Here is a 72,089-nt window from a genome sequence, read left to right as displayed (position 1 = left end):
ACAGGTTGACTATATGGTGTGGGCAAAAATATTTCCTTTTATTTGTTCTTAATTTAACTTCCCATTTATTTGCTTAAATAACTCCCTTTTTCATATACCTTTGGATAAGGTAAAAAGAGTGAGATGAGCATTTTTCACTCTGCCTTCTGTAATTTCAAGTGTCTTGGTTAAGTCTTTTCTAACTGTCAATCCAGCTTCAGACTGGCATATGGTACAGAGAATGTGCAGTTCTCATTGGCTGATGCACCCTTCCTAGTGATGTACAAAGGTCAGGTGTTCATGCTGGTTCTCTTAGATCTATCAAAGCAGACTTTGATATCGTTGAATAGTGTTGAGTGAATAATTCATAATTAATAATACATTAGGCGAATTTGTCTTCATTCTCTGCTCAGGAATTATCTGAGGTTGCTTTGCAATTGCCTCACATTTATTCATTATTTGAGAATTTTGTGAATCATTCTTGGTCTGTAGCTTGTTCACAAACAGTTTGCTGCAAATATTCAATATCTGAAATGGGAACTGTGTGCTGCATTGGCTAGGTTTGATTGGACACAGGCCTTATATTGTTTCTGTTTCCTGTCTGAAAGAGCATTTTTTTACTGTTATATTTCTGACTTGTGTTTACAAATTAAAAATTCACTATTTGTGAACAGTCTCTTAATGTTTTCTTAAAATGTGCTGTTTCAGTGAACATTCCTGCCATGCTCATCATTGTAGTATATAGATTACAATAGAACTTCAGGGAGCATAAAATTGATGTTGAACATATGGTGTAATGGATGCCTCCTTTTACATAGAGACAAATGGAGATCACTGCTAATGAACACCTTTGCACCCTGGTGAGATGAAAGACCATAATGAGATCCAGTAGGTTTTCATCTCTTCCTAGCAGTGAACTTTTAATGAGGCCTCTTCCTTTCTCTGCTCTATTTAAAAATGTCTCTACCACTTTCTGAAGATGGCACTTGAGAATTAAGAAGAGGAGGCAGTGATTTTGCCTTTCCACCATCTATTGCTAGGGTTAAATTCTCCTGTGCACAGTCTTGGTTTCTGTTCTTCCTGTGCAGAGCTCCCTTTGACTTCAATATCAAAATTTAGTACTTCTGTGCCAGAGACTTTTGTCCTAATTATCTCTTACAGAGGGTGCATTAATTGGATGCCAGGATTCTGATTGCCATCCCCAGTGCTGTCATAAATCAATTCTTGTATCCTTAAACAAGTTATATCAGCCTAATGGGAAAAGATGTGCAGAGACAATTAAAAGAATTAACCCAGGGAATTGGAGGTCGATACCATTGTATAATCTATCACTTAGTGTTGTGATCAGTGCAGTTGAATAGCCAAACCCAAATCTCTCTCATGAGGAAGCTGCATTTCCAACAGCATCTGACACTGGGACTCTGAGGCTTCCAAGTGCTTGGAGGCTGCAAAGGTTTAATTATTTTTGTCATTAATTTGTATTGCTCCAAGGTGGAAATCATCCGTGTGTGTGAATGCATTCACCTGGGTATATGTGTAGATCTTTCTGTCTAATACTATGCATCTCTTCCAATAAAATCAGAGCAGAGGCAGTAGGACTGAACTACGCTAATGATTTAATACTTTATAGCTATGCAGTTTTTCTTAATCACTGACACAAGAAGGTTGAGTTGCAATATTGATTATATGCTTTAATGGGTTGCCTAAATCTAACCATATGGGACTGTTACCAATAGAAGGTATCATTTGGAAGACTTCATATTAGAGTTATATTGTAGGACAAATTATGGTAAGATTTAGAAAGCCAGATAGCTTTGAAAATTCTATCAAAAGATGAGGTTCCAATGATACTAGAGGAAGGTTTCCTCAATTTTGTCACAGCATCATTCCCTTTGGCACGTTAGGGTCAAAATGAAGATGTGTCTGTTGAATATTTATGCCCTCGATATGTGTACCAGGGTCTCCCGGTGAAATCAGAGAGCTGCGCATCTGAGAGATGAATTACTCCTTCAGCATCCAGTAATTATTACCTGGTTCTGGTTTAGCTAAGTCCTATGGAAGAAAGAAAAAAAATATTGGTCCTTTCCATTTCCCTTGGGTACGCTTCAGCTTTCCCTGGAAGGTACCAAAATATCCTCAGGGAGGCTCTCTCACTGTTGGAAAAGCAGTGTAACAAAAGCAATAGCATTAGATACAATATTAACCCCCTTTGCTCGCCCTGATACAATTAATTGTAGCATGCTAAGAGAAACCAAAAGAAAATCAGACTCTGCACTGAAATTTTCTGATTAATCAGAAATTAAGCTGTCTCTGAAACCCTTTTATTTGACCCTGTGTGCTCTAAATTAATGCATAACAACTAGGGCTGTCAAGCAATTAAAACAATTAATCTCAATTAGTTGCGCTGTTAAACAACAATAGAATGCCATTTATTTTAAATATTTTTGGATGTTTTCTACATTTTCAAATTTCAATTACAATTCAATTAATTTCAATTACAACACAGAATGCAAAGTGTACAGTGCTCATTTTATATTTATTTTTATTACAAATATTTGCACTGTAAAAAAACAAAAAATTGTATTTTTCAATTCACCTCATACAAGTACTGTAGTGCAATGTCTTTATCATGAAAGTTGAACTTACAAATGTAGAATTATGTACAAAAAAAGAGACTGCATTCAAAAATAAATCAATGTAAAACTTTAGAGCCTACAAGTCCACTCAGTCCTGCTTCTTGGTCAGCCAGTCACTCAGACAAAAAAGGTTGGTTATAATTTGCAGGAGATAATGCTGCCTGCTTCTTGTTTACAATATCACCTGAAAGTGAGAATGGGCATTTGCATGGCATTGTTGTAGCCGACGTTGCAAGATATTTACGTGCCAGATGCGCTAAAGATTCATATGTCTCTTCATGCTTCAACCACCATTTCAGAGGACATGCTTCCATGCTGATGATGGGTTCTGCTTGATAACCATCCGAAGCAGACTGACACATGCTTGATAATGATCCATGTGGACTGATGCATGTTCATTTTCATCATCTGAGTCAGATGCCATGAGCAGAAGGTTGATTTTCTTTTTTGGTGGTTTGAGTGTTGATCTTTTAAGACTTTTAAAAGAGCATGCTCGACACCTCATCCCTCTCACATTTTGGATGGCACTTCAGATTCTTAAAGCTTGGGTCTAGTGCTGTAGATTTTTTGGAAATCTCATATCGATACCTTCTTTGCATTTTGTCAACTCTGCTGTGAAAGTGTTCTTAAAATGAAAATGTGCTGGGCCATCATCTGAGACTCCTATAACATGAAATATATGCAGAATGAGGCTGAAGCATGGAAGGGGCATACAAAAGTTTAGCATATCTGGCATGTTAATACCTTGCAATGCCGGCTACAAAAGTGCCATGCGAACGCCTGTTCTCACTTTCAGGTGACATTATAAATAAGAAGCAGGCAGCAGTATCTCCCGTCAATGTAAACAAACTTGTTTGTCTTAGTGATTGGCAGAATAAGAAGTAGGATTGAGTGGACTTGTAGGCTCTAAAGTTTTACACTGTTTTGTTTTTGAGTGCAGTTATGTAACAAAAAAAAAATCTACATTTGTAAGTTACACTTTCACGAGAAAGAGATTGCACTTCAGTACTTGTTTGAGGTGAACTGAAAAATACTATTTCTCTTGTTTATCATTTTTACAGTGCATATATTTGTAATAAAATAATACTATAAAGTGAGCTCTGTGCACTTTGTATTCTGTGTTGTAATTGAAATCAATATTGAAAATGTAGAAAAACATCCAAATATATTTAATAAATTTCAATTGGTATTCTATTAAATTTTTTAAATCATGATTAATTTTTTTAAATTAATCGCCTGAGTTAACTGCGATTAATTGACATCCCTAATAATAACCCATGGGATTGACAGCTTGTGTCAGTGGGCACTCCTATCACTGTGGATATATACTTGGCTCTCAGAAGGTGTTTTCTCTCCCATGTTGCTGCACAAGAAAGTTTTGGGCTTTGGAGAACTGATCCAACCCAGGACTGCATGATTGCTGATAATCCCATTTTGTCCAAGACAGTCTGAGGTTATTGACCTCTGTCCCAGGTCAATAACACCAGCTAAGACTGAAAAAAATGGTTTCAGTTCTTTCCTCTGTTACTAGAGGCTACTGCTGCTGCTGGGGTGGCCACTGGTTTTCTTCCCATCTAACCCTGGCAGCTTCTTCAGACAGGGAAGTGGTCACTAGTAGAATGAGCTTCAGCTCAGTTCATTTGGAGGAGGCAGATAGGAAGCGCCACCATGGGTGATGGAGTAGAAATGTAAGGGGAAACCTCATAGAGGGCAAAGGAATTGGAACTCCACAGGACAAAAAAGGAAGGGGTAGAAAAATGAGTGACAGGGTGTGTTGTGGGTGAACCTGACTACCAGAACATAAAGGGTGCAGTTAAATAGGATCTGAACATTGCTGAGAAGCTGAACGAGTCACTTGCATTAGTTTCATTCACCAGAGAGAATGCTGGGTGGGGACCTCAGATAAGCAGGATGATGCACCACTGGAGACTGAGATGTCAAAAGAAAAGGTGCTAGTCGAGCTGGTCAGAAATATCCATCAGAAAATGCTGGTTTGTCGAACCCCAAATGGCTTGTGAAAGCAAATCGGGTTTGACAAACTTTTGTTTATTCACAGGTAGGGTTCCATGGAAACCCTGCCATGGTCTGCTTTCTGAGTAAGTTTCTGACCAGCTTGACTTCTGGGCAAGGAGAACATTGCTATGGCCTTTGCTATAACCACTGGACAATATTCCGTCCCAACCAAAGAAACCAATATTTCATCTTCCTTATGTTTAGTTAGATATTTAGCACCAGAACAAAAGTTCATATTAACAAACTCCACTTTAAGCCACATATAGAAAACAGATTGACAGTAGACAAGATTTAGTAACTGACATCTATTGTATAAGAGAGACAAGGTGGGTGAGGTAATATCTTTCATTGGACAAACTTCTGCTGGTGAAAGAGACAAGCTTTTGAGCTACATAGAGCTCTTCTTCAGGTCTCAGAGTGAAGTTTTTGACTTCTGTCCTAGATCAGTAACAGGGTCTGGGACTGTAAGTCTCAAACCTGAAGAAGAGCTTCGTGTAGCTTGAAAGCTTGTCTCTTTCACCAACAGAAGTTGGTCCAGTAAAATATATTACTTCACCCACCTTGTCTCTCTAATATCCTGGGGTCACCATGGTTACAACACTGCAAACAATGGAATCTATTGCATATAAATACATACAGATTGTAATTAATTTTTGTGTGTTCTGCATTTAGATATATTTTCACAATATGTGCTCAAGAGATATTTGAACAGAGGAAGGCATCCATTGGTGCAGGAAAACAAAAACCTGGGATGAGAACATGAACAATGACCCACCACTTCAATCCGCAACTTTACACTCCCCTGTAGTGGTAAGTAGTTGGAAAACGTTTGCTTGTACTGCAGGAAGTTCCTTAATTCAGATTAAGTTTTGTGGCTTTGTTCCTTTCTGCTTGATTTTAAGATCTGTTTTGTGTCCCCCTTTTTAAAGTACTAGCTACATATCTGGAAACAAAGAAATATTATATTAATAAGGAACAACAACACTTGCAGGCAGGAGAGAATAATTTAACAGACTTAACCCTGCACTCTTGCATGCCATTTACTGCTGGGTAATGCACACTGGCTGGTAAATCTTCCAAACATAGGGAAGTTACGAAGGCCATTCAATGCTTTGGTTCTGGATTACTATAAGAAATCTGGTTATCTGGTGCAGATGATTCTATTAGTGTGATACCTCTAGGAAAGATCTATATTCATTGACCTTTAGACTCACACTTCCCCTAACTAGTGTAGTGTATGTTTACCACTGCAGCTTGTGTTATAAAACAAGCTGGGATAATTTATTGGCTTGCTCAACACCTGCTGAAGGATGCTTTCCCGCAGGGCATTCTTTTGTGTCTGTGTCACGGTCATAGACCTGTGCCATTCTTCACCTACTTCACATGCTCTGTCCTAAAGGTCCCCATCATTTCGAATGAGGGTGACATGGCATTTCCCTCTCAGACTATCAAAACCTCTCCCTGCCTCTCCCTGCCACCCTCATTGTGGAGCAGTGTGAGGCATTTCCTTTCCCTCGGGCTAGACATACTGACTCTGCAGCACTGCCAGGCCCTGCTACTCCCAAGGAGCAGGAGGTTAGGATTTAAAATCTGATTCCTACCCCCAGGCTTAGTTTTTGTGGGCTCCTCTGTGGATGTTGGCAATGCTAATGGTTGGTTTGCTGCATGTTTCCATAATTGTATATGCACATCACTGGAGCCATTTTCTACTTTTCTTTGGGTAACAAAATTACAAAAAAATCAACTTTATTTTATAATGGTGTTCCTTAAAAAAACAGGAAGGGAAGAATTTTGCTACATTTTAGCTATATATTTCCCTCTAAGCAAGGCACCCTATCAAAATGATCTTTTTGTACACAATGATAGTTATTGGGACAACTTATGCGCTCATTTACACTACTGTAAAGATGGAGTAACTCCTCTGTCTTCATCTGCAGCTACTCAAGTCCATGATTATGTTTCCACACTCAGGTAGCCCACACTGCTCCAGGTCTTTGTGATATGCAGTTGTATATCTAGAAGGAAATTAACAAGTTGGACAGAAAGGGACGAGAGAGAGAGAGAGAGAATTGTAATCATTCTTGTACCCCTGCAATGGTATGAAATAAACATGGACTGTCATTCCTAATTCTGAATAATATTAAGGTTGTGAGATGATACAGGAAAAGCCAGACATTCAAATGTAATTTGATTCATATAACTTTCCTTTTTCAGGTAGCATTAAAGAAGAAGGAACAAAAGTGGTGGTAGTTATGCAGACACTTGTCTCAAAGGTCAGAATGGCTTTTTGGAGCTGAACCAACTGTGTGTGTGTGTAATTATATACGTATTGTACACTTTATGATCATATTTTGCAGCCCAAGCTGAATGGCTATGTCCTGGGGAAAGATCTACAGAGGACGAAGGGGAAGCAATCCTCTCTCTCAGCCTGCTCCAGAACTGCTATTGTAGCCTAGGATTTATGTAGCTTCTATGTGAATTTAACCCACCCTCATGAGGAGGGAATGATTAGGGGAGCTAGTTAGCTCTGGTTACTCTGGCCCCACTTCTGAGGAAACGTGGAAGAAGCAAATGCCGAGATGGGCTCTGTTCTACATGGGAGATCCACACCCTGTGCATGAACTCCCATCATCCTATTCGTTCCTTTTCTCCTCATGCAGTTGAACTACTGTTCTGCTGTGTCCAGGGCCCATTTTGCCCATCGATGGGGATAAAGGGAAAGTTGAGCCACTTAAAAATGCGAAGTATCTACAATTTACCAACATAAGCCTATATTCTGGAAAACATATAGCAATTCCACTGATCTCAATGGAGTTACGATGGTGTAACACCGGAGTAATTTAGCAGTGAATCAGGCTCCTTGTCCATGTATTATATAAAGAAGTCAGTGGATTTCCAAGAACTCAGGGGCAGGTTAAAGTGTACGTGTGTGTTTAAATCTGAGATGTCAAGCAGCTTGGAACTGCTCTCTGCATAAGTAAGTACATCCTGGATTACCATTGTGGCATATGTGTAAGGCCACAATACTATACATTATACACAAGATGGTGTCTGTGGGTTTTATGCCTTTATATTAGATCAAATTCCACTCTCAGTAACAATCAGACAGCGAATATACATTTTCCAAATGTGACTGCAGCCCTAAAGTTCTATGCAAGCATGTTTGAAACATCAGTTAAGTAAGGTAATAATAAAATACCTGACAACTCATTAAGGGGTCTGGAGGAAGTTATTGCTCAAAAATACAATGCTTTTTTCCACATTTGGACGTTTGTCAAAGCACCTGGGGCCAAATTCCTTGCTGACGTGACTCCATTGAAGTCTGCGGAGAATCTGCTCCACATTTCCTAGCTAGACCATTGACTGTAGTATGGTTGTGTGGATATACCTGAGGGAAGATTTTGGTCCAATTTTTTTGGACATCCCCCATCTCTAGTTTGTTACAACATGCAGCACAGATGGCATGCTACACATTAACTTACCATGCTTCTGTTTTGCAGATTTTTTTCCCCATGCATTTCCACTTCTCCTAGGATTTTTTCCTGCAAAAAGGGAACATATGGCCTTCAGTAGCCTATAATGACTCTAGTGCACAAATATGACTGATAGCTTTATGAAATATGTAATGAAAAAAATTAAAAGAGAAGCCAGTGTTTGTGCAAAGAAGCTAATTTCTTCCTTTCTCTCCCCAGCTGATTTAATGTCAGAAACGAGGGCTTGCAGCTGCGCCTGCCCAGTCATCAGGCAGCCAAGGCAGAACCATCTGAGGCAGTCAGGTGTCTTGCTCTTAAGCTCCACAGCTGCAGAGGCTTAGCAGCTGCTCATTGCACATGTCCACAGGTTCTCTGTCACCAAACCCTGCTTTTGCCCCCCCCCACAGCCTTGTTCTAGCCTAGCCCCTGTCCTGCACTGGGCCTTGTTTCAATCCTGTCCTGACACCCAGCCCTGCTTTTGCCTTCCCTGACTCCAGGTAATTCCTGACCTTTAGCTCTGATTCTTGGTTCTGACTCTATCTCGACCCTTGGCTCTGGCGTTTGGACACTGACCTCCAGGCCTGACTCTTAACATTAGGCCTGACTGCCTATGGCCCAGTCTCCTGGCACTTTGCCCTTTGCAGACTTTTAGGGAACTCATTTTCCCTTTTAGTCTCATATCCCTCAAAGGGTCTCTGCTGTAGTGCCCCTTCCTGTGATACCGAAGCCTGCGTAGCTTGTCTTTAAGGGTGTGTCTAACTAAAGTTTGGGGTCTTGATTGAACTTGAGGTAGATTGCCAGCTAGTAACACTCACCTGATAGTAAATGCCTGCATAGACACTCTACAGATGTTTGGAACACAAATGGTGGGTTACTTTAGATCAAGTCTTAGTTAATTGGCAAATAATTAACTTGAATTAAAACAGGGCCACAAACTGTCACCAAATAAACCTTTTATTGGACCAGCTTCTGTTGGTGAAAGAGACAAGCTTTCAAGCTATATTGAAGAAGAGCTCTCTGTAGCTTGAAAGCTTGTCTCATTCACCAACAGAAGTTAGTCCAAAAAAAAAAAAAATTACCTCCTCCACCTTATCTTGCTAGTGTCATATGATCAATATGGGTACAACCACACTGAAACCAAATAAACCCTAAATTGGCCAGAGATGGTCACCAGGGCCTGATGGGAAATGGTGGTTGGTTGGTCTCAGAGCCTGCTAACCTCAGAGCGCAATGTTAGGAGCACAACTGGCTCTCAGCCTGGTTTCTAGGTGGCCCAGTGAGCCTTCTCCAATGGCGGTGCTTCCTGATTGAGCAGAGAGCCTGCAGCCTGCTACGTGAGCCTTAGAGTGGCAGCAGTACTGTAGCTGCTCAATATGTACCACACCTGCAGCTGTGTTTGCCCTGGTCCTGCCTCCAGCCCTTGTTCCAGTTTTCACCCCTGTCCGCTCCAGTCTAGTCTTTGCCTCCCTGCCCTGCTTCCGATCCTGACTCTGGTCCCGACCATTGGTTTGGCTTCTAGACCTTGACTTTGGCTTTGCCCTGAGCTCAGTACCTGACTCCTGGATCTACGCTCGCCACTACTCCAAACTGCCATTGCAGCCACCAGACGAACTCGTAGGCCACCCATGCACCAAAGGTTTTCACCCAGATCCTGATATCCCATGTGTGTGGTCTCTAAACCACCCAACTGACATTAAAAAACAAAACTTATTTCATATTTTTTAGGAGAGCTCATCTGTGTAAAACTTTATTTAAAAAGTCATCCCTAAGTGCTGACTGTGAAAACATGCATTGCTGATATATTTCTTTTCCTTATAAACCTAAAAAGGGTTAAATAATTTTAAAAATTAGCATTAAATGTTATTTAACAATCTTCTGTAGTGCAATGTACATCTTTAACAATGCTGAGTTGCAGAATGTTTGGCAGATTGTAGAGCCATTCAGAAGCAATAATTAATGGCCAAATTATACATTCCCTGGTTAAAGGGGGTTAGAAGAGAAAATCTGACACAAATAATCTTTCTCTTTTAACTTGAACTAATACTGGTGAGAGGTGCCAGAATGACAGCCCTGCAAAGTCCTGTCTTGATCACCAGAACAGCCAGCAGAAATGCAAAGTTTCCTACACTGTACCCTCCCAATGCATGATCCTGGACAGTATAATTCAGGGCTATGTATGTCAGGATGAAATATCCCACTGAAACTACCCTGAGTCACTTGGACGCCATGTTGCTGGTCTACATCTAACTGCAATATAATGGTGCAGAAGCTAAGGGTGAAAACTTGGCCTCTTGGAAGTCGCAGGGATTTTTGCCACTGACTTCAGTGTGGCCAGGATTTCGTCCTATTTTTAAAAAATTGTAGAAAACTTAAACACCTTTAAAAATATTCACAGAGGCTTTAGATAATGTACACATGTATTATTGGAAAACCTTTACATCTGCTACGTATGTAATCCTGCATGCCCGACAGTTGCTGCCTCTGCTTGGCATTCAGCATTTCCAAATAACTGGTTTCTTTTGGGTGTATCATACTGTGGTGTAGCATCTGCTGCTGCTGACATGGCTCTGTTTGCTGGACCCAGATGCAGGCTGCAGTGAGTTTACAAGGTGCGCAGTGGTTTCTCACTGTACTGAAGGGGTGTGAAGTGTGCAGAAAGCAGATCTATAGCTGAAGATGAAAGCAATACCCACCGTCAGGTACTTAACTTCTAAATTGTGATATGGAATGGGTCTGAGCGTGCAGTAAATTCAGACATTGCCCCTGGAATGTCAAGACAAACATGGGGTTAAATTGCAGGAAGGGTGGTTTAGATTGGGCATTAGGAAAAACTTCCTAACTGTCGGGGTGATTAAGCACTGGAATAAATTGCCTAGGGAGGTTGTGGAATCTCCATCACTGGAGATTTTAAGAGCAGGTTAGACAAACACCTGTCAGGGATGGTTCTGCTTTGAATGCAGTCCTATGATTCTGTGGCTGGAGGCATCTATGAAAGGGAGGTAGACTTGAGGGAAGATGCAGACATCTTATTTTTTTTCAGCCCAACATCAGTCATTAGCTAATTTTATTGCTCCTTTTCAGATGACAGTCTAATTGCCAGATCTCACACTGTTGAAAGCACCAGTGACTATGGACAGCCCATTAAAGAAAGTATATAACTGATTTGTGGCAATTTAATGCCACCTTCTGGTAAGAAAATATAACAGAGCTACTCTTTTAATGATTTTTTGATACCTTTTACTAACTAAACAGGATCAATCAAATATAGAGCTGCTCGCATCAGTAATCTGCTTCCATTAATAGGTTTCTTTTTAACGTATTCTCCACAACACAATCAATTCATCTGCTACTGTATATTATCTTTAAAAATAAAATAATAAAAAAATCAGCATTCAGTGATTTGCTATTGCTCAGAAAGGAAAGAGTAAAGTTTATGGAATTAAGCTTTGGACCCCTCTTACCAAAAGCTGTCAAAGTGAATTGGCTCTGTCAAGCAGGTGCAGCCCAATGGATCAGTGCTACTTGTTCCTAAGTTAATGATTTTAACTGTGTATTAAAATTTAGTTTAGTAAATTTTACGCTCACTTTGCATGTTAAAATAGCTTAAGCACCCATAGTAAAGAGCAAGAATACAGTTTTGTTGACTTTCCAAGAACGTGATAATTTCAGAAAATAAGGACTTTAGATATTGTTTCTCTTCATTATGTGTTAATCTACTGAATAAACTGTTCCTCAATAGAAACTAAGGGCAATTGCAAGTTTAGTTAGAACTGATTTATTTAAAATGATATCTTTTAGTCTGAATGTTTGAAATAAAATACAAATCTGATAGTTAGATGTACAGGTTAGAAAGAAAAGAAGCATTAGGTGTGGCTAGGATCCTCTTGGGTTTTGTTCATGAGTTTTCCCCCAGCAGGGGGTGCAAATGTATTACTCATTTGGGGGGAAAATCCTACTGTTTTTCTTCTGAACATCCTGAGTTTGATTCTCTACTGCCTTATATGTGGTGTAGTCATTTACATGAGTGTAAAATGAGTGCATTGTGATTATAAATTGCTACCACTGGTGTAAGTGAATGGAGTATTCTGATTTGATAGTATTTCAAGCTCACTTTGCACTTACTATAGAAGGTTCAAGGCAGTGGAGAATCCGGCTCCTTCTGTTGACTACAAGCCCATTTTATTGTAATTGAAGATAAATGAGTTGAAGGTAAATAAGTGTTTTGTAGTGAAGGTATATTTTATTTCTTTGATTTGGATTGCTGAAGAGATGCTGGTTTCTTTTCACTGGCATAAACTATTTGATGCCACCTTTTAGAGTCCCCATAGAAATGTCTTTGCTGAAGTAAGTAGGAATTTGATTATTGTGGCACATGGGAAAGATAGATTGCCTTTCTGATTGATAAAATTTGGACATTTACATGTATTGAAAGGCAATGGCCCTGGACCAAAATCTCAGATCCAATGCCACACCCTATGTTTGTGGCTGGGTGAGTTCCTAATTTCACAGTTGGCTCTACTTCTGTTATTGAATAAACCAAAACCCCTCTGGGTACCCCTGAATTTTTTTGGTGTTTGATATTTGAATGCATATTTTGCAGTTCATGTTCCTCTCCATTAGTGACACTGCTGGTATGATACATGCTCTTGGTTTGTAGATATTTTCCTCACCTGATGTATCCTGACATAAAGCTCTGGACTAAACCATAGAACTAACTCAACCCCTCTAAGACTTGTGATTGTGGTGGGAGTTGTATGGTTGCACCAATTAGTTATTTCTATAATGTTAAGCATTCTCACTAGATGCTATGGTAATGATAAATTGTAGCGTAAAATCATTTGAAACTAAAAAAAATGGAGCAACATTTTTTAAATGACAAAAATAAATTCCTTTTGAAATTCTGGTATTTTTGTGTATTTCATTTGATTAAAACATTAGGTTCAATCCTGTAATTTTTTCTCATTATAGGAATTACATTCTGCCAGAGAAAGGACTGCAGGGTTGCGTGTGGGCAGTATTTTTCTGTATTCCCATTGCTATCATTGAAAATATCTTTTTCATAAAGATTTCCTCCCTCCTAGGACAGGATCACCCTCTACTCAATCCTTTAGTGAAGATATAATCATGTGTTTATGATGTCATGAAGTATTATCATTTTGTCTGTTGTGATGTCACAGATTCAGCATTATGACTTTATTGCAGATGAACTTGTTTAACATGATTAAAATATACTATAAACACTACCTGAGGTTTTAACTAATTAAAGATCTTTAGTGAGATATATTTGTAAATTCTTCATTAACACAGTTTGTTTCTATTAAGAGCAAGCATGCTGATGATGTATGGTCAGAGCGTTGTATGGATATCATCAGTAGTTACCTTTATTTGCTGCCAACTTGTCAGTAGACTAGCCAGTACTTAAGTCCTCAATGAAATCCTTGGTATTTATACAAGAACACAAAACAAACAACATCTGCTCTGCCTCGTCTGCTTAGAGTAGATTAAGATGCAGTCAGGTGTCTTGCTGTAATGCTGACTATGTAAATCAGCCTTGAGTGACAGAGCATTGAACCTTGGACTTGATTATACATAACTATGTCCACAAAGCCTAAAAGAAGATTGCTGAAAAAGCAGAGAGTCAGAAACTGTTGAATGAAATGGTCTGTTGGGGGCTTTCCCTTCAACTCCTCACCTGGTTCTTGTCACGCAGACAGAAAGCAGAAGACCAGAAGTCTGAAGTGCAGGCAATGCGATGTTTGTTTGGGTTAGTTTCAAGCAAGCATATCCATAACTCTTATGCCGCAGAGCCTTGTTTCCCAGTATCCCATCCGCCCCACTCCTTAGCAGGCATAGATATACCTGTAGTGCACACCCTTGGTCTCTTATAATTTATGGTCATGTTCCATTTTGGGAGGTCGTGAGTCTGGGGGCTTCATCCCACCTCTTTTGTATCCCATGTGAGGGGTAAGGAGTGAGGTTGTATTTCAGTCAGGGACAGGCATTTCTTTGGCCTTAGTGTTTCTTATACCTCCCCCCAGCCCCACCTCCTTGGCCTCCATGGTTGCTTGACCTTGCCTTGAGATAGAGTCAAAGCAGTCTTTGTGTGCGCTTATATATTATACTCCCACCATACCCAGTAACACTTTAGCTATTCTTATTTATTTCTGTTATACTAACAAACCCATCTGGCTAGGCAGAAGCCACACATAATGTCTTTGTTCTTCGTTCACACACATTAGTAAGGATATAAGTGTATCAAAAATCAAACGGGCAAACAATACCCAAAATTCTATCTCAGGCGAAAGGGTCTAGGAATATACAGGCCTGAATCCTACATTATCATCACTAACACTCTTAACATGGTCCATTAAAAGAAAAGATATTGATAATTAATTAATTTTTAAACATTTTAATTGTCCTCTGACCAGTCTCAGAAAACTAGCTACCTCTGGCCTTTTGACAATGAACATTTTCTGTGGATGTGAGTCCTCCAGGTTACACCTTAAACGTCAAGGACCCTCTGGATAAATCCTGAAGTCCTTTCTCGGTGTTCTCTTAGTCAAATCTCACTTTGTATAAGAACTGAGAGCATGCTAAATAAGGACTTCTGGAACTGTCCAGTATACTTTCTTGTAACTCAAGATCCAGGAGGAAAAATAAAATAAATAAACCAAAAGGCCAGCCCTGCAGTCACAGATCGCTTGGAGGTGGCTCCAGAGCAATCTTGAGATGGAGAGAATGGTTAATACAAAGATACATAAAATGCTCCCTCCTCCCAAGTGGCTAAGCATTCTGCCTTCTCGGCACTATCTGCCAGCCAAGGATCGAAGGCCTACATCCAAGTTCTTCCTCCCCCATCATGCTATTGTTGGACAGCTGGACTGGGCCTAAATAACACTTCAATGTCACATGTTCATTTACAATCTTCTAGTAGTTGATTCTTTGCTAGGACTTTGTAATGATAGCTTTTGGTTTGTGTGTCCTAGGGCCACCAGTTGCAAAGTTGGGAAAATAAAGGGAAAGCATTTGCAAGTGCTATTTGGGTATTATTGGCCAAGGGCAGACTACTGGATGCAGCCAGGTGAGGCTTGCTTCCTTCAGTGAGTACTGTCAGTCCATGTCATATCTATGTTTAAATGCCCTTTGAAGGTACAAGTCTGTACTTACGTATCAATGACATTCATAACAGTGATATGCCATGATAGGTCATGCATTGCTGAGAGATTATTGCACTTCTCAGGTGTTTATTTCTTGGTATCTCTGAGGTGTGTGATAATCACCCAGAAGTCCACTGCCTGTTATATGTCAAAGTGTTTAAATGGATCACACCATTTTCTTTTCTCATTTTGAAAGTTGCAAATATGTGGTCAGGTTCTGGCATGCCATCAGAATGGTGCATTTCAAAATGCTGAGAATGACACTGATGTTTTAAGGGATGGTATGCTCCTGCTTTGGGACTAGTTGTGGCCTCTGATGGGTTAGTCCAGCTTTCATAAAGAGTCAAACCTCCCCCATCACGAGCAATCCATTTCCTTCTTCTCCTCAGATTGATTTTGTCTGTCAGGCTGAGCTAAAATGATTATTTCCAGGATGACATTATCCAAAGTTGGTTTGTTTTTACGCTGCTGTGACAGGATGATGGCAGTTGACATTTCACTTGGAGTCACACCAACTGTGTGTCTTTCTACAAAAACGAAAGGCAAACTATTATTAGGAACAAAGTAGTTAATTTTAATTTTAATTTATTCCATCCTGTCCTATTTTTATGTATTTATGTTTTTGGTCACTAATTGACTGCTTGGAGAATACTAATTTTAATGGTATTTACATATTTTATTGATTATATTTTAAAATCAATAACAATGCCCAAAATAGGGATCATGGATGAACCATGAGGTATGTATTGTTGATACATAGGATCATATATTCCCTTCTTTTTCATTGGATGGAGGAAAAGCAGAGATGCAGGTTTTGGCCAAAAGGGTCTAGGAAATCCATTAGAACGTTAATACTGTAAATGCATCGGTTAATATCCACTAAGTCTAGTGGCTACTGTTTTCATGTCTTTTGCCTTTTCACTCAGCTTTTTTGGGAATGCTCTAGCACACTGTGGGCTATGTGAATATGTCAGGGGGTGATACTGTAGCTTGCTACCTTTCTTCTTTGTGTGACTATCACTGAGTGTGGGGGAGTCCGGGGCCTGCACCCCTCTTCCTGGGATTCACTGTGACTCTCAGCCAGCCAGTAAAACAGAAGATTTATTGGACAACAGGAACACAGTCTAAAACAGAGCTTGTGGGTACAACCAGGACCCCACAGTCAAGTCCTTCTGGGGGAGCAGGGAGCTTAGACCCCAGCCCTGGGGTTCCCTGCGTTCCACCACCCAGCACCCAACTGAAACTACCCCCCCCCCCCAGCAGGCTCTCTCCTGCAGCCTCTATCCACATTCCCGGGCAGAGGTGTTACCTCCCCCTCCTGGCTCAGGTTACAGGCTCTCAGGTCTCCCATTCCCAGTGAAACTCCCCTGCCACATTCCCAGGTCAACACTCCCCCTCCCTGCTGCGTCACAGTGACATCTCAGAGCCTTCCATGATGGAGAAGTATGATGTGGCCCTCAGAAAGGGAATACATGTTAATATGTGTATATGTATATATACTACTCATTCTACTATTTAACTGTAAGAATCAATAGATATCAAAGTGCTTTACAAAGAAGGTAAGCATTGTTATCCGCATTTTACAGATGAGGAAACTGAGGCACAAAGGGAGCTCTGCTATGTAATTAGAGAGAATACAAAAGCAGTGAGGCTATCCAGTAATTTATGATTAGAGCCAACCTTAGCATTTTTGGATGGGCTTTGGAAACTGTTTTTCAGTGTCCAGACCCCACCTGCCCAGCTTTATTGTAGTTCACTGTGATCATACCACTATACAAAGGTCATGGGGGAATTCGCTATATTGCTGTGTTTTCCTGTAATTATACATGTCCCTTTCTCCCCCATGAACAGAGGTCAGTTGGAAAATTCATTTGAGGACCTGTATTTTCTGGTTCAATCAGTCAAACTAATTTTATAAAATGCTAACCATTCAGGAGTTGTCTGAGATGTCAAAGCATGTGTACACTGCTATTCAGGTGGCCTGTAGAAAAGCTCAAGTGTTTGTGCAGTATTTAAACAGTAATGGATGTGCCAGGAATCCAGCTGTCACTACAGACACTTTTACGTATTGTGGCGAGGACACACAGTTTGCATTCCCTTTCTCTGGAGTTTTTGCCACAGTTCATTGTATAATTTTCTTCAGAATGGTCTTTCCACAAACTAAAGCTAGATTTAAAATCACATAAGATGCTGTAATGGACATTGGTTTTAATACACAGTGTAGATTAAACATTCATATCCCAAAACAAATTCAGTAAATGGAGAGAGGCAGCTGTCTGTTAGATGGAGCTATGAATGGTCAGGACAAAGGAGTTCTGTCCTGTCAGCAAGGAATTTAATGACCCTTTTCACAACACTGCTCAGCATTTGCTAGCCAGAATTTTGCAGATGAAAGAGCCCAAGGAATAGGGAGAAATGACTTCACTCCTGATGGAAAAGAAGGGGAAAATCCTAGGGGATTTTGTACATATAAATTAACATTTTAGACAACTCGAGACAGAAGGGCTGTTGCAAGGACTTGTTTTCTCAGGGTTGGGTGTGGTTAGATAAAACTCCAGTGCTGGATGATTTCCTCTGATTGTTACAGGTGACTGGAGTGTTGTTGTAGTTGTGTTGGCCCTCGGATATTAGTGAGACAAGTTAATATCGTTTATTGGACCAACTTCTGCTGGGGCAAGAGACAAGCTTCTGAGCTACACAGAGCTCTGTTTCAGGTCTGGGAAACTTAGGGCATATCTACACTTACCTCCGGAGCAATCGATCCAGCGGGGTCGATTTATCGCGCCCAGTGAAGACGCGATAAATCAACCGCCGAGTGCTCTCCTGTCGACTCCGATACTCCACCGGTACTCCACCGGAGTGAGAAGCATATGCGGAGTCGACGGGGGAGCATCAGCAGTCGACCTACCACAGTGAAGACACCATGGTAAGTAGCTCTAAGTACGTCGACTTCAGCTACACTATTTTCATAGCTGAAGTTGCATAATTTATACGGACTTAGTTTACCCCCCGACCCAGGCCTTATTTCAGAATGTCACAAGGTCAAAAACCAGGCCTTATTTCAGAATGTCATAACTAAAATCAAGGTGGAACAGATTGTTTAGCATAAGTAGTTAACACATTCTAAGAGACACTTCAAGGTGAAGTGGCCCGTTGACACTTCTTCAGTCACAGGAACAAAAAATTGAGGGAGGTTAGTGAGTTACAGATTGTTGTAATAAGCCACAAATCCAGTATTTTTTATTAAATCCATGATTTTTAGTGTTTAACAAAGTTACGAATTTAAGCTCCTTGGGTTGTCGCTTGAAGGTGTTGTGCAGGTTTCCTTTAAGGATGAGGACTGAGAGGTCAGATATGGAGCGATCATTTTGTGAAAAGTATTTGGTCATGGGTGATATGGTGTTTTTGTCTTTTATCATTTTTGTGTGTGTGAGAGTTTATTCGAGAGTGTAGTGATTGTCTATCTGGTCTTACCCACATAGTTGCTATTGGGGCATTTAGTGCACTGGATGAGGTACACCACATATTGTGATTGGCATGAGTAGGACCCATTGATCTTGAAACATGTGTTGGAGGGGTATTGATCATCATAGCAGTGGAGTTATGTCTGCAGTTCTGTTGTTATGGCAGGTTCTGGTGCCACTTTGAGTTCGTGTGTCCTGATTTGCTGGGAGTTTGCTTCTGATGATGAGCTAAGGAAGGTTGGGGAGTTATTTGTGGTCCGCACTGAGTATGGGTTGTAATTGTTGAATGATTCCCTGTATGTACTCCAGTGTGGGGTAGTAGATTAGAGTTGTGAAGACTGATACAACAGTCTTCTAGTGATTGCTTTCCAGAGAATTAAATAAGTGCTGAGGGAACTTGTGTGTCTGCACGTGTGACTTCCTTTCTTTAGTTTAAATCAATGAGTGAATTTATCTGCTGGAATTAGGAGCAACCTTTAGAAACAACAGCAATAAAAAAATGCTGATCGCAGCTCCCCCTCAGCAGCTCCAGTTTTTGGCACAGTGGTGAGGGTAAAGGGTTCTCGTTCCTTTGGCACATGCGGTTAACGGTGCTCAGCAAGTTGTGCTTAATAAAATGATGACAGCAGTGGAAGTAGAATGTGGAAACATGTGCCATGCACTTCCTATGGAGGAGCATATAATAATATTTCTGCGGTATCTTACATAAATGGGTCTCAGATGCTTTACAAATATTGTGTTAAACGTCATAACACATGTGAGAGGTAATGATGTTGTGCAGCTGTTTCCAGATGGGGAAAATGAAGCACAGAAAAGTTCCATTACTTCCTCAAAATCACACACCAATACAGTGCATAGCTGGCAACAGGCCTGGATCCAACTCCCAGACCTCTGCATTAATCATTAGACTCTGCACCCTATTCTAATCTAGTAACATAGAAAAGGTCTTGGTGGGCCCTTTATTCAGGGGTGAATTTCACTCTTTATGAATAGGTTGGAGTCAGTCATGTCATTTGTAATTCACACAGAGCATTGTGTTAAAACATGCACTTTCTTCCCTGATTAGGAAGGATGGGAACACTCCACATTGCTCTTCAGACAGTTCCTTCTAGTGTACGAGGCTGATGTTCTCTGGCCAAAGGGAAGGAATCTGGGCTGTGGTGCTTTTTGGGAAGGAGAGAGTGAAGGAGAGGAAATGGTGGGACCTGCATTTCAAAGCACGGTGTTGCTGCTGGTCTGGTTGTAGTGTTCAGCCCAACCAGATCTGGGTCCAATGCCTAGGCCTGACCTCTAGTTGACAGGGGCTGAGGTGAAGCGCAAGGTAGAATGCTTAGGCCCTCCAGTGGGCTCAGTTTCTAGATAGAGAGAAATTCTTTTGTCAATTATGTTTTCCTTTAACACTTAAGAACAATTGTTTGTTTTTAAATATTTTTGTTAAAAAACCCAATATGTGATTTCATTTCAGCCCCTCTTTCGTGGTTGGGAAGGGATGGGAGAAAGCTGGTGAAAAAATTGCTTCTCATATAAATTTTCAGTTTTAAAAGAAACAGCTGGGATTATCTTTCTCCACATATTTCCAGGTCTCCCGTATATAAGACTCAAGACACAGCACACCTTTGCTTCACTTAGGGAAATGAGAATATTAGTTTTGTCAGTGGGAAATGCTTGTGTCATTGGCTTGAGGGAGGGAGAGGCTTAGAATTTTGAAACAGGAAGGGAGTAAATCTTCAGGCCTTTAGATCTTCGCATGGCAGTTCAATCCTTCCAGCTAAAGAAGACTGGGTGAGAATTCTTTTAAGGCCCATAAAGGTTACTCCTTAGTTGATGGCAGAGGTCATTGCTACTATATCAGATACCTGCTATCTGTGGAGTTTCGCAATTCATGTGTATAAAAGCCTGGAGGTAGTGTGTGGTTTTTTGACACAAGGGATTCACTTTCCCAGGCCACTTTCCTCCTTTTTGCCTCTTCAGTGAAGCTATGGTCTGAATTTGTGATGTGATATAGCCATGTTTGTGCAACTGGCTGGCTATTGTGATTCTCTGTGGGACCAAGCAGAAGGAGAATTTGCGTTGTAAGGAAGAAAAGCTTTTAATTGCACACAATTTATCAGTTTGGACTATTTATATTGCTCCTTAAGTATTTGTGGTGATAGGTGAACTATGCAAAACCAATAACAATTCCTTTTCCCCCAAAGTTTTCAATTTAAAGGCATCAGGGAATATAATACAATGCAAATGCAGAGTGAATTGTGCTATTAGAACTTCATGGAATAGGAAGGCTTCTAGATGTTTTTAAAAGTGGAGAGGGAAGCAGTTTAATGTACATTATTTGGGTGGGTGTTCCAAGTATAGACAATACCAGCAGGAACACTGGCAGAAAGGAATGTAAAGTTGGGAATGGGCAAAAGAGAACAAAGAAGTGCTCAGAAATGAACCTTGGTCAGACCATAGCTAAAGAGTGTAAAAGGAGAGAAGGCCAGAGATATAGGCTGGGTTAAGAGTCATGGAGAAATCTGAACTTAATGCAGAAGAAGAGAGCAGCTTTTGCAGAAATGCAAGAAGAGAGAAGACCTGGCCAGACTGGTGGGAAACGAAGAACATTAGCTAAAATCCCAGTAAATTATTGAAAAGGAAATTAAGTAACATACATTTTTTTTGGTGGTGGAAACTCAGAAAGGTACTACACATTACTCTTTATTTCTTTATTTAGAGATGCACACGGTAAGCACTGCCTATAATTGTAATATATAGAGAGCATGTGTGTGTGTGTATTATATATATAATGCATATAACACCCAGCATGAACTTTGCAGGTTTATAAAGGTCTCACAGAGCTGAAAGACTGTTAGCATTATTGAGAGTGTCCCTAAGCACATAATAAACTTAAGCTATTTCCTGGGATTAGTCCAAGGTTTTTTTCTTTTTTTCCCCCCTTGTCTTAATGGAAGTGTCCCCTGATGTCATGGATGCAACTTATAGAAACTTCAGGATCAAAATACACAAGAAGTCAGTCTTCAAAACTTTAGAGCAAAATTTCTGAACTTCTTGAACCTGTTTAGAATCAGGTGGTATTTAAAACTGTAGCCAGACTCTATAGCATCACTGAAGAGTATAAGAAGATTAAACTAACCTGTATTTCCTGAGGAAATTAGAGCATAGATAACTGCTTAACTGGCTAATCTCTTGAAAAGCATCAGTAAACATGGTGTAAAAATATTAAGAAATTCTACAGAATGAAAGTAAATATAAGAACCAGGTGTCTCTGGAATACACTGAATGAAACCTAGACTATTACATTTTATAAAATGCCTGTTTTAACATTGTTTGCTACTTATAAGAGATTTAGTATGAGACAGCTGATGCTCCAGTGTTTTTGAGCAACAAGACAAGTATTTCAGGGAACAATGTCCAGTCATTTGCTTTCAAGAAATACCACACTGTGAACAGAAAATTGTAGTAATGCAGGTGATTCTGACCATTTATAAATGATAGCACTGGAATACATTCCCCATTGAACATGGTGTTTTTTCACTGTCTATCACAATGGATCAAAATATATTTTAAGATGTGCTATAAACCTGGTTTAAATGAGCTGAATTTAAAGTTCTTCATAAATCAGCACTTGGGAAATATATCATTAAGCAAAGAGGTGACACAAAGATATGTTCCAGTTTGAGTTGTTGGGCAGTGTTCATTCTAGTGAAGTCAGTGGGGTTACTCCCAATTCATACCAGTGTAAGTAAAATCTAGTTTGCTGTGACAAAAGCCCACTTAGTAGCTTCTTTGTTTTCTTTTGTTTTGTTTTATTACGGTAGTGCCTAGAGGCTAACTGAGAACAGGGTCCCATTGTGCTAGCCATTGGCAAAACAAAATAAGAGACAATCCCTGCCTCAAAGAGCTTACAGTCTAAATAGACAAGACCAAAACAGGGTGGAGGAAAACAGATATAGCTGGAGTATCTGCTTCATTTGCTCCCTGAAGGACTTGGAATTAAATACAGAAGAAGGCAAACAGGAGCATAGGGCACCAAGACCTTGAAATAAATGGGATTATTTACATGCATCAAGGCCATAGTGAAGAGTTATCCATTACAAATGATAATTTCCTTTGATTAGTAAAGCCAGCAGCATGAGAATTAAACGAATCGTGCAAACATCTGTCTGTGAATATTTGTTTGACTTTTGAAACAAGTGCTACATTTGCCTTCTTGTATTTGTGTTCCACTAATTTTCGAGTGAATTAGTTTACTGGCAAAAATGTTTGTGGAAACAGTAAGTTTTAAAGCAATTATTGTAGGTGAATTTCAAATTCTTATTTACATGGGTCATCCAATTTTAGCAGTTGCGCTCAGCCAATCAGGGAACAAACAGATACAGTAACTTGTGTGTCTAATGAAAATGGGTCAAATTCCCAGTATTGGAAGAAACTCCTTGTGACTGAGTGACACACTAAGAATTACTATCAGAAATTAGTTAGCAAATGGTTTTGTTTGAATAATGAATACATTTGAGAAGATAGTCATCAGTGAACTGACAATTTTCAGATTTGTTACTCATTTTTTGCCCAGCCTTAGACAGCAGTTGAATTGTTTCCAACAAGCTGAAATAAAATGGGCAGGCAAACACAATCAAATGTACTTTAACTTGCAGTCTTTGCACAAGCTCCTTGCTCTTCCCATTTCTGGGCAAGTGTTTGGAGGTAATCCTTTCTGTGGGGTATGAAAGCCACAATTGTCAAGGATAGCTTGCTTTATGTCTACACAGTGCCTACAAAGAGCAAAATAAGATGCAGCCGAACTTGCAGCCTTGTAAGTTCAGTACTCAGCATTCAAGACAAACCCTTACATTTCGTGAATCTTGCTCCTGAGTTTTATTTACATAATTGTGAGCCAAATTCTTTGAGTCCCTTTGTTGTTGTCCCCTCAGAACAGGCACAAAAATGCTGAAAACTCATATTCCAGTTGGTCAAGATGTCTGGATAATCGACCGCACAGCTGTTGGTGCAGCAGCAGAGAATACAGGAAAGAGTGCACATGGATTGGGGTGTGTGTTGAAACACACAGACTTAATAACACTGGAATGCATCCTCAGTTGCAAATCTGACTCTGAATACCATGGATTTTGGAGAAATGGGGCAAGATTCATCTCCTGAGTATGGTTATGCTCTGCTCAGCTCAAGGACTGAGTTTTAACACTGATTTGCTAATTCATAACTATCTTTGTGCTCAGACAATCCTTCCATGACACTAGTATTTTAATGTTGGAACCATACGTTTCCCTTGAAGCGATAGTCAAGTACGGTATTTAATTTCAGTTTCTTCACTGAAGTAATTTCTGTGTTTCAAACCTCCTTTGTCTCTGCAGTGTAGTGACTCTTCATGACCTAGTGATGTTATTTCTGTAGTTTGTCAGTGGTTCTCAACCTTTTCAGACTACTGTACTCCTTTCAGGAGGCTGATGTGTCTTGCGTACCCCAAGTTTCACCTCACTTAACTACTTGCTTACAAAATCAGACATAAAAATACAGAAGTGTCATAGCCCACTATTACAAAAAAATTGCTTACCTTCTCAGTGTTACCATATAATTATAAAATAAATCATGACCCCCCAGAGTGAGAAACACAGATATCGTATATAGAGCTGTATAAACAAGTCCTTGTCTGTATGAAATTTTAGTTTGTACTGACTTCACTCGTGCTTTTTATGTAGCCTGTTGTAAAACTAGGCAAATATCTAGATGAATTGATGTACCCCCTGGAAGAACTCTGCGTAGCCTGAGAGGTATGTGTATCCCTGGTTGAGAACCACTGGTGTGTCAGCCTTCCTTATGAAAGAATCAAGGAACATATGAAGAGCTGTCCTGGATAAGCTAGTGGGAGTTCAATTCATACAGAGACTTTGATATGTGTTATACGTTCAATTTTGTATTAATTTACTAGTGCAGAAAATATGAAGAAACAGGATGGCCAATCCCAGTTTGTTACAGCCCTTTGATCAGGATATGCAAGTGAATGAGGACAGACGTGGGAATGGATTTAAGCAGCAGGCCACAACTTTATGCAATGGAGTACCCCAGTGTTATCTGCACTGCACCATACCAGGCATTTAAATGGGTCCACTGTGGGGTTTATAGGGCTCTCAGCATATAGCCCATAACTCAGGGTAGACTTTCCATTGTCTACCCTCAAATTCAGCTTGCTCTGCTGAATCCTCTTACCCTCCCCTGTGTGAAGGGGACAGAAGATACCAAAGAGGGACTGCAGTCTGCAGATGTGCCTTTTTCCCCCCCAGTCTTGAGGTCCACCAGCAAAATCCCAAATCTCTTTTATTTCTGGGTGCAGGCCCCTTTGGACCACTGGATGCTGGCCACAAGTTGTAATGCACTAACATTTACACAAATACCAAATATTAAATGTCTAAGTCCTATTCCTATTTAACCTAACTGTGTCTCCATGATGCTTTGAGGAAGGTGAAAAAAACTACCAGGCTGCCGCCAGTTTGGCCCCTAGGGGAAAGATCTCTAAACCAGGTGATTGGTCAGGCCCACAGCACCCCTAAAAACAAAGTTTCTATACTGTATAACTAGGGGGAGGGAGGGTTCAGCTGAAATGGGGCAAGAAGGTCAAAAAACCCCAGGCAAAGGTTTACATTAATGCCGATGGGGAGCAAAGAGTCAATTAGTTCCCATTTCTCCCTGGCTGACTAGTGGGCAACAAAGTGCCCAAAGGGAGAAGGGTCTTAACTCTGCATACACTCACTCTTTTATTCTTAATCTGATCCAAGCAGATCTTCCACCCATTAAACCAGGTGGGTGACATTCTGTTAAGGTTATTTTACAGTGAGAATATTGTAATGGATTTGCTAGTGTGTGCCCCAATACCTTCCACTGAATGGAATCATCAAGTTTATTTGTGTGTCATGGGCCCCATATTACTAACATACAATGGAGACTTTGATCATAGCTAAAATGGTGGGGGCTAGTCCTTTTTGAGTAGGAAGCTTTGATTTCTCTCCCCACTATCACAAGAAGATCCAGGTCTCTATCGTGTGCCACATAACAACAGCTCGGAAGTCCTAGGGGGCCATAAAGTTGTTAAAATACTCAGCACTGCCTGTTTATTCATTAAACTATACAATATAAACACCATTTTTCCAAATAAAAAGTCTGGAAATCACTTGTGGTTTTCTTAAATGATTATTATGACTATTCCAACACAGTTAACAAGAGTCACTTGGGTGTTAACATTATATTTAAACTGCAGAGTATATTTAGCATTTATGGTGCTAAAAGGATTATATGAAAACAAATACTACATAAGTGGCCATAATCAGATCACTGCTTAGCAAGAAATGAGTGACAGAGAATGGGGTGCCAATCTGAGATTAAATTTCTAATTTTAGGGTGCTAACAAGAGAGTCACATTGCAGCCACAAGGTAACTACCTAGATTTCTCAGACAAGGTGTCTCATGTTGTCTCCGGCCCACTCAAAACTTTATGGTCAAATTGTAGATTATATATTACCTTCAAATAGTGAATTAATAAAATCAAACCAGTAACTTTGTGTTATGTCTCTGATGAAATAACCAGATTACGTTTCAAGAAGTCAGTTCTTTCTGCTTAAAGGCTACCAAAAGTTAAAGTTTAACAAGCAGGCTACGTGACCGCTTTGGGTCTATTTTATGATTGCTAATGGCAGTTCTTCACTAACTATAGCCCTGTTCCATAAGATATCAAACATGATTACAGCAAAAAGAAGTAAAGCTAGAGGTGCTGCTGGCTAACACAAACATTAGGTTGCCCTTTCCTTGGGTGCTGTGCCCGTCAGGGTAACCCTCTCCAGAAAGAACCTTCCAACTTATTTCCTTTTTACCAACTTAAAAAACATTAAGCATATTAACGTCAAAGGCTCGCATGAGTCACAGTCTTCCCCGTCTCGCAGGAGGCAGGGTGACTTCTAAAATAAGGTACAGTCAGTTTCGAAACTGGTCAAATCCTCTTGCTGCATTACCAAGTTACTAGCTGCCTCAAATAAACAGGTCAATGTTATTGAATAGGGGTTGGTATATGAAACATAAGGGAATGTTCTGCAGCCTTTATTCCCCACTGCATTAAATTTTTGTATGGTCATTTGCACCTGTGCCAAGGGGGCATAAAATGCACACATTTTGCCCAGGTGTAAATGACTACACAAGGTGCTATGCAGTGGAAAATCAAGCCATGCAAGGATATTCTATTACTTAGAACAACAGGTATTTTTTTGGGAGCAAAAAGGGACAAAAAGCAGAGAAGTACTGTGTATGCAACAGTGACCTTGCAAAGGGCCAGTACATGCCACTGGAGCACCAGAGTTCACTTACAAATACAGTAGCCGTACCCGTTATTGTAGCTTGCTTGAGTCTTACTTAATAGCAGGCCATGCTCTTGCATTTCTTGTGTAACCAAAACATTTATTGAGCTGGAAGAATGTAAGACTGGGCCCAAATGCAAGATGGACATTTGGAGAATACCTGAAATAAGCCCCTTTTTATTCCTGTTTGACTGTAGGCTTTTAATGAGACTTTAAAGTAACAATAAAACCCTCTTAATAGGATATGTGTACCCATGTCACAACCAATTTCATCCTAAAATGAATCTTTCAGTTCTGTCACTTGTCTCAGTCTACAGATATTTTTTCCAAGAGGAAAAACAAAATGCATCATTTGAAACATATATGTGAGCACTTGCAGCAGAAAGTCACCTTCACATGGGATCATACTTTACCTATTTCCCGAGGGTGTAACAATGGAAAGTCGATGTAATTAACTCTGTTCTTGTATGGGGGACATTGGGCCCATGAGTTGTTGTGAGAAGTATTTAATATAGTGCTTGAAGCCTAAAAGCACCCTATGAATATTGAATATTATTAGGTAACAGCATTTTAAATTGCTACCAGCCCATTCCAAAAAATCTGTACTTTTCTTTACAACATTATTACCCACCTTTGCTCATGAAAACCCCTTAAGAAGCAACTGAAAAAAGGGGGGGGGGGAAGTAGGTACCTAGTAAAAGTCAGCGTAAGACAGGCTGTATTATTGCTTGTAACGCTGCTGTTGGTAAACTCTCAATTTCCTGATTGATTGTTTTACTTGTGGATTGGTTTTGAGTTAGAAAATGTATGCCCAATGCCTATTTATTAAAAAAAGTGTGGCTAAATATTTATTAATAGCTTGAGAGCCAACAATAATTCTTTCTACTGTTGAGAAGTCAAAGGAAAAGGGAGACAACTCCCAACTCCTAAAGCTTTGATATTTCTAGATCTGGCTAAACCAGGAAGCAGAAATACTGGAAATCTTATGAGAAAAGTTGTTCTCATAAGATTTCCAGTTAAATTTTGCAGACTAAAATAGCAAAATTGCTTTGAATAAACATCCTAAAGTTTGGGTACTTATCTGAGGCAAATCCAAATTCCAGATCTACTGAAATTGAACCAGTGCTAGTCATATAGGTCTGTGCACTGACAGAGAAGAGCACTGGAGCTGGAAGTGTAATTTCCAGCTTGGTTAGACATACATGCACTAGCTTTGATCAAGCTAGCATGCTAAAAATAGCAGTGTAGCCATGGCAGTATGGGCTAGCCACCTGAGTACAATCCTGTCAGAGACCCTAGGTACATACTTCACTTCCAAAAGAGTCTATAGAATTAAGGCTTCCAATTTAAATTGCTGACTAGCTTTTAATCTTGGAATCGAGAACCATGAATTTTTTCCCTTACAGTTTCAGGGCTAAAATCACTGCTGCTTAATGTGTTGTATTTAGCTGTATCACTTCTATATGCCTTTGATTTTTGTGTATGTCATTTTTAGATCTGTAAGGACACTGCAATTTGCAAAGAGGGGCAGACAGACTGAGAGGCAGAGTTACTGCTGACTGTTTAGAGGAGACACACACACACTGTGCTCTCTCATAGAGACTTATAAACATTCTCATTCTCAGTATATTGTTTCCCTTGAGTTATATAGATGCTATTCAGACAGAAAGGACAGCTTTGCTCTTTGAATATGTAAAAATGTTACATCTCTATTAAACTCCTCTAATGTATATGCTAATTCTTCCAGTCTCTTTCTGGAAAGTTACAGTTCATTGTTGATCCTTATATTCCCCTGGGATTCAGACAATTTGTGGCTAAATTCTGTTTTCACATTACACAACAAATCTGAATCTGTAGAAACAAAAATGTTTAATTTCTCCCCAAATCCAAAGGAACTCAAAGTGTGTTCAGACGATATAGACCTAGTTATAGTGATAAGTCCAGACAGGTATGATTCTTCCTATGACCATACTGAAAAATATACATAACTTACTTGAATGTAAACAATGTAAATCAGAGATGAGCAGGAAGAAGATTCAGGTTACTGGCTGTAGAAACTTAGCATTGTCAACACTGGAGACACTTTGGCACCAATTTAATTTCACTTTTTCATAGGTGGTTTGTCTCTGCTTCCTCAGCAAAGGAGTTGTGGAAAAACATGTCACTCCTTTATTAAACTGTTAAAACTTCAGATGGCCTCTAAGCCCAAATTTCAGCTCCATTGTGGATTCAAATGTTTCCAGAGTTTTAGTGTGTTCAGATTGGGGTTTTGTTTATAAGATAGTCAGATTTGGATCAAGTACAAATTTTGTTTATCACAGATTCTATGGTCAAGAATTTTTTAAAAATTAGGAGCCTAAATTTTGATCTTCTAAGTAAATGGGTTTATCTTCAAAAGTGCCTAACACCTAGCAGCTCCCATTTAGGAGCCAAACTTTAGTCTCCTATTTTTTTAAAATCTTGGTCCAGTTTGATACCAGCTGTCAGCAAAAGCTTAATCCACCAAACCTAGGGTTACTAACGGACACACTGCTGTTGCATTTGCTGGCCAGTCTAGTAGGGGATTACATTATATCAAATGAGTGCCTCCAAAGACATAGCATAATGTCAGGGCTGGATACCTTTCTAGAAAGGTAAATCAGAGAGGGTAATGAAGCAGGAATTCATAGAAAAGCAATCATACTGTATTCAGCAATACATAGGGCCAAATTCTGATCTCACTTACACTGCTATAACCTAGGACTAACTGCATTCATTTAGATACAATTACTTCCAGTTTACACCAGGTTAACTGAGGTCTGGCTCCCAGAATGCAACTTGTTCTTCTTATTGCTACTGTTCCACTGAACTGTGAAAAGAATGAAACGTGATATCTAGAAGATAATGAGACAGAACTTGGAGCAGGTGTTGTTAAAAAGTATTAGTGGCCATGGCTCCCAGACACAGACCAGACCCTGTGATCTGAGTAATCAGAATCTGAGAAAGTAGAAGAGGAAAACTTGAGCTAGGCACAAGACTTGAGTGCAATCTGTCCTCTCTGAATTTTTGTGCATGTAGTAGGTATCTTCTTTGTTTTTGAATTTTTAAACAAATTTCACCTGTCCTAGAAGGTGTCCTACCAACATCACTGGAAACGGAAAATTTGCATATATCCACAGCATGAATAAAGCATGGACAGCAATACTGCAGACTGTGAGCTTTTCTCATCAGCGTGACTCAACCCTGAATGAGAGGGATCGCCTCTGAGGGTGAGTTCTTGGCATCCTGGTAGCTAAACACTGTCATTCTGATCTGGTTCCATTTACTGCCAATCTGCAATTATTTTACACGTGTGTAAATGACTATACAAGGTACAAGGGGGTGGAGAATAAGGCCCCACATTTCCAGTTCTATTATTAAGTATTACTGCCTAAGAAATCTTGAACAAAGTTCAGTGTAACTAAAAGTTAGTCATTAGGGCCATGATCTAGCTGAGCAATTAAGCAGCATGCTTAACTCCTGTTGGCTTTGATCAAACTGCTCATGTACATGAAATTAAATAAATGATTAAATGCTTTGCTTGGATCAGGGCCTAGGTCTCTACGAACTTACTCTCCAGTGCAACCCACCGGCTAGTGTATTTTATATGAAGGCAAATCCAGATCCCAGCCCAGTGCTAGCTGAGTCCTTGCTCTTCTGTTCTGCTACAGCCGCTATAATGTGATGTTGCCTTCTTAACAACCAAGTTCCGTATGTACATTGAGTAACTTAATATACTGCCCACTAGAGAAAGCAAGCAGCCATAATACGCTCTGTGGATATCTAAGGGGCTTAAACTATAGAAAAGATAAAGAAGGTGGTATTTGATATTAACCTTTGTGCATGCAGTTTTTTAATTCTATTTAAGTTTATACTAAACTTCCATCAGTTTTGGGACTTTCTTGCACATTTGTGCATTTAATTTCAGGTGTTCATGGACTTCTGGTTTTCCAATAAACTCTTGTGTGGAAATTCAGTCACGTGAGATAATACACAACATTTAGTATGTGTGTGCACATGCATGCTCACCATATTTTCTTTTTAATTAAAATGCACTTCATTCTGTTTGGAGAGGGAAATGCACATTTTCACAGCAAAACATACCTCATATTTACCAGACTATCCATATTGGCTTATGTAGAACATTGAATGTTTCTTATGCTATATATTCTCTCTAGCTGTGAATTTATATACTCTGGATATATGAATTCCAACATCCATTTTTGCATTATAATGTTTACTGTAGAATAGACTAAGGTGTGCATTTTTAGTCAACCATTTTCATAGATAACACAACATAATAGATTTAAGTGGGATACTATTGAAAATAAAAATGAATTTGTGACTAATACCAAGGATTTTAAAACTACGTTTTTTTTATAGTGGTTGAACCAAACTCATAATTAGATTAAGAGATTACTCATAGATTATAAAGACAAAGGAATCACAGTAATTTTCTAGTCTAACCTCCTGTATAACACAGGCCAATGAATTTCCTTGAATTAATTCCTGTTTGAACTAGAGTATATCTGTTACAAAAACATTCAAGCTTGATTAAAAAATTTCCAGTGATGGTGAATTTCCTAAAACACTTGCAAAATTGTTCCAATGGTTAATTACCCTCACTGTTAAAAATTCTACAGAATGCCTTTTGAACTCAGGGACATTTTAGAAGGTAGCAAATGATCTAACCCGAGGTTTGAGAACAGAAGACAGCCCCATGTACTTACATGACTTTCTCCCATGTTTTATGGAAACAAATTAACAGCATTTTCTTTTTAAGGAGAGAGGGTTTAGACTTGCCGGAAATAAATGTCAATATGCGAGGAGTCACATTACCTTCCTAGGATGTGTAATCAGTGAGAATGGGTTGGAGCTTCAACCCCAGAAACTGAATGTTATAAAGGATTGGAAGGTTCCTACAAATCTGGAGGAGATACAGCAGTTTGTAGATCTCTGTGGATTCTATAGGCAATTTATAAAAAAATTCAGTGGGTAGTGCTATTATACCTGCTAACTAAGAGCAAATTTGTCTGGATGGTAAATCACCGAAGAGCATTTGAGTCACTGAAGAAAGCATCTGAGTCACTTCTAAGCCATGCTGTGCTTAAATTCCCATATGTATCCTGTCCATTCATGGTAGCCTGTGATGCATCAAAGGTGTCTGTTGGATTTGCACTTGAGCAAATAGATGAGTTCAGTAGGTGCCGCTGCATGGCTTTTGGAGGTCACAAGTTAAATGAGAGGGAAACCAACTATTCAGTTACACAACTGGAGTGTCTGGCTGTTGTGGAGGCCTTCAAGGCCTATCATCCCTATTTATTAGATATGGAATTCACAGTGTACACAGACTACAGTGCCCAGTGGTGGTTCCTTACAAAGCACAACTCAGAAAGACACCTGTGGAAATGGCTTCACAAGCTGTCTAAATATACATTCCTGGTTCACCATAAACCTGGAAAGCAAAATCTGTTGGCTGATGCTTTCAGTGGGGGTAAGGGCTATGAGAATAGACTCAGCATGGTCTTGTGAAGACTTCTGCAAGAACCGTCTGAGGACACTAAGTTGTGTTTGGTGTGCCAACAGACCTACCGAAGGAGACCTAGACTGGGGAAGTTCAATGAAGTTCAGGAATGTTTATCCATTGATCTGGTTATCAACTTGGTGATATATAACGGTAACAGGTCCATTGTACTGGAATGACTTCCTGATAAGGAAGTGACAGGCCACCTGGAATGCAAAAATACACAGAACTATGTATCCAACAGATTTTTTGGCTAGGCATGGCTGCTGTAGATGTTAAGGACTGGGTGCTTTCCTGTCTTGTCAAGAAAGGAAAATGCCAGCAAGAAGAGGCAGAACTCCGTCAGGGGAAATGCCACAACCTAGTAAACCGTGGGAGTTCATACAGACTGGCTTGAAATGCCCACTACCAGAAACACTAGGTGGAAATTGTATTTGCTGGCACTGTATGACCTCTTCTCTGAGTAGATGTTGTCATGCAACCACTGAAGGATGAAATTACTGAGATGGTTATGGATATATTGATGAAACATGTAATGCTGCAGTTTGGCCCACCAAAGTGAATCTGTAGTGATCAGAGGAAGGAATTTGAATCACAGTTGTTACATAAGGCTTGCCAACCACTGAGATAACCAATATGAGGACTACTCTGTGAGTAATAGGCAAGTGGGGAGAATAATCCACACTACTGGTTCTATGTTTAGAGTCAGTGAAGATAAACAAGACTGGGATACGAAGTTGCCATTTGTCATCTTTGCATATAACATCAGCAGGCACTTCATTACCCATTACTCTCTTTATTGGATTATTTTTGGACTCTGCAAACACATGCTTGCCTGTGACTTGCCAGTTCTTGCTGCCTGAACATCAAGACCTAGAGTTGCCAACCCTCCAGGAATTAAAGATTAATCTTTAAAGATTGTCATGTGATAAAATCTTCAGGAATACGTCCAACCAAAATTGGCAACCCTATCAAGACCCCACGCACCTAAACAGATGGATGATTGAACAAAGTATTTCAACAGGTGCCATTCCAAGAAGGTAGAGGAATAGATGAGCCAGACATGAGTGCCACACACAAGATGCAAGGAAAAAGGAAAATAATGTGCCCATCCAGGAAAGAAGGTGTGGCCACACAACTGGAAAGAAGGTGTGGCCACACAACTGGAAAAAGCATCCTGGAAAAAAATCCCAAACTTATCTGTTTTGGAGGAGACCTCACATAGTGAATAAGAAACTAAACAACTTATCCTTGCTGATACAAAAAGCAAGAGCTTGCCCCTTTGTAATGCATTGAGAACTGGTGCACAGATTCATTCAAAGAAAGGAGAGGGCAAATACTGAGGATGCTCAACAACTATCCCAAAGGATGCAGAAGTGCAACTGGAGGTACCCCAGCAGGTTCCTGTGGCTCATAACAGATCAGTTGTGTTGGAGGAATTGCTGGGATGTTCTCAGGGCCTCAACACAGTGCTGTCTTCAACAGAAAATCTGTCCACTACAGATAGAACTGACTTAGTGGACATGAACCCTGCACTCACTGATAATCTGGATCCAACTATGAGTGAGGTGTCCATGGCTGAATATAGGACTTGAGTGGGCAGATGCCCACGGAAACCTGTGTGGATGGCACACTACCTTGATTCTTAGGCGCTCTTGTTCAACTTCTTATTTAATTGTGTGTGCATGTGTGGGGGGAGGTTGCGATATTTAGTGTGTAGACAGCACCTTCATCAGTAAATGATGCTATATTCTTATTTTAGTGTTAAATTGTCTTGTACATTATGCTGTTCATTTGAGCTGGGGCCTAGTGGGAAGTTTAGTTCTGCCTGTGTGTACTGGAGTGGGTACTTGCAGTGTCCCAGTAAATCTCTGATGCTATGAGCATTACAATATATACAGACTGTGATCATGTCACCCCTTAACTTTCTCATTGTTAAGATAAACAGATTGAGCTCTTTGAGTCTGTCACTATAAAGCACTATTAGGACTGATCTTTTTGGCCTTTTTCAGGTCCATATTTACTGAATCCATATCTACCTCTTTCTCCTTTTGGGTGGTGGCAAAACCAGGTCATTTATATTTTGCACTGGAGGTGCAGTGTAGTATAATGGTGGACAAGAGGATACTACAAATTCTTTGCCTGACCCTTAATCCAGTTCCAAAATCAGTCTTCAGTGTTGTGAGAAAAAATCCTGTATTTCCTAGGAAAAATGCATAAAGACAAGAGCAATGAAGAGAAACCTTAGAAAATCTGAATCTCTTTTTATCAAAGTGTAAGGTTTTTTGTAGGTGTAGGTGATGCTGGAAGACTATGTTAGCAAGAGCTTGATTTTCAGACTTCAGTTGGAGTTATGGGTGGTTGCACTTCTGAAAATCAGACTGCAAGAGATTGAGTGTTAGAAGTTCATCTGCTGGAAGAAAACCTGAGGAAATTATGTTGTTTTTATTTAGGGATAAGGAGAAGAATTTCCCTCCTTTCTTTCTTTGGAAGTCTATTTTTCATCAATGCATCAGAGAATTATAACGGTAAATCCCACTGATACGAATGGGAATAATGAGCATAAATACCCTGAACATTAACAGGGGTATCTCTTATTGTTGGCAGAGTTAAAATACTGCATATTCTAAAACATTAATAGAATTATCGGGTGCTGAATCAAGCAATTTAACCTGGAGGAGTTGAACATTTTTCCTTATGTTAATTCAAGGACAATTGCCAAGCTGTACCCAGCTGAGGGCTGCAACAGGAAATTTACCCATAGTCCAAGTACTACACCTAATTTGTAAAAAGTTGTGACCCCAATTTGACTCTCAGGCTTCACTTTGTAAGAATATTCTAAAACTTGTTTCCAGATAACTCCACTTAAATCCATATTGTTTCCTTCAGACTCTAGAGTGCATGGAAGCATGTTTTTGCACACTTGAGTACATGCTCTACATGAAGTATGAGTCTTAGTCTGAAATGATTTATCCGCAGAGTAAGAGACAGGTGTTATAATGGAAACATTGCCAGAACCATGACAGTCAACTCTGATGTAATGTTGTATTAGTGAAGGTATATTGTGCTAAGGGTAAATATAGGAACAGTGGTGCAGGCTAGCTTCTTGATACTACACACCTCCATACCTTTTCCTAAAAGGGGAAAAATGAAATACGCTTGTTAATGGATATCAGCAGTCCCTGCTTTATACAATTAGAATGCTAGTGGGAAAGGCTGCATCAATTGCAAGGGAACTTTATATTTCAGTGTCAAGTTGCCAGATGTTTTCTGTATGTTTGTCTTGCTTTTTTTCCTTTTTAAAAAATCAACCAAAAAAGGAAGAGAGAATCCAATTTTCTACACCCTGGTAAATTCAAATCTCTCCAGAAGTCACAAGCTGGCTGATTTACTGCTTTCTTCACTAGCAAGTTATCAGACAATGTGTGATGAACTGGATAAGTTAGTGAGGACACTCTTCAGTCCAAATAACTAATTTAAATAGACTGTATCAGTTTAAGGTGTGCAAGATGAAAGAGAACAACAACAGGAAAAAAAGAAATGTTTGATAGAGAAAATCTACAATTTTTTATAGAATTTTCTTTGGCTTTTCCCTTCGAATATATAAATATTCAAATCTGCTGGGCAGTTTTTGATTTATAGTCTGCTTTCCTATTGTGACATCTGTGCATGAGGTGAGAGCTTAGGGATAGAGCTTAGATCTGTGTAAAGGGAAATTTTCCCTAACATGAGTAACACTCTCCTATGTAAAATTTGTTCAGGTGTAATGGAAAATGTCTCGGTTTGAGATTCCACATTACCTCATGCTTTTTCAGATATGGTGTGTGACTCTTAGATTGTTAGCTGCTCAGAGCAGTGATAGCATTTTTCTAGAGGTTTATAGAGCATTGGTCAACCTTGCACACAATAAATAACAATATTAAGGTTCACCCATCATAGTTTTCAACAAATACTAAAAAAGGATACATAAAAACTAAACAGAGAGAGCCGTAGGCACTGCTGAAACTTGTAACCATGCAGGGAGGTAAAGAACACAAGGTGAGTTCCGCCACTTGTTGAATGCCACCCTGCCCCTAAAAAACGATCACAATACAATGCACAAGATTACTTTGAAAATGCACTGAGAGCCAAATTGTGAGGTCTTTACTGAGCCAAGTTCCTTTCGAAGCCAGTGTGAATTTGCCTGAGTGTGGGCTAATTAAATGCTGGACAGACCTTAGAATTTGGCCCTAAGCAAATAAAATAAACCTTTGTTCCAGGATGGAAATATGTAAGAAAAAAACATTTCCAAAGAACTGACTCTTGAGGAAAATACACAGCTTTGGCTGTTTTATTCTCCTGTAGTGCACCATGCCACCTTTCTGTATTCCACTACTCAACACTCTCTTCCCTCCAGTAAATTATGTGTTGGAAATGGCAACTGTGACTGATAAGACTTTTCCTTTTGGAGATTCAAAAACTCTGTTACTTTCAAAAAGAAAAGGAGTACTTGTGGCACCTTAGAGACTAACCAATTTATTTGAGCATAAGCTTTCGTGAGCTACAGCTCACTTCATCGGATGCATACTGTATGCATCCGATGAAGTGAGCTGTAGCTCACGAAAGCTTATGCTCAAATAAATTGGTTAGTCTCTAAGGTGCCACAAGTACTCCTTTTCTTTTTGTGAATACAGACTAACATGGCTGTTACTCTGAAATCTGTTACTTTCAATGTTTGGAAACTAACCATGAGCTCTCTCTAAGAATCAATTGGATTTGGGTCTTTATATACACAATGTCTCTTTCATTCTAATGTGTCATGAAACCTATTTTTGTAACTAGATCATTTAGAGACACATCTTGTGATAACAAGCAACATCCAACTGCCAGTTCTAAGTTATACAGGCACCATGAACAACATGATAAAATACAAAAGTCCTAAATGCACACTACTGATCATTCACTTTAATATGGGCCGGTGTCTGCTCTCAGTAATATAAGAGTCTGCTGTAAGTTATATAAGGATGATAGATTCAGGCCCTAAATTTGCAAACTTCTGTTTTATGTGAAATTAAAAAATGCAGCTGAACAAGCCATTGACACAAACCTATGGTATAATGCCGGATAGTGCTTTAATCTTTTGGTTACCCAGACATACCATTTGGATAAATAGAGCACAAATTAATACTGGTAAGCCTCACTGGATAACCTGATACCCACAGTTCATTTTCTAAACTTTGATCTTAGTCCAGCAGGAAAAAAATGCTTCACAGCACACAGTTTATTTGCAATGACATATAAAATGAGACTGACAACAACCAACAAAGGTTTAAGGCAGCTTGTTTGACAAGCAGCTCGTGACAGATTGAAAGAGAAACTCAACAGTGATCCACATGACTTTCTTTCAGTATTTCATTGCTTGTAGACCATGCAGAACCTTTCCAATGTGGAACCACCTTTAATTAAAATTAGCGTATGTACATGGTTTCCTCTGCTGGTTTTGCTTTCAGTTCTGTGTCTGCATTAATTTAGCTTAAAGCCATACTGTGTTACTTAGTTTTGTTATCGACCTCTGCTTTCTCAATCTTCTGTCCTGTGAGGAACTGCCATATTCCTCCTCTGTAGTTCTCATTCCCCAGGGCATAGACAAAGGCATCCACTGTTGGCACAGTCTTGGCAATAATGGCAGGTATCTGTTGTAAGATACATACACACAAAGAACAATTTTAATTTCATGTAAAAAATGTAAGTTTCAGCAGAAATTGCAGTGAGGATCTAATGGGCTTGTGTAGCATCACTTCAGTCTAGCCCTGAGAAATGCTTGGTTTGCCCCTCACCAAACAAGTTCCTGCTGGATTATTTTTTAGAAATGAATTTGGTGCTTGTGATGAGTTTTGAGTCAACTGAAGAGAAGTCCTTTACCCACAGGACAGGTGCAAGACAGACTCTGAAACTTCTTCAAATTGCCCAGCCACTGTTCCTAGTGGGGAGGGAGAGCTTAGTGGTTTGAGCATTGGCCTGCTAAACCCAGGGTTGTGAGTTCAATCCTTGAGGGGGCTGTTTGGGATCTGGGGCAAAAATTGGGGATTGGTTCTGCTTTGAGCAGGGGGGTAAACTAGATGACCTCCTGAGGTCCCTTCCAACTCTATGATTTCTATGACTAGAAAAGGACCACCTCCAAAGTGAGAAAGCAGTTCAGTGTCTGTACTCTTGGGATTTTTCAGTTGAGACTGAAAACAAATGCACAATTTGTGGTAGTGAATTTTGTGATGTAGGCACCTATCCAATGTAAAGTCAACTGAGATCACAAACTCATTTGAGATGGGATACTGAACACCTAATATATGGTAGTAACTTTTAGCTTCTTGCAACTTTGGATGGATTTTAACCAGTGAGCTGCAGGCTTCATATGTTATTACTGAACCCCTGAGCCAGTCAGTTCCCCAAGATAAATTATTCTGATTTTGAAATAGAATGGTAAAATACTTCATGCACATATGCTAAACTTCCATCCTTTTTATATGCAATCTTAGCATCCCCTTTTGTTTCCTACAAATGTAGAACAGAGAGAACCTAGAGAAAAGCTTAATTTCCTCCAATTCCAGAACAATTTTTATTCAGAGAGGAGCCCTCTGGGAAAAGGAAGCATTTTAAAAGTGGCTTTACTAATTAAAGATTCACTTAAGAAATGAATGCCCCACACTGGAAAACAATGGGGCCAAAACCCGCTCTTTAGAGTAATACCACTTGAACTTAGATGAAAAACTGACCAACTGAATAATACTCAGGCTACAGATCGAGATCCAAAATCAGCTGTTGAAGCAACAAGTGAAGCTTATTAAATAGTTTTCAGTCACTTGTGGCGATCTCACTAATATAATTTTTAATTATTGTCATTACTGTACTTAGCTTCTTTTCTTTAAAGATAGTAGATGAATGATAAACTATGTAGAAACCATTTACTTATTTATATATCCTGTGTCAAGCTATTGATTAGTGAAAAGATATCATGCTGTAGGAGTAAGTCAGAAAACAAAGAAAATGTGAGGGCTTTTTCAACATACCATTCGGAGTTTTGGTGAGATGAAAGTCACATTTTCAACTGCAGCATAGAAGCATAAGAGGGAGTAGGGGCCCCAGCAAATGACCAGTGTCTTCACTGGTAAACTTGTATTAAACTGAAAAAACAAAACCACACACTCATTCTATTACATAGTAATATGTGGCATTAAACAGACAGGACAGACACAGTTACCTAATATTCTTTGCTCAAAATCAGTGAAGGATTTTTAAATAGAAGACACACATGTTAGAGACTGTCCTCGTTCTGCTCTTAGCTTTTCATTGATGTCATTTGGATGAAATTGTGTGGAATTGGCTCCCAATGTTTTGGGCTCCCCCTGCTGGGACAGCAGTAGCTATTTGCCTGTGAGTGCTATTCTTAGAGAGCTGACATAGATCAAGGGGTGACATAACAAGGTGAAATGTGAAGTGTCCCTTGAAAGCAGCAGGGATGCTAAATAAGCAGCTATGTTAATTTCATTTCCACAGAAAACAACAGAGTGTAGGGAACAAAGGGAAGCTTGCAAAATGGACAAATTAGGGATGGGGTGTGATTTTGTAAGCATGTAAGAGGGTATTACAAATGGGACAAAGCAAATATAAGAAATAAAACAAAAAATTAAATGAGATCATTGATATCAAGTGTTGCCATTGTGTCTATATTTTGTAGGCTTTTCTCTGGTTCTCATGACCATAGTATTTGAGTACCTCACATATTAATGTGTGTGTATACACATTGAACTGTAGTTTTAATGCCTGTACATTTCTTGCATCATAACTAGGATTACATAATACCATACACTATTGTACACCATCCTATAATAGACAAAGGCATAAGTTGTCAGACTCTTCCATAAACTCACTGAAATTTTTTTTTGAAGTAATATATTACTTGTGTACATACCCTGTACCCAGGGGTGAAAGTAACTTAAAGGACTTACCGGTACTCCGGCGTCCGTAAGAGGGGGTGGGGCCTCAACTGGAAGAGGTGTGGCCTCTACCGGAAGAGGCGGGACCTTTACATCTCCGGGCCCTTTATATCAAGATTTAAAGGGCCCAGGGCTGGGACTGTGGTAGCAGCAGCTGGGAGCCCCGGGCCCTTTATATCACCCCGCAGCTACCAGCTGCAGAGGCGGCTGGGAGCCCCGGGGCTTGAGGGTGAATTAAAGGGCACGGGGCTCCAGCTACCGCAGCAGAGCCCCAGGCCCTTTAAATAACCATCAGAGCCCTGGGGGCTCCCGGCTGCCACTGCTACCCCAGGGCCCTGGGCTCTTCCGGAGCTTTAAAGGGCCCGGGGCTCCACTGTAGTAGCGGCAGCTGGGAGCCCCTGGCCCTTTAAATCACCGCTGGAGCCCTGCTGCCGCTACCCCAGGGCTCCAGCAGCGGGGCTCAGGTGGTGATCTAAAGGGCTCCAGAGGGTAGCGGCAGTGGGAGCCCCAGGCCCTTTAAATCGCCATCCGAGCCCCGCTGCCGGAGCCCCGGGGTAGCAGTGGCAGCCGGGGGCTCTGGCGGCGATTTAAAGGCCATGGGGCTTCCAGCTGCCGCTACTGCAGCAAAGGCCCGGGCCCTTTAAATTGCTGCCGCGACCCCCAGGGCTCCAGCAGCAGGGCTCGGGCGGTGATTTAAAGGGTCCGGGTCTCTGGTTGCCACTACTGCCCCAGGTCCTTTAAATCATCCCCGGAGCCTGCCAGAGCCCTGGGGTAGCAGCGGCGGGGCTCTGGCGGCTATTTAAAGGGCCCGGGGCGGTAACAGTGTCCGGAGCCCCAGGACCTTTAAATTGCCGTCCGAGCCCCGCCGCCGCTACCCCAGGGCTCCGGCAGGCTCCGGGGACAATTTAAAGGAACCGGGGCAGTAGTGGCTACTGGAGCCCAGGACTCTTTAAATCATCCCCGGAGCCCTGCTGTTGCTCCAGCAGCTATTTAAAGGGCCCGGGTTGGTAGCTGCAGCAGGAGCCCCAGGGCCTTTAAATCGCCACCTGAGCCCCGCCGCCGCTTTCCCAGGTCTCTGGCGGCAGGTCTCTGGCGGTAATTTAAAGGGCCCGGGGCTCCAGCTGCTGCTGGGAGCCCCAGGTTCTTTAAATTGCCACCTGGGGAAGCCGATCCGCCCCGGTACAGTGCACGGACTCTTGCCGGTACGCCGTACCGGGGCGTACCAGCTTACTTTCACCTCTGCCTGTATCCTATACACTAGTCTGCTAGGGCAAATCTTTGCCTCAAATTTTAACTCTGTTCCTTTTTTTAAAGGCGGCCATGAGAATGAATTTGATAACTGAGGGAGCTGTGTGTATGAATTAGCCAGTCAAGTGTAAAGCCCACTGACTGTACAATATGTGCCTAAAAAAACAAGTTACATAATCACCACATTACATCATCATAAACCTAGCTCTCCAGAACATTTCTGAAGAAACAATTCCTTTGTTTCCACCTCATAAAGATTTCTGATTTACCCTAGCCAAGTGTAGGCAAGTCTCATTTATAAAATCAGCCTCCCCGAGTCCTCCTCATAATGTTTCCTTTTCAGTGTTGTTGGTCTCAGAGAGCTTTGATGTGCTAAGACTTAGTTAAGTAAGTAAGAATGAGCTTTCATGAGCAAAGCTACTCTGGATGATTATTTATATAAAATCAACAAAAACTTCCCCTATTCTGTTTTAGCATGCCCTTGTTTTAGTGTATAATCTGGGAAGGATTCTGTAGGGAGGGGAGCAGAGGGGTTGTTTCAAAATCTTGGTCAATGATACTGAGGCCAGGAGGGAGAGTGTGTTTTCAGGACTTTATACCTCACATAGGTGGTCTTGTTTCGGGGGGAACTCGGGGAAGCTTTCTTACCTTGAACTGTTGTCCACTTTTCTTGAATTTCTGCTCTATAGATTGGTAAGCTGTCAGCATGATGAAGATAGGGATCACAAAATTGAAAAAGGCCATAGGAAAAAGGAATGTGACAAAATTTCTGGTGGGTAGAGGAAAAAGCCCCCATTAATCCTTTTCTGATGCATTGTTTGTTGTTTATAAAATGCACTAATCAGAGTGTGCTCCAGCACACATGCAATATTTGAAATACTAATTAACAACCATTCTATATATTACCTTACTATAAATAAAAGACTGCATTGGAAAGGAAATTCAGATCTCTTGTAATCTTTTCTCAGGCAAAAGCTTCTAAGTATTTATATATTTGTAAAAATGCAAAAAAAGGACAGATGCTTTAGGTGCAACAGACAAGCTTTGGGGCATGTTCTGAAGCTCAATACACTTGCACTCTGGTAGACCAGGAGTGGAAGTGGATTCTGGTAAGAAGAGCTACTCAGGGAAAACACCCCACCACCTGTTTTCTCCTAGTTTAGCTCTAGGGCCTGTTGGGTCAAGAGTTTCATCTGATGTCAGCAAACAGATGGTATTACATAAAGATAATGATAAGAATGATAGTGTAATTAATTAATTAATATTGTGATAGTACCTACAGTCCCCAGTCAAAGATCAGGGCTTGTGCTAGGTACAACACGTGAGTAAAACAAAAAAGTCCAGGTCAGAGTGTTCAGAATGAAAGCTCATGACATGGTGTATTAAGTGGATAAACAGACAGGAGAGCATGAGGGATATTGTAACACTAGAGGTAGCACAGTGAGTATTTGGCATAGTTCACACAGCAGCTGCCTAGGGTGTCGATTTTTGAGGGCTGCCGCTGACCCAGCTGCCCTCACACCTGTGAGCTGTACCAATGCAGCCTTGGATCCAGCTCTTTGAAAGGTTCCAGGGCCTTTGTGACAGCAGCAGTGAGTGGGATTTGCCATACTAGTGGGTCTCTGGCCCAGCTGCTTCCAGCAGAGGTTTGCTGAGATACTTCACACAGCAGTAACCATGGCTGGGGGCTGAGAGCAACCACACTAGCACATCTCCACCCAATTGCTCTGCCCCAGAAAGATGGGGCATCTAGGGCAGCCAGATGTCTAATGTCAGCTCTGAAAGATGAGTGTTTGCTATAAAATACTGCTGGTTTTGTCACCCATTTCACAGATAGCTGAGGGAATAATTCCATGGGCCTCCTCACCTGTCTCCTTTGGTGTAGTCCAATGTGCAGCAAGTTCTGAGTGGCTCATAGTCATATTCACCCCACCCCAACAGTGGCATTGCAGACCAAAATGCAGAGAACACCCACACAAATATCACCATTGAGATAGTTGTGCTCCATTGTAGCTTACTTCCTGCAAAGCATAGAAAAACACAATCTTAAAACATGAAAAAGGACTTTTAATTTTCCCTTTTCAGGACTGACTTGGCAGAAATATGAAATGTTATTTCCCATTAAATGCAATTATCCAGCCTTTGCTCTAATTTCTATGAAATTATTATACCTCCAGTGGTTGAAGCCCCTCAACCTTTGGCCTCCTGCCTAAGGGCTAAATCCAGTCCCTATGCCAAGCTTAAGTAGCCAGGCTTGGCAAAAGGCAGATGCCAGTGGTGTTGCTGTAAGGAATCCCTCCAGGGCATAGAGTGGCATTAGAACTACTCTGGCTATTACAGTAGCCCTGCAGTAGGTTATTTCACTCCTCCCCCTTCACTTGGCCCAAATCTCCAAGACTTGTTGTGCAATGACACACAAATGGGGTGCAGCACCCCCATAAAGGATGCTCAAGTTCTAACCCTCTGCTGCCCCCCCTTGTTAGCAGTGGAGGGATGAGATTTGACTCTAAGAACATCACTTGATGGGTCACGTACTGTTTTCAAGCTATGGATACATGAATGTCCCAAAAGCTGTGGCCAGGAGGAAAACTGCAAAGTGCAATTTGTTGTGCCTCTGTCCTGGCTCTTGCAAAAATTGTGGCTCTTACAATCTCTACTTAGCCCCTTCATGGGTCATTTGCACATTGAGACATGAAGGGTCATAAGGGGTCAAGGACATGTTCTGTTGCAAATGATCTATTCTTGCTTGCCATAAACCCGTCTTTGCCAAGATTACTTTTGTTCCTGGTGTCTTTGTGGGGTTGTGTAGAGCCAGTATTGTCTCGAATCTGGGTGCAAAATCAAAGAAACTCAGGATATGATCCAAGGTGTTAGTAATTGCTTTCTGCCATATTTTATTGTCTGAAGCATAGGTGTAGGTACATCAGGCTGATTACAGTGGAATTACACTGTCATAAAACTGGAATATCACAGTGATGCATCAGTTCAGGACTTCAGGAACCAGGAAACTACTCTCCTTTTTTTGGCATAGTCTTATCAGATATCTAGTATATCACTGCTCAACTTTATACAAAACAGGAGGTACATGTGGTGCTGTAGTTGAAATGTTCCTTTTTTTTTTTTTAATATGTCTCCACTAAAGAGCTTTTCATGTGTTTTGAAAACAAGTTTTAAGAATTTGGTCAGGCTAGATAACTGAAGGAAATAAAGAAGATCCCATACAAAGAGAGGGGTCAGGGAGATGAAATGGGATTCAAAAAATGAGTGTTCACCACAAACTGTTGTTCTCTTCAGAAATGTGATTCTGTAAATAACTTTTTGGGCTACTTGTTTAATGTGGGTCAAAGATTCTAGAGCAAATTTGCTTACTTTACAAATAATAATGTTTTCTAACTGCAGACATAACCTAAGGTCATGGGTTATTTTTTTTTGGTTTGTGCATCATCACCTATAATAAAGATTCCACCAGTTAAATTATTCTGCCCTCAGAAAGTATAATCGTTCAGCCTGGCCTAGAGATGAGTCATGGGAAAATTGATAGAGGTACTTGCCCTTCATAATTTTATAGTAAAAACTGATTAGTCATGCCTTTATACCCAGTCCCATAAAAATAAGAGGAATAGGTTAATAAATTAATTTAATGATTGGTAAATTTAGACTATGTAGGAAATATTTCTTCAGAGAAGGCAGGCAGTCTGTGGAATTTGTTGCAGTGCAGGTCACTGAGTCAAATACTGTGGCTGCATTTAAAAAGGGCTGGATAATTTTCTTACCAAGATTACCATTTATAGTTATACTCATGCTGAGATAAGGCTAATCAAATCTCATGCTACAGGGAATAAACTAATCTTCACTGAGGCTGGGAAGCTGTCTTCTTCTCCCCCTTGAATGAGTAATGTACAGTTAGCCAGGAACATTATGGGATATTTGCACCTTTGTTTGAAGAATCAGGAATTGTACACGGCCAGAGGGCTATTATAGGACCTATTATCTCATTTGGTATGGTTAATCTTGAGTTCCTATGTTGTTATGACACATAGCATTCTGGGAGTATAACCTGGAAACTGAGGATGTTATTAAGAAAAAATGTCACAGGAACCTCCAGCAATGCCCCACAAGCCCCACCCTTAGTGCTTTGAACCATTTCTGTAGCGTACTGTAGTACTTTATTTCTATCCCTTCTTCTTTTTTTTAAAAAGACATGTATAGGGCAGGAAGCATGAAAAGAGAGGTGCGCAAACTATGGCCCGTCGGCCGGATCTGGCCTGCGAGCCGTTTTGAGCCGGCCCGCGAGCTCCCACTGGGGAGCGGGGTCTGGGGCTGCACCACACAGCTCCCAGAAGTCGTGGCATGGCCCTGCTCCTGCGCTCCAGCTGGGGATCAGGGTCGGGGGCCGCACCATGCGGCTCCTGGCAGCCACGGCATGGCCCCTGGAAGCCTCCCCTCGTGTCCCAACCCCCTGCCCCAGCCTTGATTCCCCTTCCCGCTCTCCAAACCCCTCGATCCCATCCAGGAGCACCCTCCTGCACCCCAAACCTCTCATCCTCAGCCCCATCCCAGAGCCCGCACCCCTAGCTGGAGACTGTACCCCTTCCTGCACCCCTGCCACAGCCCTGATCCCCCTCCCACCCTACAAACCCCTCGGTCCCAGCCCAGAGCACCCTCCTACACCCCAAACTCTTCATCCCCAGCCCCACCCCAGAGCCCACACCCCCAGCCAGAGCCCTCACCCTCCCCACCCCACTCCACACCCCAGCCCGGAGCCCCCTCCCACACCCCAACCCCAATTTTGTGAGCATTCATGGCCCACCATACAATTTCTATTCCCAGATGTGGCCCTTGGGCCAAAAAGTTTGCCCACCCCTGCATTAAAAGGAAAGGAAAAGTGAGCTTCAAACTGGTGAAACTCTGAAGATAGACAAATAATTGCTAACAACACCCAGGCTGGTTTTTGAGGAGCAGATTAGGATTAGGATCAGGATCAGTGTGCTAGCTGATTAGTGCAAAGAAAGGTCCCAGTCAAAGAAGTGATGTCTTACTATTATGTTAAAAAGGGTCTCCCACTAAATTTTCCCTCTTAGCCTATGACAAATTTCACGCATCCGAAGTGCATGTGTTTGCAAATGGGAGATATATGGGAATGGACAATCTATTCATTTGTTTTTCCCTGTGAACAAAATTGCTTCTGCATAACCATAATCAAGGAAAACAAGACTATCATTTGGCAAGCAAACTCCCACTAATTGTATTGGATGGTAACATGTTTACTGAAAAATGTATTGAGAATATAATTTTTTGTGCAAGCGATAAATATGAAGTGAGTGTGAGTGAAGACCTTGTGTGGAAAAGCTGAGCACTTCTCTCTGGATATTAAAAAAAAACCCTAACATCAGATGCAAGCTGCTCTACTCCAGAGGCAATACATTTGCTGTCCAGAAATACTTTTATGACCCCAAGGGATAATCTTCTCAGGGGTAAGTTCCATCTGAGAGGAGATGGCTCCCTCAGAGACAGAGATACCATTCCAACTTTTCCTTTAGGTTGGTGCTAGAAATGAAAAAGGGTTTAGCCGCTGCTCCCAAGACCCCTCCTCACCATTATACCAAGATAGCATGAGAGGTACACAATGGATACTTTGAGGTACAGAGCGCCTTCAGTAGGAATTGAGAAAGTGCAGCACCTCTCAGACGGGTCAGAGAGCTTTGCAGGATTGGGCCCTACGTGAGAGAGACACCAAAAAGGAAGAGCTCTTTATCAGAGAAACTCAAAACTGGAGGATACAGTTGAAAACTTTGGCTCTAAAGTCTCTTTGCCTCAATTTCCTCATTTGCAAGGCGGAATAACCATATTACCGTATGTCACAACAGTATGTTTAGTGTTTGTAAAGCACTTAGAGATACTTGGCACTGAACTGAAGCCAAGTGTTCTGTTATATTATTCAAGGAAACTGAACCAGTGAAGTCTCAGCAGACTGCAGGTTAACAACTGAATTGACTTGGAGCTACCTTCTTTTTGGAGGTGGTCGCTTCAGAGCAGAGATGCCACAATGGCAGGGCAGTGTAAATAAAGCTTGCGCAGCCACTGCTTGTGCTGTACCTGTCCTGGGCTTAGAGAATTTGGACAGACCTGAAGAATATGACTGACATCTTCCCAGAGCATTACAGTCACCGCAGCGATGGGGTCAATTAAAGAAAACAAATTCAAGAGCAGTCTAGTTCCCTGGATCTGGTAATGCATTGAGGAAATTAATAAAACTAATTTCAGTGAAAGAATAGACAAAACCACACTCTCAGATCACACTGAAACAGTATTATTTCAAGTGTTGGAGATCATATGACAGTGTTGGTACAAAACAATAACTATTCAATACCGTGTAGATCAGATTATGGCTTTATGGCAAAACTTCTTGTCTAGTCTCTTACAATTGCCCAGAGTAGGAATAAAGGCCCAGATTGTGGAAAACAATCACATACCTAAAGGTCATGATGTGCTCAAGTGTTGTGTGAATAGAGCTGCTTTCCTGAATCAGGGCCAAAATACAGTACTACCAAATCAAAAGGGTAAATGTGAGTACTTGCACAAAATGCAAGACAGTAGAGAATCAGACCTACTACGAGTAATCGAATCTTGTGCTCTGGCCTTAACTCCTTTGAGGGTCAGAAAAGATATTCTCTCTGTGATGTAGAGTAGGACATTGGTATGGGCAGTTTTAGGAATGGTCTATAAAAGAGGGTTGTCTATACATGTTACACAGAAAACTGTGTTAACAGGACATTAAAGTTGCAAAGTGAAGCACTGAAAAGTTAGGAAATGCCAGATTTAAGGTGAATCCTTAATTCATGCCCTTGTGCATTAGGATAGTCTTTAATTATATGATCACATGTTTTGTTTTGTTTTTTCCACTCGACCAGTGTTTCCCAAACTTGGGACGCCGCTTGTTCAGGGAAAGCTGGTACGTCCCTCGGTCCGCGCTGCTTCCTGCAGTCCCCATTGGCCTGCAGCGGCGGACCGCGGCCAGTGGGAGCCGCGATCGGCCGAACCTGTGGATGCGGCAGGTAAACAAACCGGTCTGGCCTGCCACGGGCTTTCTCTGAACAAGCGGCGTCCCAAGTTTGGGAAACACTGCACTAGACTATGCAATCCTTGGAAATTTTAACAACTAAATTCTGAGAAGTACCTACTGAGCATCCGGGAACTGAAATATTTTCAAACTCTTGTAACTTGCTCAAATTTGGGTGGATTTTAAGAGAAACCATAAAAGGTACATCCCTGACTCAAAGAGCACCCACATGCCAATTTTTGAGTCCCTGCTCCAAAGTAAGAAGGAGCTACAGCTTCTCAAAGAAAAGGTCACCAGAATATTTTAACACAAGAACTGTTGAAATGGCTGAACTGTTGTGGCTGATATTTTCCAAAACAATTCAGCTTGAGGCAGATACTGCACATGAAAAATTTCAACCAAAATGGTTAAAGATTGTCAAAGTTATAAGCAACTGAAAATGGGGTCTTTATAATGGGAAATATCAGGCAACCTTAATAATATGTGGTGCCTATAGTTAGGGTGCCAGTAGATGATGCCCAAGAATATGTAGTAATGTTACTGGCTTTTGTAGGAGCAATAAGACTTCTTGTTGTACACTGAAAAATGGCTTCTTTACATGTAGCTGTTAACAAGGTGTCCCAGGTAAAAGGTTTTTACTCCTTTGATTCTTGTTATGACTGTCGAGGGCCCCAAGTCACTTTGGCAAATGGCTGTGAGTAACCTTTCACTGCCTGTTGCAATGCAAATGCATGAGGATTTGTGTGGAAACTTAGGTTTTTCAGGTCTTCACGGAGAAACAATGAAATAGCTGCAAGTCTAGATAAAAGGAGAATGATAGAGCACTACACTGAATACAATAAGTCACGAAGGACTGCTTCGGAATTGGTCAGCACTTACAGCTAGCAGATGAAGACACAATAACTGTCTAATCACTGAATATTGATGTAAAAATCTCATATTTGCCTCTTTTTCCTCTGATTGTTGAAGAGCAATGTAAAATTTGCTCAAATTTTATCCTTTTTTCAAAATCCCTTCTGATTTTGTTCCCTTTTCCCCTCTAACAAATACTAATTGAAAATCTTTGCAGATTTTGCCTTTTTTCTCTCTAATTGTCAAGTACTGATATAAAATTCTCTCAAGGTTTGTTTTCCCTCCTCCCTTTTTAAACTGCAATCACACATGGTTTTGAAGGGGAAAACAGTTGGCCTCAATCAGTGATTCAAGCTCCAGATGGAACGACCCATTCAGATGTCCACCTGAACTCCATTTCTCACTTGCCAACTTTTTCTTCATCTCTAGGTAATACCCATTCCCACTGGCAACAGAATCTTCTGGAGTCTCCTCATTCCAAGCTTCCCTCTCATCTCATGCTACAACTTCATCACTCAAGGCTTCCTTTTTGAATGGCAAGAGAGCGGGAAATAATTTTCTCCATAACTGCTGAATTTTGATACCAAAATCTCATATTTTGCCCCAATTTCTTGCTAATTATTGAATATTGATGGGATGTCCCCATAGAATTTTCCCCTTTTCTCTCAGTTGTCAAATATACAGATAAAATTTCCTCAGGTTTTATCCTTCTTTTGCTAATTTTCAAATATCTATATAAATCCCCTTTGTGCATAATTTAAAAAAACTGATATAAAGTCCCCTAATATTTTGCCCCTGTTTTCTCTAATTATCGAATACTGATATACAACCCCGTCAGATTTTGCATTCCCCCATTCTCTCCTTTTCTTAAACAGCTGCCACTTCTGGTTTTGGAGGGAAAACAGTTGGCCTGAATCAATACCCCAGAATGGGACTGAAGTTATTAAACACCCCACACCCTTCCCAATGGTCAGCTTTCTCCTCAGGAATGAGAATCACATTTTTCTCTTTCAGTCAATGAAAACTGACATGTTTGCAGAGTTTCACCATAGTTAAACTAATGAAGGATAGAAGCTTTCATTCCTCCCTGAGCTGGTAATGTCCCCAAATGAAACTGCCCTCTTCTAGATGGCTAATTGAACCCCAGTTCCTCCCACTGCTACCCACTCCCAACTGCCACAGAATCTTCTTGAACTTACTGGTTCCAGTCTCTCCTCCCTTTTCCTATTAAAGGCATCATCACCCAGGGGCATATGCTGCCTGTTTGAAATGCATGTGAGTAGAGAATAACTTTCTCTGTAATAATCAAATTACAGTTTGAGTAATTACAGAGTTGAGTGTATGGATTGAGGGCAGGATGTGGCCTGGAGTTTTGATGTATCAGATTTATAGAGATCAGGAATTGTGAACTACTTTTCCTCACAATTAGCATGTGAAGTAGTCTTGGAGCACTGGCTTTTAAAACTACTCTGTTCTTTTCCTTTTAATTTGAAATCTTCAGTAAGAGCATTGCTGTTTAGTTATCAGTAAGTAACAATTCAGGCAAAATAAAGGAGTTTATTTGTGCCCCAAGGGTCCATCTGCCTTAGCTTTTAAGATAATACTGCAGTGAATGGCTGGCGTGAAAAGCTTGTGCAACACACTCCACAAAAGAATTAGCCAATACTGCAGAGTGTAAAATGTCTTTCCAAAGCTATACTTATTTTCAGTCCAGCTCTCTTATCAGGTAGGGATGCTGCTGTTCTGCTTCCAAACATATTTCAGTGTCCAAAGGATATTAGTATGCATGCTGCTCATGGCCTGTGCTATCCCAGGGCCTTTGTTTGGGTCTGAAAGGAAAACTTTTCATTGCCTGAGCTGAATTCTTGACAAAAGCTTCAGAACAAAACGATAGCAAACCCTTTTGCAGCTGATGGAGTAGAGTTGTCATAACAAACAGCTCGTTGCAAGCTCCACATTTAGTTTTAATATTTGCTGTTTTAATCACAGAAATGCTGTATCACAAAGGCTTTGTGAATACTAAGCTAGCATCTTGCATTGGGAGTGGGGAGTAGAGAGTTAGTGATTTCCCAGTTAACTAGCAGTTCACTTTTTGAAGACATTTCTTTACAAAAGGATCTCTAAAAACAGACGTGCTCAGATTATACTGTGCTGTGCTTTAGCACAACAAATAGAGGGCTTGATTCACCCACCAACATAACCAGGGATGCAAGGACCCTGATCACAAAATGTCTTTGTGAGGCGTGTTGTGGCAGCAGAAGGTGCCAGTCATCTCCAGTCTATGGGGGGACTCATAGCTAGTTTTTGCAATCCCAAAATGGAAAGTGCTGACTAAGTATGTGGTGTTGCGAGGTAAAATGGGAGAAGCATTGATTCAGCATATCCCATGGGCAGGTTTGGCTTCCCCAGCTGCGGACATTCTACAGAGCAACCTCCTGTATGCTTAAGGGGTACAGGTCAGTGTTAGGGTTAGGTGGCTAGCCAAATAGTTTAGATTATGGAATTTCCACAGGAATTTCCATTTGCAATTTCTTGCTAGCCAAAAGAACTTTGAAGTCTGGGAAATTAAGATTCATATTTTCATGGTTTTTTCCCTAGCTTTTTTATTTTTAAAAGAAAACAGGGCTTCACCTCCTCTTGAGTGCCACTCAGTGCAGAATATGAAGGTGACTTTATCTTTGCACCTCTCTCTATTCAATAAAGGGGCTGTCTGGAGGGCAGTTTGGTTCCCAGCATATATTATAGCAACCTCTGGGTAGCTCTGTCTCCTCTGAGACCATATTACACAAGTCTGTACACATTAAAACTGAAATCTTGTGCACGCATGCACAAATGTAATGGGATCCTGGGAGATGGTCTAATTCAATGGAAATTTCCACTCACTTTACATATGCACATGAGCACAGTGCCCATAGAACATTAGTAGATAGTTTTATAAGTAAAGCTAGTTTACATCCCGATATCTTAAACAATTCAGAACCAATTTTTACAAGACCAGAAAATGGTATTTCTGTGCTCAGTATTTAGACGGTTCATTGATATCTCCACCAAATATTAAGTTTCCATCATTTCCAACCGAGGTGTTAGAACTAGTATTAAAAAAAAGTTGCACTTTTTTTTTTAGCAGAAAAACAGCATTTCCTCCACTCTGTCAATGCTTGAAAATGATACAACAATTTTTGTTGAAGCTCTTAGGAAAACTTTGCTCCCTGACTGAGAACAAATGTATTACATGTCAGTAAAAAAGGGGAAACTTGAGCAAGTTGCAAGAAAATAACTCTTTAGAACATAAGCGCTTGGGCCATCTGAATATGGGTGTCATATTCTGCCTGTAATACATTGTACCTATTTTTGATATGGGCCCCAATCCTCCAATTGTATTTGTGCAGAGCCTAATTGCAATCCATGGGGCACCACCCAGGCATGAAGGGCTGCCGTGGGGATCAGATTGCTGAGTTTGGGGCAAGGGTACATATTTTTTTACACATGAAATTTAATCAGTTTGGGGGTTCTGGATGATTTAGGGAAATAATAACGTGGAACCATGCCACTATGATCAGTATTTGGAGATGACCTGGATGATGTAATACACCTATGCTCCGAATCATGCTACTAATTATGATTCCAAATCCATATTCAATCACTTACTATTATTTGTTGCACAGAGTCCCCTGCATGGCCAAGATCCCATCATCACATGTTTTATTTATGTCACATCTTAGACATGTTTGAAAAGAGTTTTAAACATTTAAATATTTAAACACTTTAAAACATTTATTGGGGTATATTTATGTTTTTGTAATGGTTTTCATACTATGGCAGGTAGAGATTTTTGCATCTAAACCAGTCCTATTTTAAAATGAAAAATCAAAATACTGGCACTAGATAAATTGTAGGACTTACTGGTACAATAATGGTGATATCGGTCCCAGGCAACTGCAGCAGAGGAGCTAATGCTTGCCAGGGCTGTCACAAAGCCCTGAAATCCATGAATCTGACAACCATCAGAGCCATAGGGCCAGTACCTGCAAACGAATAAGGAAACCATTCAAAATGTAATAGAAATAGGTGAAGACATCTTTGGTAATTGAAATAATTCAGAAAAAAATACAATATATAATTGTTTTCCTGTTTTGAAATGTGTAAATGCTATTTCGGAGTGGTCACCATTAAACGTCTATATTTGCCAGTAGTTACCACACAGTTGTGGCTGATATACTACATTTTGTCTCTGTTTTGAAAATAGAAACCACCTGTTGTTCGTGTATTGGTGAATGCTGACTTTGTAAGCAAACAATCTACATAGCATTCCATTATACAACTTTAAAATATATATGCACTGTGTGTGGATAACTTGTCAATATCTTAATTTAAGCCCATTTAGTAAAGTTCATACAAAAATAAATGGAAACCAGTTACTAAAGCTTAGTCATGAAGTGAAAGGAAATGCAGGAGAGCGTCATTAAATGGTAATTTGCTAATTTGTACACAAAGCATAATGGTCCACCTCACAAAGATTTTTTAGGGCTACATTTTAATCTCAGTCTTCACCAATCCTGCCTTTTTGTGGGTGTAAAACTGTAGGCAGAGTTGAAGTCACCTGGTGATGTCCCTTTCTATGTACTTATATAACCCATAACACCATAGTATGAGACTGTGGTACTAAATATGTTTCTAAATCCATGTTTAAGTACTCAAATAGGAGTGGCCTGACTTTCAGAGATACTAAACAACTCAGGTCCCATTTAAATTAATGGGAACTGTAAATGCTCAGTAACTTTGCAAAGAGGCCCCTTCTATTTAGGTACATAAATATGGATTTAAGAACCTGACTTTAGGTACCCCAGTCGGAAAATGTGGGCCTATGCCTGCAAATCAGGCACTCACTGGCCATCCAAGTGACAGTAATTGAACGCACAAAATTGTGTCTGCAATTATTTGTGCTCACACTTTGTGGATGCAAAAAGGATTGTCAGCTTTTGCAGCTAGAGTTTTTAATATGGAAATTTTTAATATTGGGGCTGCAAACCTTGCACCAGTTAGGAAAGGGTTAAGTAGCTGCACTGGGCCCAGGCAGCTTCATCCCACCACACCTGCAAAGCAGTTCTAAATGGGAGCAGGCCAGCTCAGTAAAGCAGCAGACTGTGGAGATGAGCTGAGCTACATTCTGAGCTCCTCGGAAGGAGCTCCACAGGAACGTCTGTGCCTTGAGGCCTGATGCCTGACTGTAGCATGGCCAAATGCAAAGGGAAGAGGCTTATAGAAGATCTGAAACTATCTTTGATTTCCACTTATTTTATGCCTTTACCCATTGGAAAAGAGGGAATGGGTAGGAAGTAATCCAGGGAGGCAGCAGTATAGCACATTGGTAGTGCAGGACACAGCTGTCTACACTGGGCCCTGGATTGGAACCTGGTGGGGAGGGTGTGCCTGGGTTCCCCTAAGGGGTGTCAAAAGCAGAAGTGGACCTGGTACAGGGAGTCTAGGGGAGAAAAGGGCCTGAAGGACAAGACCCCAAGATCTCAACCCGGTGGAGACCCAGAGACAGTCATCTAACCCAGAAGGCTACCCTGTTCTTGGGATCATTGTATACCCTGAAAGGGATGGATGTGAAACATGTTACCTGGCCAGAGGACACAAGTGACAGAAGGGCCAGATCACAGCAGGACCAGAGAGGCTGTCAACATGGGTGCCAAGAGGGAAGAGGACCTGTCGTACCCTGCCTGACCACTGGTGAGTGGACCCCTTCAGAGTCTTATTTATTATTTATATAACAATAGTGCCTGGGTGCTCCAGTCATGGACCAGGACCCCATTGTGCTAGATGCTATAGAATCACAGAACAAAAAGATGGTCCCAGCCCCAAAGAGCTTACAGTCTAACCATTAGTTCCATTACTTTTATAACAGAACTGTTAGTTGCTGTGCTATTCATTTGCTGTGTACTTGATCACCTATAGTTGCATGGTATTCTATTCCCTGATTGAATTACTAACACTTATGTAAAGGAGGAAGGCTTAACAGGTCACAACTGGTTTGAACCTCCATGAAAACAGATTTTGTTACCAACTTTTTTCGGAACAAAAATGCCCTTGTGCAAGTGTTTAGGGAAACCTCTTAGACAGGGTCACAGATAACTTTGGAGCAAACTTGGAGGTTTATTTGAATGAAAATTCAAATAATTGTTGAATTATTCATTTTGTTCTGGTATAGTCGTTAGTGAAGTTCTTTGGCTTTAGGTTATCGGTGATCTGACTGGCTGTGCTAAGAGCTACTCTTTAATCTGCACGGTGAAAACACTAAGACCCAGATCCACGAAGGTACTTAGGCTCCTAACTGCAGTGAGCGTTAGGATCCTAAATGACTTTATGAATCATGGCCTAAGTACTGAATCTATTTTTATAGTTTTTAAGTTAGACAAAGATGGTTAGATGGCGCAATAGAAATGCGTTCATTAGATTAAGCTATTAGGTTTAGAATTATTTAGTTTTGATGTAGTGTAGTCCTCTCGAGTTAAAAAAAAAGAAAATGACATGAGAAGAAAGTGTAAGATGTAGATACCTCAGGAAGCTGGAAAAAGCAGCAATGAATGCATTGATGCAGATCCCACAATCAGCCAACGCAAGACTGAGAACCAGGAAGTTACTGGGAGTTCGGAGTTCTTTGATTTTGCGAAAAGAAATGATTGTCAAGCCATTCAGACAGAACCCAAGCAGAGCTGAAAAACATCATCATTTTGGCTAGAATCAACTGAAATGGGAAACACAATGAAGACCACTGTTTTCTGTAATGAGACAGAAATAATTGCTATGAAAATATATACACAGTAAACAACTGGTGACCCATAAATATCGTAGTGGTCAACACAAATAAGCAACAAAAGGATTTTCAAGGGGAGAAGACATGAATGGCAACTGAAGACATGTCTCCAGCTGCACAATGGTGTCACGAGTGTGATTGCTCATATGAAGCACAAACTATTTTCATACATATTTCTGTATTTCACTCTTCCCTCTCTTGTCAGAACTTTGTTACCAGGTTCCATATAGCGATCCATGAGCTAGAACAACAGAGGTCAAAGGGACAGTTTTAGGAGGACCAGCCCTCAACATACATCTTTGGGCTTATCTACAGGGACTGCCATACATCTCTGGGCTTGTCTTTACTAAAAAATAGGTCATGTTTAACATCAGTTTTTCTCCCATAACAACTATAACATGCCTTGTATCTAAACACAAAAGTTCCTCAATTGTGTCTAAGTCGGCCTGACTATATTGGACTTCTCCCAAAGGTTATCCTTGACAGAGCCTGAATTGTCAGCTCAATCTTGTTGTTGCCCTTCCTCAATGGATTATTTATGGCAAGTAATAATCTAATTATAAAAAAATCACTGGTGGATGTCAAAACCAAGTTATTCTGTTTCCTAAGAGAGTAGCTTCTGGACAAACAAGACAGAGCTCTTAATCAGGTTATCTTTGAAATCAGTTCCCCACAAAGTTTAAAATCACAAGCTGGCTGCAGTTTACTGCCCTCTCAAATTAGCCTTTATTTTTTCAGCCATGATATGGTTGTTCCCTGACTTGGCACCACTCACATTAAAATTTCAAATGCCAATGCCACCAAATCTAACTCATATAACACTTAAAAATCCTTATCACCTGATTCCTTAAAATAGTAAATTTACTTGCACCAACTGTCTTGATAGTGCCATTATACAGACTGGACAGTTCTGCATTTTAAGCAATCCTTGTCCTAATTTAATTGTCTTAATCAATGGTGGCATAAACTTACTAACAGTAACCCTGAAATCTATATTCTCTTGCACAAATAGATACCAGAAATATTTCAAAAAAGAAATATATGCAATGCTCTTTTTTCACTTGATCTGTAGCCATAGCCAGGGGGAGAGGATTTGATTTCTCCTGCATCCCTCAGTAGCTTACCTTCCACCAACAGGGCAGTGCCAATACAAACCATCTCTAATTCAGTGAAGCCTTCGGGGAGAGGGTTTGAAGTAACCATATTTGCAATAATAAAACTAACTAGCCCAACCTTTACGTCTTGCTAGCAAACACTCGTCAGCCTTTTTCATGGATTCCCTGTACCAGAAGCCCAAAGCAGCTTTCTTCTTAAAGGGCTAGTTCTTGTGCACACTTACATTATGTTAAAAAAAAAAAGTGTTGAGTTTTCAGTTCAAACACTGCAATCCTGTCTAATCAGTGATGTGAATGAAAACAGACACATTCTCCATCCCTTCTACTAACTGAATTGGCACACCACAGCAAAGGGGGAAAAAAAAAAAAAGGGAAAGCCTTCATTGCACTTACAACAATGTCTTTGTCCTTTCTTACTTAAAATTATTTAGTTTTATAATTGATTATACACATTTTATTTTTTTCTCCAGGAAGACAATAACTATAAAGTAGTACTCCAGTGTACTTTAGTGACCTGCAAAACAACCAAGAACGCTGTCTAAAACAGTGTTTTGAGCTGTCACAATTTCATAGAATCATAGGACTGGAAGGGACCTCAAGAGGTCATCTAGTCCAGTCCCCTGCACTCATGGCAGGACTAAGTATTATCTAGACCATCCCTGGCAGGTGTTTGTCTAACCTGCCCTTGAAAATATCCAATGATGGAGATTCCACAACCTCCCTGGGCAATTTATTTCAGTGCTTAATCACCCTGACAGGAAGTTTTTCCCAATGTCCAAAGTAAACCGCCCTTGCTGCAATTTAAGCCCATTTGCTTCTTGTCCTATTCTCAGAGGTTAAAGAAAACAACTTTTCTCCCTCCTCCTTGTAACAACCTTTTATGTACTTGAAAACTGTTAGCATGTCGCCTCTCAGTCTTCTCTTCTCCAGATGAAACAAAACCCATTTTTTCAATCTTCCCTCATAGGTCATGTTTTTTAGACCTTTAATCATTTTTGTTGCTCTTCTCTGGACTTTCTCCAATTTGTCCACACCTTTCCTGAAATGTGGCGCCCAGAACTGGACACAATACTTAGCTGAGGCCTAATCAGCGCAGAGTAGAGCGGAAGAATTACTTCTTGTGTCTTGTTTACAACACTCCTGCTAATACATCCCAGAATGATCTTTACTTTTTTTTTTTTTTTTGCAAAAGTGTTACATTGTTGATTCGTATTTAGCTTGTGATCCATTATAACCCCCAGATCCCTTTCCGCAGTCTCCCTTTTACAGCTGTGTTTACTCAAACGCATTTAATCAAATTAGGTCATAATTTTTTAAAACCCTAGCATGTGTGAAGGTCTGTTTTCATGAAATTCATATTTTATTTGGGTTTCAGTCACCAAATGCTTGTCTCTGTGGATTGTATGGAGTAATACACATATTCTCTCTTTATGTAGGTGTGTTTTATCACAAATATATGACAAAGATCGCTAAAATGAATTTGCATTGCAGTGGAGAGCTCTGACTCCTTTGCAGCATCTACCATGATAAAAGTGACTGTTATAAAAAACCTTAATGGTATATAGGCCAAAAGTGAAACCGTAGATCTGAACCTGCAGAGTTCAGATCCAACTTTAGGTAATCTGTTAAATACATATGCCTCTGAACACTCATTGAGATGCCAGTGGTTAAACAGTTAAAACTACTGACTGGTTAATTTAGCAACCACCAGAAGAGAATTAAGGTGTTAGACTAGATTTGAAGAAAAATACATATAATAAACAGGAACAAGCAGGCATAGATAAAATAAGAGCCAACCCAAGTCTTTTTCCAGAACTTGAACCAAACATTTTTGAGGTCATAAAATATTTCTTATTTTTGTACATTGCTTCATTTTTTGGTTGAAAGCAGACTTCAGACCCAGTCTCTGGAGTGTAAGCCAAAAAGACTGAGAGAGTGCTGGCCCGAAGAGTCCTGTCCTCTGGAGTGTGATCAGAAAGCAAAGGTTACTGTAGACCAGAAGAAGAAGAAAAAGACCTGCACTCTATCCCTGATACCAGATTACAAGTAGCAGGAAGAATCCAGTCACATGAAGGGACATGGTGCTTAGGCAAGTAACAGCCAGAGACTGGAGCTAAGAGGGGTAAATATGGGCTGTGGGCAGATGATTTAGAGGAAAAGAGAACAGAATGTTGAAGTGCAGGAGACTGGAAGACCAGTTAGCAGGTAGTTGGGGAAAGGTGTTTTCAGAATAGGCCTGGCAGGTGCTGCTGTTCTCTCTTTGCCAGCACTGGGCCCTGTCAGCCCAGAGAATTGCATCTGGAATCCTGGGGTGTTTTTTTCCCTTCCCATATTCCTGAGGATGAGCTAAAGAACAAAGGCTTTTTCCTTCTTGATGGCACTTATGGTGGGTCTCCTTGAATGCTGCCAGGACCTCAGACCCAGGGCATGGTTCTAGGAGGGGGATGAGAGTGGGACCCAAAAGTGAGAAGCCTGCACAGCTGCATGCTTTGCATGGGTTAGAGCTGGCCCTGAATAAGGGCCAGCAGTCAGCATTTGGGGATGGCTACACGAATAGTCTTTGATAGATCCCAAAATACATATAAATTATCTATTTAATTGTGGTCAGAAGAAGCTGTATATGTTCTCAAAAGAGCAGCCTATGGACCAACAGACCATCTTGGCTAAGTTATGTTAATTGAGTCTGTTCTACCTGGAGCCCAATTCTTTATAGTGCTCAAGCTTTTGAGTTTCATGCAGCTATATTTCTGTTCCCTAGATTTACCAAAAAAGCTATTAATTAAAACTACACCAAATCAGTCTGAATGTATTGTAAATTACATTACTAAATTTTGACTTCTCTGATTATAGAACGTCCATCACATCAAACAAAACATGAATGCTACATATTGGCTTGGTATCCTGAATCACTTCAGCATCCCTTCCCTGACGAAAATATAACAACACTTAAAAAATCAACAATAAAAATTGCATCCCCTTCGCCCACAGTCAATTTCTTTCTAAAAAGGGCAAAATACAACCACCGGCTCTCTCAATAATGTAGTTACATAAACAAGAGTTCTGCATTGCAAGCATGCTCCTCCCACTCATCGTCTTATTTTAATTATCAAAACTACTGATTATGTGGCCATAGAAACAACAGCAACCCTGAAGTCTATGTTGCTGTACTGCAAATGCTTCTCTTTGCTCAAATTTTGCAAACCCCATTTTTCTAGACTTTCAGGAATAACAATGGAGAAAAGATCTGATTTCTTAACTTTCCCCCCAGCTTACCTTCTACCAGCAGGGCAGTGCCAATGCCAAACACCTCGAATTCAGTGAAGCCTTCAGGCAAAGGATATGAAGTGACCATACTTGCAATAATAATGCCACCTAGTCTGGGCTCTGTACCCCACCAGCTAACAGTTTGTCAGCCTTTTCCCCTGATTCCCCTTTTCCAGCAGCCCAAGGAAGCTTCCTTCTTAAAGGGCCAGTTCACGTGCAGACACATGTAAGTTATTATGTAAAAGCTTTGGGGTTTTAGTTCAACACTGCAATCCCTACAAGAATGTCATTAATGATGTGCATAAAAGCACCCCCGCCCTCCGCAAATCGTATTTGCAGACCATAGCAAAAGGAAAGCATTCATTGCATTTACAAAAAGGTCTTTGTAGAGACAGGATTAAGTACACTGTCCAGTTAATTCTGCAACACTGAAAAAGAATTAAAGGGTCTGGATTGAAAAAAACACATGTAGTATATAATTGGGAAGTGAATTGAAAAACAAAGGGACCGTTATTGAATGTCTAATTAGGGAAAAAAGAGCATACAGGGAATTTCTGGTGTGTATAGTTTTCCCCATCAAGTATTATTAAAAAATATGAAGTATGTATTTTTTTGACAGCAGTGGCTCTGAATCTAATCCTCCCTCACCCTCTGCCCCCTTATAACATGTTTTTAAATTCTATAGGACTAAATTAAGATACTTTTTCCAGCGTAGATGTGTATCTCACTGGCACAGTCCAACTGGGGACACACACATGGTAAAAAGGCAATTAATCCTTATTAACTAGGGACCCAATCCTGCAAACACTTACACATATGAGTGGTAATGGGTCTAATGGGTCTACTCACATATTTAACTTTATGCATGTATGTATGTGTTTGCAACCCTGAAGTCTATGTTGCTGTACTGCAAATGCTTCTCTTTGCTCAAATTTTGCATCATTGGTATGATGAACTGAGCTTTGTGGAGTATGTGGAATTTGTAAAGTGATTATCTTCCACCCAGTCCTCCCATAAAAATAAACTATCCCACAGAGTCATTCCAATAAATGCAATTGTAGGGACTGCGCCACTGTCGCCAGTTTTGTCCTTTTTATTTCCTACATGGTTCAGTTAGCTGATTAATATATTGCTCTGGGAGGTTGTAACACATCAAATTGCAATCAGCCACTTTGATTATTCAAGTGACACAAATAATAAGCATTTCTGAGACACTAACATGCCAATATTTGCCTTTAATTCATGGCATTTTTAATGCTTCACAAACACATACGGAGGTCACCATTAAAAAGTCAGTGATTTTACCATGTTTCATGAGACACTGTCATTTCACTTTATATTTAGGCTAAGAAATAACTGATACTTGTTGAGGAATGTTGATTTTTTAAAATGGTGATCACTTTAGATGTCTTTGCATTTCTCTATTCCCCCCTTTTCTTACGTCATTTCTCTCTTTCCCTTCTCCTTTTCTTCTGCCCTGGGTAAACTCAGCTATGCCAGGGACCTTGTATCTATCTTAGATATTTACATAGCCTCCATTACCATAATATCTTCATACATTACAGTCTTTATCTTTATAACATCCCCTTGTTATAGGGAAGTACTATAACCCCTATGGTACAGATGGGTATCTGAGGCAAAGAGACACAAAGAGTGAATTGCTTTACTTTTATTTAATGTGATTATATCCCACAACTAAGCATCATGAATTCTCAGTGATCTTCTAACATTCATCATTTAAAAATACTTCACAAGTTTACCAATCTGTAGACTGTTGTAAGGAATATAGAGAAAACAGATTAGAGATGTTCCTTTTGCCAGATTTCCTTGTGGTTTTCATAGGACAAAATGTGTTTGCCAAGTTGGCACATCAACATTAATAAAATATGTATAGCTACAAACACAGTGAAAAAGGTGCAGTGCAAAGATAATAGAACACTCAAATACAGTCATGACTTTTCTCTAAACAATCAAAGCTGATTGACATATATTTTTATATTCATGGAAGACCTTAGTTAAATTGATATCTTATTATTTAGCTGCCTTTCTAACCCTTTCCTCTGATTCAGGTTCAGCCAACTGTCTTTGACTCATTATATTAAAAACACTTATTAAATGCCAAACTGCAACATTTTATGAGAGACCATCTCAGGATGGAAGCCTACTGGAAGTTAGTTTGGTCACACAGACGAGCCGTAGCTTTGGCTCTAATTGGAAATGCTCCTAATCAACGGTTACGAGAGAAAACAAGAAGCTCATTGTCTGAAGACATCTGATTTAACTTGGCCAGCTTAGTTGGTTTTGAGTTTCAAACAGTGATTGGGGAACTGTTTTAGACAGTCTGTAGGCATGTGATGTCTGCAGTGGGAACAAAGACATAGAAGATGATCCTGCAGTGCAGACTGTATTAAGGTTAACCGTGTCAACCCTTGGAACACGTTTGGAACCTCTTAATAGTCACTCCACTCAAAATAACAAGATCCTGAATGTGTGTGTCTAATCTAATTCCCCTCCCCCGGCTTCCGTCAAGACTTGTTTAGAGAGAGAAATAATAGTGAACACAAGAATTTCAGGGTCTAGTAGCAGAAGGTGAGGCGATTGAAGTTTTGGAATGTAGTTGGAGTTGGGAAGAACAGTTAACAGTCTTGCTGTTAAGGTGGAGTTGGAGAGCTCACTCTCCCTGGGGGATCTTAATTGGGAGAATAGCAACGGTGACCATCCATGAGTAAAAATGAAGAGGATGGGGTATGAAGGACTAACAGAGCCTGTCGTAGAAATTAAAAGGTGCAAAAATCTTAGGTTAGCTCTCCCCACCTTTTTATGGATGTGGAGCCTTTGGACCAGGGCCATGCAGAGCTGGCTGGTTGCCTCATTAGCCTTAAAACATACCTGCTTGCACGCACATGAACTCACATGCTATGGAAACAAACAGTATGCTAGAATTCACAGTTCCTAATACCTCTCTTCTCCCATGTGTAGCTACCTTAGGTACGGAATGGACAAAGTGGTGTGAGTAATATAAGAAGCTATGTGACCGAAACATGCATCCACCTTGAGCACCAAGCTCAAAGGAAATCGATGCTGAAGCTCTGAAATGCTCAGATTTTTCTTTTAATTTTTATACATTTATAGATTACCAAGATCTCTTAGGAAGTAGACATGCAGAAATGGCCAGAGAGAGACTTTTCTTGGAACTCTAGCTGAGACAAGAAGTGGAAGTACTGCAAATCTTGTGAGGAAGCCCATTATACAGAATCAAAGATTTTGGATAGTTCAGATCAAAATGTTGGATAGCTTGGATCAAAATGTTTTTCTGCACTGAATTTGAACTCTAAAATTTCTAGAGGTTTGCCCTACACTAATGCAAGCAGCATGGCCACTGTTTTCAGAGGCCCTAGGCCTGACAAAAATAGACAAATCCTGCCATCAGGAAAAACTCCGTGCCAGGGAAAACCATTACCAAGTTCAGGGCTGGATTAAGGCATAAGCAAGTACCTACATCCCCAGCTCCTAGAATCATGTGTTGACTTCAGAACAGCAGTTTTAGTTAAAAATAATGTTTCTAGTCCATCTGGTTACAAAGAGAACCTTAACACTGTGATCTGCATATTAGCAATGCAGTGATGTTTGCTTGAGCTGCAGACAGCCTGAAGTAATAGCTCTCGAGAGGTCTGAAAGGCTCCATTACATTCTATTTGTCAACACTGAAACCCACTGCTCTGTGTTTCCATCATGAGCACCAACAGTACTTTTGTAGAGGACTCTTTAGGAGGTCCTCACTGCAGCCACCCTATCATGGCTTTGATGATATGTCAAGGATGATAAGGTCCCTCCCCACCCCGCACTGAACACAGGGAGTGTGGTCCAGGAAGGGGAAGCACAGTCTGTTTAAAGAGAAATGGTGGTGGATCTCCCTTTTCTGGATAGTCCCTGCTACTGGCACCCCAAGGAGGGGTAGAGCCATGGTGCAGGTGTGTGTGTGTGTGTGTGTGAGGTCATGACATGGGGGCATGGCCATAGTGCAGTAACAGGGCCAAGGAGGAGCCCTATATAGGGGTGTGCCTACTGCCCCAGTCTGATTTAATCCAGCCCTGGGTAAATCAGAAGAAAAAGGGATTGATACCCATCTACATGTAGGAAGTTTAGAACAGTGGGATGATACAGTGGGGCCAAAAGATGCTTAGTTTTACTGGGCAGAAGTCAAGCCCAGTAAAATTAGGTGGAAAATATAGGGATGTTGGCCAGATTTAGAGTTATAGAGGAAAATGATTAGGCAGAAGCAAGATGTCAGTAAAGCACCCCAAAAAGGGACTCACCTGCTCCCTCCCGAAAGCTAGCTCATTAACTTGGGCCAAAATAACTTTGTGTTCAGGTGCACAAGCAAGTAGAAGTGCCTTAGCGTTGCCAGACATGTACAGTAATCCATTCACATCCAGGTTGTCCCCACACTCTAAATTGGTTTACAGAGTGGGCATAATGGTGCAGATAGTTCACTCTGTATACACTAGCCTGCTTGTGGAAAGAATGAAGAAACTGGCTATGGAATTTAGAAGGGATATAATTCTGTGTTGCATTTGATAGGTTTTTGAGTGGTTCCTATAGAGCCATAGGGTATTTCCATAAGGGATGTGAACAGTATGTCCATATAATCTGAAAAATATTAATTATGTAATGCATAGATATAATAGTTCAGTCACATCTATTATTAGTCATTGCTGAGTGACTCTGATGTAATCATTATCAAATGTATATTTTGTTTAAATAACTCTATATGATGAATGCATTTTAGATATATATAAATGATAGCTTTCTTGCATCAGATTTATATATGTATCATACAATAATTAAATATATGTCCCCTCTGCACAGAACAATAGTAGAATTCAGGGCATCTCAGCACAGCTTCCAATTGGAGAAGAAATCAGTAATGTGGAGTCTGGGTATATTCTTATATTCTTTACACCCTAGATCAGTCCTTGGACAGAGGTACTCACAAACAGCACACAAGCAAGCCCCCTTTTCAGGAATTTGAGTCACAACACCAATGACCAGTTCCCAGGGAGCAACTCTGCCCCAAGAGTGTCTTAGAGAGATTAAGGCAGAGACAGCTGTTTTCTACAGCTCACCTGAAGACACTGCATAACAAAACAAACATATAGCATTTCTTCAAAGACTGTATATTGCTTACAGGCTAAGAAATTAAGAAATTAAAGGTAATTTGCCAAATTGGAGCAAAAGAGAATGCCAAAGAATCAAAATGTTCTTTTCATTTATATTCCTCTGACTAAATGGGGTAAGCCTCAAAACATATTATATAAGAGATAAAAGCAAACATAAATATCTCTTTTTAATACCCTAATGGATGCATTTATGCAATGAGAATGTAGAAATCCCTAGACTTAAAGGTGGAGAAGTTAAATGCAGGCACTGAGGGAAGAACTGACTCAAAATCAGAAAGAAGACAAAAAGGGAAACATTATGCTCTACTAACTTTCCACCATATACTGTTAAAAATTCTTAATTTCATATATTCATAGAGGAAGAAATTCACTTCAGTGTACAGAACCTGCACAAGGCCCTCTGCACCATTTAATTCCTACCTAAGATCCTTAACAAGGATCCTTTCCCTGGACTGTGAAATTCATCCTCTGGTAAATTTCACCCAGATGGAATCTTTATATAAAATGAACTCCTAACATTGTGTTTTAAACATCAGCTTTCTTCTCTGATGTATAGGAGATGGTGGGACAAATACATCCCTGGTGTAATTCTGTTGAAGAGAATGTAGTTACTCCAGTGATGAGTGCGACTCAGTATAACTTTATAACATATCCTAAAATAAGACTAGAATAGCAGGAATGTTGCAAGTCAGCACTGAGGTGCAGTTTCTAACTGTCACATGCTTTCATAAGAACAAAAGAGTGGCCATACTAGGTCAGACCAACGGTCCATCTAGCCCAGTGTCCTGTCTTCCGACTGTGGCCAATGCCAGGTGCCCCAGAGGGAATGAACGGAACAGGTAATCATCAAGTGATCTATCTCCTGTCGCCCAGTCCCAGCTTCTAGCAAACAGACGCTAGGGACACCATCCCTGCCCATCCTGGCTAATAGCCATTGATGAACCTATCCTCCATAGATTTATCTAGTTCTTTTTTGAATCCTGTTATAGTCTTGGCCTTCACAACATCCTCTGGCAAAGAGTTCCGCAGACTGTGCATTGTATGAAAAAATACTTCCTATTGTTTGTTTTAAACCTGCAGCCTATTAATTTTATTTGGTGACCCCTAGTCCTTGTGTTATGAGAAGGAGTAAATAACACTTCTTTATTTACTCTCTCCACACATCCCCCCCTTAGTCGTCTCTTTTCCAAGCTGAAAAGTCCCAGTCTTATTAATCTCTCCTCAGATGGAAGCTGTTCCATACCTGTAATCATTTTTGTTGCCCCTTTCTGAACCCTTTCCATTCCAGTATAACTTTTGTGAGATGGGGCGACCACGTCGGCACACAGTATTCAAGATGTGGGTGTACCATGGATTTATACAGAAGCAATATGATATTTTCTGTATTATTATCTATCCCTTTCTTAACGATTCCCAACATTTTGTTCACTTTTTTGACTGTCGCTGCACATTGAGTGGATGTTTTCAGAGAACTATCCACAATGACTCCAAGATCTCTTGCCTGAGTGGTAATAGCTAATTTAGACTCCATCATTTTATATGTATAGTTGGGATTATGTCTTCCAGTGTGCATAACTTTGCATTTATCAATATTGAATTTCACCTGCCATTTTGTTGCCCAGTCACCCAGTTCTGAGAGATCCTTTTGTAGCTCTTTGCAGTCTGCCTGGGACATAACTATCTTGAGTAGTTTTGTATCATCTGCAAATTTTGCCACCTCAATGTTTACCGCTTTTTTCTCTTTCTCTTAGATCACTATTGCCTTTATCTGTTTTATTTCTCTGAGGAAAGGACACTTGCATATTGGCCAGTTATATAACTCTAGAGAAGAAGCAAATGAGGGGCAGGTCAGTAGGAAAATCATTTACAACCAGATCTGATAGCCTTTTTTTTTCTGAGTAGTACCTTACTGTGTGAATAGTCCCATTGGTTTCAATAGGACTATTCACAGAGTGAGGTACCACCCAATGTAAGCCAGGGTATCAGAATCTGTCCCTGAGCCATTTGAGTAAATTCTTCAAAATGAAAAAAGTGTAACCCCCCAAAACTCCCAACCATCTCTCAAAACTGCAATAACCTTCCAGAAAGGCAGAAATTATACTTGAAAACAAGAGTGCTAATAATATACAAACACTATGGCATTTAGTCCAAGGGCAATTGCAGTAATATATTTACATAGAAAATATATTACCTATACTGTGCACGTCATTAATATATGCATTGATTGTATCACTGAATGTAATAAATACAGAAGAATGCATTACACTGAAAAGCTAACATTTAAAAAATACCACATGGACAAAAAACACTCCTCATTCTCCTCCTACCTTTTATTACCCTCTCTCTTTTTTCCAATTTTCCTGAGTTCCCAATGTATGAGACTTGACTTGTAATTTCCAAGAGGTTAATGAAAACTGCCACAAGGCCATGCATATGGCCTATAAAACCTTGAAAAGAGTGTAGCGTGGTTAGTCAGAATATGAAAGCTGATGATTATCAGACTGGGTTGTGGAGGAGGGCTCTCTTCTGCAGAACTCAGTATGTTCCACCCGCACTTGGAAGAAAAGTAAATCATGTAGAGGGTTTAATTTTTCCAGTGTGCCTGACAATGAAGATGATGATGCAGAACAAGCACTGTTTCCTAAAATGAGGTGACCCTGCTGAGTTTAGAGTAATACTATTAGGGTTCAAATCAGAAAAGACTGTTGCAAGTCTACAATATTGTCACATGACCTTCTCTGCCATGCAGCCTAGGATGCTAGGTCTAGTTTTAACATTTTTTTTAAAGTGTAAAAACTTGAGTGGATTTTTTTTAGGGGGAAAATTAAATATAAAAATGGTTATATATCCTAAATGTGTATCAAATACATAGATTATTAGATTATTGTACCTTTTGTTCTTTATGCAACAACAATATGACAGATCCCAGGGGCACAGCCCCAAATAATCATGTTTATTAACTATACACAAACAGGAAAGGTCTAGCTAGATATATATTGCTGCTCTAAATTGTTTCTGGCGGCTTCTAAAACAGAACAGAACAGGCATCCGATGAAGTGAGCTGTAGCTCACAAAAGCTTATGCTTAAATAAAGGCATCCAATGAAGTGAGCTGTAGCTCACGAAAGCTTATGGTCAAATAAATTTGTTAGTCTCTAAGGTGCCACAAGTACTCCTTTTCTTTCTGCGAATACAGACTAACATGGCTGCTACTCTGAAACAAGAACAGAGTGAGTACACTTGAAGGCTTGCCAACTATTTAAAGGGATACTACCTTATTTCTATACACTGCAGATATTTAAACTAGAAATCCATAAATTCCAATACAAACTTATTCTCATCCATTTTAGTTTTTTATCCTTTCCTTCCTCAAATCCTTCCTTAAGACACACTTCTGCTGCAACTGCTATAAGAAATCAGCCAGTTAATAATAGTTAGGTTGAGGCTAAATGGAGATAGTTAACACTTGTTCTAGTTATAATTATTAAAAAAGAGCAAATTATATATATAGATATATATTGTGGATTTGATCATAGCCCTCTTCCCCTCCCCCAACCTCTGTGTGACACCCGTCTTCTTAGATTGTATGCTCTTTTGGGCAGCGGTTGTGCCTTGATTTGTCTTTCTATAGTGCCTACACAAAGGGGTCCCTCATCATAGTTGGGGCCTCTGGGCACTATTGCAATATAGATATTAAATAGTAAATATGTTACAGGTCATTAACTGGACTTCATGTACTCCTGGAAGTATCTAGTCTATTATCGGTGAATGATATAACCTTTCAAATGCAAGTGTCATAAGTACAGAATGCATCCAGTCATCAGTATTTAGTTTAGATGCTTTTTCTTCCTCCTCTGTCCCTATCCCCAGGCTCAAACACGGTTGGTTGCAATGTACAGAGTGTGGACATATGGATTATGTCATGTCTGAGTATACCCTTTATGAGTGACACCTCGGTAGATATGTAGGTGTCTCTTCATCTGCTGAATAAAAGTAATCAGGAACCCCAGCATCCTGGCAGAATTCCGAGACATGTAATTCAATTCTGCCTATCAACATTTTCTTTGTACATTCAATTTGATAAGGTACAGGACGCTAATTTTTCTAGCCTAAACCTCTGTGCACTGTTGCCATCTGCTGTTAGATGCTGCAATTCACCCCACAAGTGGCTGCATTTCATTGGTGAATGAAAGTGAGTCTTGTGTGCACTTTGTGTATCAGTTTCACTTTTGCTTTGGGATCCTTCAGGATGAAAAGTGCTATGTATGTGTAAGACCATGATCATTAATGTACCTGGTTAAAATGTCCAAAGACTTTGCTTGTTCACAAGGAAAACCGATTATCATTTTCTACACTTGTGGATTAGTTATTTAAATTAACGAGGGGCGTGCCTAATATTTCTCCTCTGCTATAGTTTGAACTTAATATTTCCATTGCATAAAATTAATAGTTTATATAGTGTGTACAACTGATTGGGTACATGGTGAATGAATGGTTTGTTGACCTCATGAATGGGGAATGCATGAAATTTTGCAGAGTAAGACTCATGTAGGGATTATATTTGACAAGTTACCTCTGAAGGCAAAAATCTACCTGTTACTTAGACATGGTGTTTTTTTCACTACCGGGATGCCACAGAATATATCATCATCATCACCAATTTTTTCCTCAGTGAATGGTGACATGATGGCTAAAATCTCCTGAGATGGAGTCATACAGATCTCATGACCTTTTCTAAGGTGTGGGAGAAGTGATATTACCACTTCCAGACAGCCCATCTACTGGACAACATGTACACTAACTCTGTCTAGAATTAATATTCTGTAAAAGGCTACAAAGGACAGTAAGGATCCAAATCTTCAGATGTTTCCGTATATGGGGGAATCCATGCCACAAAGAGGATACACAGGGGGATTCTGCTCTAGCTGCATGAAGTTGTGATCTATAATGGCTGTTTTCTTGTCACTGCTTGCGGGAATGGGGGAAGTCTGTGGGAGAGGAGGGGAAGGGGCAGGGCTAGTAGATCCATGAATACGCAGATCTAAGAGCCATCCCCATTCCCAGTGGAGTGCAGTAGTTATGGACACTACTTTAGTTGTGAGGCTGTTGTAGAGGCCAAGGAATGGCCCTGCAGGTGATCTGAGGCCTGAGGGGAGTCGTCTGTTACCACCTGGACCTCACAGAGCCTTACTTTGTAGAACCTGTTGTCGTAGACTTTTCACAGAGGTCAGGGCTTGGCCCTATGGAGTTGGTTATTGATTTTTAAAGAATATAGGTCAAATTATGGTCTCAAGAGCTACATATGTCTCTTACTCTAGGTTTCCTATGATGTAATGATTTATGTTACTCATTGCTAACTATAACAAAAATAAAAATAACTGATGGGCTTTAATATTTCATGCCAAAAAGCATCAGAGTTTCTTTTCTTTTTTTCATCAATACACACCTAGAGGTCTACTTAATTACTTAAGTCCTATAGGTTTGGAGGAGCTTTCTTCATCAGCATTAAGTGCAAAATCCAATTTAGAGTGACATAATGCATTAATGTGCTGTCAACATCATCGCGGGGAGGATTTTTCCATTTCACAAGATGTATCTTGCCAGAAGCTTCTTGAAGATTCATTTACCTAATGAAATTGCTTAGGTGTCTGGCTTGAGTTGTCTGCTCTCGGACAGAATAGTGATAAGGCATTTTATAGCTTTTATTTATTATAAATATATGCTATTTTATTTGTATTAAACTGCCTTTCTCAAGTACGGGAGAGGGGAAAGGAAAAATCTATTCCAAGAGTCCAATTAAAGAAAATTAACTCGGTAGTAAAAGGTTTGATTTTTTTGATCTGTCATGTTAGCTTCTAAATTTGTCTTTTGATTCCAAGTGAGTGGAGTCTATTGATATTCATCCACACCTGGGTTCAGAAATTCTATAAGGAAAATTAGATATTATAAAGACAATAATTAGATTAAATTTT

General features: G+C 40.3%; 1 protein-coding gene across 2 annotated transcripts; it reads right to left on the bottom strand.

Moving 5' to 3' along the window:
- Positions 1–37,716: 37,716 nt before the first annotated feature.
- On the bottom strand, positions 37,717–61,097 carry RGR (retinal G protein coupled receptor). 2 transcript variants are annotated; one of them, XM_074959945.1, is made up of 7 exons: positions 60,948–61,097; positions 56,302–56,458; positions 53,646–53,767; positions 43,698–43,851; positions 42,479–42,599; positions 39,656–39,769; positions 37,717–38,284 (listed from the first exon to the last, which is right to left on the bottom strand). In XM_074959945.1, the coding sequence occupies exons 1-7, from the start codon at positions 61,024–61,026 to the stop codon at positions 38,141–38,143; spliced, it is 891 nt and encodes a 296-aa protein (XP_074816046.1). In that variant the 5' UTR covers positions 61,027–61,097; the 3' UTR covers positions 37,717–38,140. The 2 variants fall into 2 exon arrangements, with proteins under 2 accessions (XP_074816046.1, XP_074816048.1); XM_074959947.1 differs by having other exon boundaries at positions 56,302–56,401; positions 60,948–61,041.
- Positions 61,098–72,089: the final 10,992 nt, after the last annotated feature.

Source organism: Natator depressus, chromosome 7, assembly GCF_965152275.1.
Source record: "Natator depressus isolate rNatDep1 chromosome 7, rNatDep2.hap1, whole genome shotgun sequence".
In the NCBI taxonomy this organism is placed as follows: domain Eukaryota; kingdom Metazoa; phylum Chordata; order Testudines; family Cheloniidae; genus Natator; species Natator depressus.
The sequence above is the reverse complement of the archived record's forward strand: the minus strand, read 5'-3'. Positions and strand labels throughout refer to the sequence as shown.

Bases quoted from the DNA above. Each gene is read 5' to 3' on its own strand.
- RGR (XM_074959945.1), bottom strand. From the start codon at position 61,026: ATGGTCACTTCATATCCTTTGCCTGAAGGCTTCACTGAATTCGAGGTG. The intron at 53,768-56,301 runs GTATCTACATCT...ATTCGTTTGCAG, and splicing joins GCTTTTTCCAGCTTCCTGAG to GTACTGGCCCTATGGCTCTG. The intron at 39,770-42,478 runs GTAAGAAAGCTT...TTGTTTTTTCAG, and splicing joins AAAGTGGACAACAGTTCAAG to TTTAATACAAGTTTACCAGT.